This window comes from Rhinatrema bivittatum, chromosome 9 (assembly GCF_901001135.1).
Source record: "Rhinatrema bivittatum chromosome 9, aRhiBiv1.1, whole genome shotgun sequence".
Lineage (NCBI taxonomy): Eukaryota > Metazoa > Chordata > Amphibia > Gymnophiona > Rhinatrematidae > Rhinatrema > Rhinatrema bivittatum.
Window position 1 is genome coordinate 139,703,085 of NC_042623.1, and position 72,089 is coordinate 139,775,173.

Genomic DNA, 72,089 nt, shown 5'->3' on the forward strand with positions numbered 1-72,089 from the left:
TGTTGCTGCTTTGCTCCTCTGATAGTGCCTTGAATAACTCAGGCCCCTGCTGGTACTACATTGGCCCATTGTGAGTCCTTGGGCTCTTCATCCCACTTTTAGTGCCATGTTGACAGACTTGATGCATTGGTATGGCTTTACAGTTCTAATGATGTCTACCCATCATTTTACTTCATTATCAATGAATAGAAAAACCTAATTTGGGAGCCCAAAATAGGCTTCATTGCTTTCCCCGTTTACTATAATGGTAAATTAATTAACAAATAAAATGAACAAATGAAAATTTATTTCATATGAACCAAATGAAATGAATGACTGTAACCTATGAAAGAAAAGAACTAACTGAAACATTTTTGACTCTGCACATGCCTAGAAACATAGAAATGACGGCAGAAGAAGACCAAACGGCCCATCCAGTCTGCCCAGCAAGCTTCACATTTTTTTCTCATACTTATCTGTTTCTCTTAGCTCTTTGGTTCTATTTCCCTTCCACCCCCACCATTAATGTAAAGAGCAGTGATGGAGCTGCAACCAAGTGAAATATCAAGCTTGATTAGTTATGGGTAGTAGGGGAAGTAACCGCCGCAATAAGCAAGCTACACCCATGCTTATTTGTTTCACCCAGACTGTGTTATTCAGCCCTTATTGGTTGTTTTTCTTCTCCCCTGCTGTTGAAGCAGGGAGCTATGCTGGATATGCGTGAAGTATCAGTTTTTCTTCTCCCCTGCCGTTGAAGCAGAGAGCTATGCTGGATATGCGTGAAGTATCAGAAGAAAAACTGAAACTTCACGCATATCCAGCATAGCTCTCTGCTTCAACGGCAGGGGAGAAGAAAAACTGCCTATTATCTTTTTGACCCAATTTTCCTTGAACCCTACCAAAAGACTAGTGCCAGACCCTATCATATTTTATAGACTTTTCCAGGAATGGTTAAATAAATATTATATGATATGAACCAATTAATACAATAAGGATGCTGAATTTGTAATACAAGAAAGTGCAGAATATGTGATTCATTCAAAGTGTACAGTTTTGCAGCACATTTATTTTCTTTCTCCTGTACTGTGCTTCCTACAATGGTTCCTCATCCAGTGGTAGATCAATTAAAATGTGGCTTTTCTTGTGTATAAACTATTAAATAACATGCGAGATCCATGAATTAATTCAGTTCTTCTTAAATGCCCCATCAAGGTCATTGAGATCATCTCAGCAAGGGCTTCTTGAGGTTCTCTCCTTTTGTCATGCACATTTTTATGAGACGTAAGAAAGGCCTTTTCCAAGGCAGTACCAAATATATGAAATGCATTACCACACACTGTTCAAACAATATTTGATTTGCAGACATTTAGGAAAGTCCTACAAACTAGTTTTTATAATAAGGGCTTTCAATGTTACAGAATGAATGATGCAATGTTTGCACTTTCAGGTGGTCTCTGATTTATGTTTATGATATAAAAGCTGTCTATTCTTTTTGTAAATTATTATGTGCGTTTTTATTGTTCCCTGACCTAAATTGTAGAAAGGGTGCGGGCTATAAATCAGTTTTAAATAAAAATATAAATATCTGTCTGGAAGAGTGCTCACATAGATCTGTAATGGTCCCCAGGACAACTGGAGAAAAGGCAGCTCTAGGTCTAACATACAGCATATTTGTATTCAATTATACTCCATCAACACAAAATTCTTAAAGTGGAATTCAGTAAACTGACTTTGGTAATACTGTGGTAAGGACTTTCTTAATGCATCTGTGCCAGATTTGCCAACTGTGAATCCACCTTGATAAACACAATCTTGCCACCATGATACATGCCGAATTTACTTTTTCAATTCTCTCTTTAATGACATCTCACAATACAGTATGAAATGCCTCTAACTTCTACAGAATACAGCCACTAGAATCTTGGTAGGGGCCAAAGCAACTGACCAAATAACACTTATACTACACCAACCTCACTGGCTCCCAGTCAAAAGCAGGATACAATTCAAAACCATCTGCTTCATCTACAAGTGCATGAATAAACAAGTCCCTGAATATCTCTCTCAACTTCTTTTCCCCTACATTCCCACTAGAGAACTCTATCCTCTCAAATGTCTCTTCTTTCCTCCTCTAGCTTCAGCTAGTCTATCTTGTTTGAAACTTTGTGCTTTCAGTATGTTATGCTCCAAAAATTTTGAACAAGGTTCCACCACCCGTACACCTCAAGCCGTGTTATCTCACTTCAGGAAAACAGCTAAGGCATGACTCTTTGGCCACACCTTCCCTTAGAGTCCCTTCAGCAGAAACACTCAGTCTTTCCAACTCATCTACCTGAACCATCAAGTATGGACTATAAATTATACATCCTGGCCTCTCAATGCTATCCATTGCAAATTTGATTCAACTGTGATTGTAAATGACCTTTGACCAATGTACTATAACTGACCTGTAACTTGCTTTGTAATTGCCTTGAGGCCATTTATGGAAAAAGGAAGAATATTAAATGTCTATAAATAAAGAACTAACTCATTTTGATGGTCAACAAATTAATAGAATAGGAGAACTCAGTAGCTGACTAACAAACTATTTAACTGATGTTGTTTCTAAGGGTTGTCCTTTCCTACACCCACAATCACCTCTAACTAAAACTCCATTCAAGCATGGGAAAACTGACTTGATTTTAGACTTTTCATGCAAATCACTTCTTCACTGTGAATTCCATATGACACTGCAAAGAACATTAATTGCGTTTATTCCTTGGTTAACAAAGTAACAAAAAGGAAATGGCTATGAATTTGCTCTACATTAGGCATCTATTTACTTAGCAGTTTTAGATGTTTATGGCATGCTAAACATCCTAACCATACTGGCATTATTCCTGATTAATGCAAATATGGTAAGGAGCTTCTTTGCTTGAAAATGCATGCAAAACTGCTCATTACTAGACAATTCTACGTAAATAAAATAATGCAACTTGCCTGAAAAATTGTAAGCCATGTTATATTCCAGAAAGTTTGTTACAACTCAGGAGTTGTAGCTAACTTTCTCCAGGATCATTAGGATGCTAATATGAATCCAAATGCCCCCAGGATTATGACTTAAAAGGGCTGATCAATTGTAGCCAAAGCCCCTGGGGGTCTCTCCACAGGGGAAAATACCACAGGGGTTTAGTAATCTGTGGTAGGATTGCCAACTGACACCAGATTTTCAAGATAGGCTGATCCAATCCTGGTATTACCCATTGTATGCATGGACTCGTAGTCTTACTTTTCTTAGAGAATATGATAAGAAATCAGAACTAAAAATCCCAGCATGCAATGGGTTAAAACCAGAATTGGATCCACCTGTCCTGAAAGTCTGGAGCCAGTTGGTAACCCTAAGCTGTGATATTAGTACCACACCTTAGTAAATCCCTTTCTGGGGAAAATACCACAGCTTAGTAAATGACCCTCTTAGGCCTGGATTCATCTGTTGCATCTGTCAGGCCTCAAAAGCTTCGCCTCATTTGCCTCACCTTATTCACAGCTCCTCCCACTTACCTGGGCAAGATGGCTACCGCCGGGTCTACAAGCCGACCTCTGGCGTCCCTGGAATGACTATGGTGCAGCCTCCCACTATTGCTCCTCCCAGGTATCTACTAGGGTGCGCGCGCGCAACCCACATCTTTGTACCACCCTTGGTGCGAACCTCGAGGGCATTCCCTCATGCTGACATCACGCCATCCGGGTATATTACCTTCACTCATTTGCTAGCACCCTGAGTTAGCAAGGACTCAAATCCATTCTTGTCTACACTACTCTGCCGCAGGAAGCTCGCTCTCTCTCTGCCCTTCGGGGTATATGCTAACCTGGGTACCCGCTCCTCGGGGGCCCTCTGCTTTATTTCAGGTGCCTTACAGGGAACAGGTACTCACTCCGAGGGCCTGCTCTCCCTGCCTCGGTGCCTGTACCTTCTACAACGACCTGGTGGAATTGCACATCAACCGCAAACACCTAGTGAGTACTCTAACTCTCAGTCTATCGTCCACAGTATCTCCTTGCTGAGAAACCTGTTGCGGAACCTCCTGACGTCATCAAGGAGAGAAGAGCTCCCTCTGCCGAGGTCCCTGAGACTGCAACTACGAGACTGCCTCACTACTGCCACCTCTGGTGGTCCTACCCAAGCTGTTTAATAAAAGAACTCTTGTGTTTGTGTAGTGCGAGTCTAGCCCAGTGCTGTGGCTCCTCATGGGGCTCCTCCCCGTGGGCGTGGTCACCTCCACAACACCCAAGGATCCACAAACACACATAATAACATCATCATTCTTTGCAGAATGATGAATCCATTGAAAACAGGGGGCGGGGCAGGCCTGCGAAAGCCAGCAGCCTTCACAACATGGTGGTGCGATTTCGGTGGCCATGGTGTGCCGGCTGCTGGCTTTCGCACTGAATAGCACCACTGTGAAAGGTAGTGGTATTCGGCGTGCTACTGCCGACGATAACGTTAGTAATATTATTGCCGGCAGTGAAGCCACCGCAGACTCCACACCCTCCCCTCCTCGACTTCGCCCCTCCCTGCCCCAACTCTGCCCCAATCTAATTTGCATGCTATCGCACGCGAAAAGGGCCTTTGGAAAATAACCCTCTTAGGGCCTCATTTTCTAAAGTATCACAGGCCTGCGATACTTTAGATGAGGGGCGGGGGGCCGAAACGGGGGGAGGGCCTGCGCTAGTCGGCAGCGATCGCACCGTCGCGGTGCGATTGCTGCCGGTTTCGCACCCAATAGCGCCACCATAGGAAGTGTAGCTATTGGGAGCGAAAGCTGCCGCGAAAAGGCACTTACCTTTTCGCTGTCTGCGGCTTCGGCGCAGAGTCGGCCCCGGTGACGCCCCGACTCCTCCTCTTCCAGGGACGACTTCACCCCGACTCCACCCCCATCCTGGTATCGCACAAGATAAGGGACTTTTCGCGTGCGAAAGGTCCCTTATCGCATGCAAGCGGCGAGGAAAATGAGGCCCTTAGTTTGATATTTCTTGGCTATTCTAGGATAAAGACTTTTGATTTGGCATTCTACAATCTGGTGTAACTGTAGTATTCCTGTGGTGAGTCTATGGATATGGCACACTATGTACTACTTAGGTATTTTCATAAGAAGATTTTGCTTTTGGCACCACTAAAATTTGCATCACTGTGGCTTTTGGGTATGCTGTTCATTCTGAGCTTTATAGTCTGTCATTTAAAATGACATTTTTATGATAAGATGTGAAGCATCACCCTGTGGGTGAGCCTTCCAGTAGTAGCACAATATTGATTTTAATAGCAAAATATATTACTAGTGCCTAAAATACTGCTACATGACAAATTATGGAACTTTCCAGAAAACTGGTCATGATAATGCATTAGCAACGGGCATCTGCTAGTATACTACAGAACAGAATTAATACAGTAATGCAACTTTTTTGCTAAAGTAACTCAAATTAAGAAAGATGTAGGTTGCAAATCTAGAAAAAAGGAAGAATTAAAATAAAAATGAAAGCTTAAAAAGACAGTTTAAATTGCATTTAGGAGATTCTCTTTCTTCACCTTTCTTTTAATGCACCACAACATGGCACATTGAAGATCTTAGAAGATATATTGACTTTTGCATGAATATTTTATAGCAAAGCAGATGGCAATTCACCTATGTACCTAAAAAATGAGATCTGTTAACATTCATCATAGACTGCGGAAGAAGCTGGTGTACAATGATGCTTCCCATTTCCATGCTATGACCTCTTGCTGTCTTAATGCTAAGAGGATAAATCTCTGAAGGAAATTCACCTTGAGACTGGGACAAGTTTTCTGATTTGAGAGGAGTTACTTCTGATGCATGTTGGTTATAGAAAGAACTGCCTTTTGATTAAAGCCTTGAGACTTTTAAAATAATTTAAATTTTTCTTAAAGTCATAGAAATAAATAATGAAATATTAAGTATTTTATGTTTCTATGAGGCTCTATTAAAAAAAATAAGTTATAAAAATTGCATGGGAAAAGGAGATACTCGATGGATTGGCACAATATTGCAGAGTCTTTCACTTTTAGATCACTGGTTTGTATTCAGCCTATGTTAGCAGTGACTGTCAGTCATGTTTATGTGGAAGATGTTTTGAAATGAGTTGATGGTCTCAGATTACTTCTTAATGCATGGGCATTTAGCAGTAATTTTCACCATTTTTGGCAGTCCCATCAAAGAAGCCAAAAATTACATAGCAATGGGTAATTTATTATTCTCTTACCCCTAGAGGTAGGCTGTACAGAATTAAGACACTTTTCATTCTCTCCATATATACTAGAGGGCAATTTTCAAAGGTATTTCTGCAGGAAATGGCTTTTTACAAAATTGCCAACTCATTATACAGGCAATATACACAAATAAATACATCAAATAGCACAAATCCAGGGGGCAACATTATTATTTGTAATCAGTTTATATATAAACATAGCCACTTTGTATTTTATCTGCCATTCTACTGGAAGCAGGTGGAGAACCTTTAACACCGATGTAATATGTTGAAACCGACCGGTGTCAGTAAGCAATCTGGCTGCAGAATTTTGTCAGATTTGATTTTGAAGAACTTTCAAGGAAGCCAACAGCAGGACCAAGTAACACATTGATGCAGGAATCTAAATTTCTAAGCAAAAGGACATGTAAGACAGAATGGAAGTCTTCATCTTGAAGCAGGGGCTTAAGCCTGCACAACAGCTAGATTTTTAAAAAAATGAGGATTTAATAATAGACTTGATATGCAGTTTCATTGAGAGTTCAAAATCAAAAATCACATCCAGGTTTCTCACTTGAGAAGAAAGAGGAATGACAAAATCATCAAATACAAACCTTAACGGAGCATCAGCCATGGGAACGTTATTATATAAAATAATCATAGTCTTTTCCAAATTTAACATCAACCATTTGTGGGACAGCCAAGACCTCATTAAACTTAGACATAATGAAAGACAATTTTAAGTGGCTTGTGAAGATGAATTCTGAAACTATAAGTCATCAGCATATAGTTTATAGGTGACACTAAGGGCTTGATTTTAAAAGGAATTTACATGCTTAAAATTGGGTTTTACACGTGTAAATGCACTTTACCCGTGTAAGTAGGCTTTTGAAAATTGCTACAATATGTGCCATTAAATTGTTCATAGGCTATTCATATGTAAGTGCTTTTTAAGTGTATAAATGACATTTTAAAATTGCCTCGATAGTAAGTTACATTTGCACACATAACTACGGCCCGCGCGCAGAAGGTCGCTCCGGGACCCTCGCTGGACTTTTGGCAAGTCTTGTGGGGGGTCCGGGGGCGATCTCCTGCACACGTGAGGTCGGGAACCAGGAACCAAAATGGCGCCGGCGCTACCTTTGCCCTGTCACATGATAAGGGTAAAGGGCCACCAGCGCCATTTCTCTCAATGCAGTCGTGGTCAGAGAGAGGGAGATCGCGTCAGGACCCCCCCACTGGACCACAGGTAATTTAAAACATTTTGGGGGGGTTCGGGAGGGTGGGGGATTTGTTTTAAAGGTTCGGGGTGGGTTTTAGGGTTGTTTTGGTGTGCTGGTTTTCCCGTGCCCTATTTAACGATACAATACAAATGCCCCTGACGATAAATCGGAGGCATTTGTATTGTATCGTGCACTCTAACGATTTTGGACGATTTTAAAATTATTTGACGATAATTTTAATCATTCAAAAACGATTCACATCTCTAAAGACTTAATCTAATCAAACGCAAAGCCAGAAATACCAATCAGTGCATGTTGAGAAAGGTGAATCAAATGGTTTAGGGTGTCAAAATCTGACAAAATATCTAACAGCTTAAGAACAAAGCACTTCCCAAGGTCCCAGCCTCTTCCAATTGAATCGACACTAGCTAATAATAAAATCTCAGTGCTAAAAAACTTCCTAAAACCAAATTGATATTGGTCTAAATTTGTTACGGAGTGCTAGGAGAGCATTTCTGCTTATCAGGAGATGTGTGTTCTTGGACCACGGCTTGACCCCAGAGGAACTCCAAAGAGGTGCCGCGGCAGGCGAGGCATGCCTGAACATGGGCTGGACTGGAGCGAGGCTGGACTGAAGACAGATGACTGGAAATACTTACCCTCCTCTGGACCTGCATGCTTCGGAAGACCAGCAACGCAATGGTGGTCTTATGAACAGTCCTATGACCATTCCAAGCCCTTTCGGACCTGCCGCAGGGTACGGCAAGAAGCGGCAGGCCGGATGGAGGCCAGGGCAGCGAAGACTGGAACATGGAGATTCAGACGAAGACTCAGGAACTAGGTACTTGGGTGCACAGACGAGACTCAGGAATGAGGTTCTTGGGGGCTCAGACGAGACTCAGGAACAAGGTACTTGGAAGCACAGACAAAGACTCAGGAACAAGGTACTAGGCATTCAGAAGACTCAGGCAAGTACTGGGTTGAGACTGCAATGCAGTGCACCCTACAAATTCCACCCGCAGGACAGGTCACGGACCACGCTGGACTCGAAGAGCCTCTAGTCGGAATGTGGATAAATGAAAAGGAACATGTCTCAGAAGCTGTAGAGGCCTGCACCGAGGCACACCCTACACAGCCGCCAATGGCTGGTCGCGGACCACGCTGGGATGGTACAGGTTCTGGCAGAGTCTTTGGCACGGACGGAGCAAGCACAAGGGACTTCGTAGACCAGGGATAAGGACAGAAGCGGAATTCTCCCAGAGGCTTGTGCTGCAGAAGTGGAGGAGGCATTGCACCTCGAAGTGCCCTACACAGCTCGCCCATGGGGCTAGTCGCGGACCACGACATGGCACACCAGTAAGAGTGGAACGAGGAACCAGGGGTTCAGGACAATTGGACAGGATCACGGACATCAGGATCAAGAGAACAAACATCTGGACTGGAACACAGATTACAGGATCAGGAGACAGACCTCAGGACTGGATCACGGACAACAGGAACAGCAGGCGGACATCTGGGCTGGAACATGGACAACAGGAACTGGATCACGGACATCAGGACAAGACAAGGAGCTCCAATGAAGAACAGGAAACACAGGACCTTGAAGAAGTGCTGGAACAGGGATGACTCCTGGAGTGAAGGACAGCAGGATCCCAGGAGTGTCTAACTCCTTGCGAAGGCAAAGCTGGAATGGACACTGAGCCCTTTTGTAGGCTGTAGAGGACAAAGCCCAGGGAGGTGTCAGCAGAGGGCCATACCTGGTTGGCCCTTGAAAAGCAGGAGAGAGGCGCACGCCGGCGCCTAAGGAGAGCTGGAAGAAGAGAGGACAGGCTGGTGGCATCCCCAGCCACGTGGAAGGCCCAAGGAGAAGCAGGCAGGCAGGCAGCGGGAGCAGCCCTGCCCAGAAGCTGGACAAAAGGCAGGCTGCTGGAGCAGATCCATGCCATGAAGACTGAAGCAGGAAGAGAAGGATGGCTGCAGGCACCGGCAGGGACAGCTTCCCTGCCGAGCAAGGACCCAGGCTGTAGCAGGCACCGGCAGGGACATGCGTCCCTGCCAGCTGAAGACCCCGGCATCGGTGAGGACGGCTCCTTGCTGTCCAAGGACCCCAAGGACGGTCCTAGCTGCGTTGGGAAGGGCAGGAGCAGCAGCGGTGGTCCCGGCCACGAGGGAGAGCCCTCATCGGCCTGACCTTGCCACACAGGGCTGGAGGCAGCCGGGGAGGAGCTCGGCGACAGCGGCACGCCTGCTGCAGAGAGAACAGCACCAGCGGCCCGACTGGCCGCGCAGGGTAGGGGATCTGCCCGCGCTCCTCGCAGGCAGGTTCACAACATAAATTAGCATTATTCTCAATAAAATCCATCAACTGAGTCAAAACAGTATTTGACAATTTTAGCTAAAAAGGAATTTTGAGTAATTTAGGTCATGCTGCTGCTTTAATAATATTTTAAGGTTTAACTGTAAATTTCCCCTAAATTGTTTTTATAAATATGTTATATTCCACCTTTCATGATACTTCAAAGCGGATTATATTTAGGTAGTACGGTACTATAGGTAACATAGGCAGTGCAGGTAGTACTGCCTATAATATATTTGGGGTTTGGGTTTTTAGCTAAAATTGTCACCCCCTACAGCAATCACCAGGCAATATAGAAAGATGGGGGTTTTATAAACTGTAGTACTAAGGCTTACAGTTTGGAGTATTTTTGTTTATGCTTGTACAACTCATAGTTCTTTTTCTATATTTCATATTTTGATAATTACTCACACTTCATAGGGAATTGCTCTGAGGCCACCGAATATGTCTGGTGGAAGTGAATATTTTTCAGAAGTTCTGATGTACAAATTTAATGTCCATATAGTAACACATGTAGTTATCACTTTTTCCTAGTTCCTTTCTTTTAAAAGCTTAACTGTACCTTCAAAAAATGTCATTGGCATTTTTCCCTAATCAAAATTTTTTAATTGCTTAGTGTAGGAGTAATGAATAGGCCTCAGACAGCTTTCATGGCAGGCAGGAAGAGAGAAGGCAAAGAGGGCAAAGAGGGTTTGTCCTCCCGAGCCGCTCCCTTTTATTGTACATTCATACAAAGGCAGATGATGTGTCATTACATGATTGGCTACTTTCCCATAGCAACAGAAGAGTCATTACACCATTGGCTTTGGCTCAGGGGGTGTGCACGGATCATTTCATTGGCTGCTGAAATCTATACCTCCCGACTTTGTCCTGCCTCTGACTAGGGAAAACCCAGCCCCTCCCCCAGGAATTCAGGGCCAACAGGTATCCTTTCCCAGGCAGAGACTTAAGCACAAGTGATGCTTTTATTCAGGCAAATGTCAGGGAGAAGGGAAGTTAATGTTTAAACCCTGAAATGGCTTGCTGGCAAGCGCATATTTCCCACATCTCACCCTTTCTGTTTTTGTTTAGGGCAGCTCAGTAAAGCTTTAGACCCTTACTGAAATCTGTTATGTCTTGGTATGGGCTGGAAATAGGGGAAGGGGGATTATGGAGAGAAGAAAGCTATAATTCGACGTGGTGTGCCAGCTGTCGATGAGCTTCTGAATCTCCATATCACCCAGAGCTGGTGCAGGTGGTGTGCCAACGCTGCAGGGCTCAAGATTCCCTATTAGGCATCTTACAAGACATCTTTGTATCCGGGCTGAGAGCAAGGTTTCAATATGGATATGAGGTTGGGTATGCACTGAATACAGCATCACAGGCAAATAATTAAGACAATTATGGTCATTATAATAGAAATCACCCTTTTGAGACCAGAAATATCAGGGAGCCAGGACCATAGCCAGTCCCATGGAGAAGTTGGTATTCTGTCTGAAAGTGGTGCATCAGCAACCATGGTTTCTATCTGCTCTGTGGTATGTGTGAGGTTTGCTTTAATAGTCTGATATGTACACACAGCAATGAGATCCAATTAATGCACAAACACCACCCTTTAAGGCTAAAATGGTTTGTAAGGTATAGCTGTTCTGAAATGCTACTTCTCTAATCTGAGAGACTTTTGTTGTAAGTAGTTTTAATGCATGGACTGTCTGATTAAATATGGCAGTCGTCCAGTTAGCTAGGATGTGTAAGTCTCTGTAATTCATATCTGTCCCCATTGGGGGAAACTGGCTTCTAGCTATCTGAGTTTCTGTATACTTTTCTATGGGATTATTTATCGCCTCCCTTTTGTTACGGAGCCTTGCTTTGGGTAAAATTTTGACTGCATAGTATGAGGGGAGGATGTAGCCTAAAGTGCATCTGTCTTTCCATCTTGGGGAAATGTACATATATGCTCTACACCCACATAACATCCATATGTTTCCTAACAGATTAGTGGACATGTCATTGGTTATCATTTGGGCTATATAACTACAAAGGGTAAATCCTTCATCCCCTCTATACTTTCTGTACCTGCTTGGGTCTCCCACTGCACATCCTGAAATCTGCCAATTGTATACATATATGTGGTATAATTTTGTAAGTGTTCAGTGATTAATACAAAGGTTCAGTTACAATATGGATATTTCCCACCTGAAGTCCCTTTCCATCCCCTGTATCATAGTCCCAACAAAGAGCGGCAGTCTCTTGAATACAGCTACCAATGTGTAGTATGGTATTATTAACTGGAGAGTTAATGAAAACACCTCTCTGTAAAGGATAATTAGTCCATACTGTAAGGTTAAATGGTACAGCATGCATCAGTAGTTCTCCGCAGGCTTGGGTTGGCATATGTGTGCAGATCTAACAGTCTGTTCGATTCAACAGGTGTGAAAAGTTCTGTGTATCGAGGATGTACATGTTGTTCTGTCAGAGTCCTTGTTCTGAATTCGCCATAGCTGGAGAAATAAGGCAAAGGATGAGGATGCAGAACACAATTGTCAATGAGTTGGCATTCAGGCAAGAAAAAGCGGCTAATAAGTTCTCTGGAGTTTTCTCAAGGCCTTGCTGTTCTAAGAGTTGTGCAGATTGGTTGGATAGGGCCTTGATCTGTCCCCAGGTCATGTGGTGCTGCTTTTTGCGAGGAGTCCGGTCTCTGTCCTTCTGAGGGCTGAGGAGGCTCAGGGAGAAGTTTGGGATCGGGTCCTGTAGACCTGGACACCTTTCCATCTTTCCACGGCTTGATATACCTGTGGAAGCAAGCAGAGAAACATATCCTCGTTCCCCATTTTAAGGGAACGGGACCATACCAGACATTAAATATTCTATACAAAACTGATGGCTGTGGGTGACTATCTAACCCTAGTCCCATAATGATTACTCATGGCTGTGGTCTTAAATTTATTTAAAGTGATTTAAAACAATACTTTGTTCAGCCAATCCTTCTTAGTGGGAATTACTTTGTTCAGCCAGTCCTTCTTAGGGGAAAATCCAGGGGCAATCCCTCCTTTTTATTTTGTATGGTCAAGAGCTCTTAAGGGTATGATTGGCTCTCTCCACAATGGCTTGCCCTGTGGTGTTGTAGGGGATGCCAAATAAGTATTTAATGTTCAATTATTGACAAAATTCATGCAAAGGAATGGCTGCAGTAAGCAGAGCCATTTTTAGTTTTCAGAACGTAACCCCATTATCAAGAAAGTTTTTATGCAGTGATCAATTTTCATTCAGTAAAATAGCAATAAATGTAAATTAATCGTTTAAAGGAAAAGTCATTTGCAGTAAGCAGAATCAAATGACAAGTATATTATACATTATATTAAACATGTTACACAAGACTGACACATATTCATTCATCTTGCTAATATTAATTTACACAAAACTGACACATATTCATCCATCCTGCAAATATTTCTTGCATCAAGACAGACAACAGATAACACATAATATGAGCTAAAAATCTTATCAAAAAGTTATCAAAAACAAAATTAGATCAAGGATCAAAAGTAAAAAGTCAAAAGGTGCTAGAAAAATGTTTGAAAATAAACTGCAAAGTGTTCATCTTCACATCTCCTCATGGCAGTGTCAATCTGGAAAATATTAAAAACTGGCATACAGCAAAAAATTACTAAGGTAAGGATTAAAGTGAAATTCTTACTTTTTTAACCTTGAAGAAATCAATTCTATTATTCAATTTAATAAAATCAATTTGGAGTTGCGAGAAAAGGTTTGGGAGGGATTGCTTTAGATGTAGCAACCTCTGTCAGTAAAAATTTTAAGGTTCAGAATTCTGTATAAATTTTATGAAAAAGAAAATAAAACTGAAGTTTCCTTAATACAGAAGGTCTGTAGGTCTGAAAAATAAAAACTATTAAACAGAATTATTAAAACAATAATATAATATAACTTGTAGAATAACATAGCGCCTCCTAGTGGAGACACCATCATTACTTTATAGATTGCAACTATTGTTCCAGGTTGCAATCAATAATACTCTGAGCTTAAATTCAATGTGGAGTATCAGAATAGAATTTCTTCTTATAATTATTAGAATATGAAATTAAACACGCTGTTTGCTCTGCTCTGTCTGCTGCATGCTAAAGTGACTGTAACTACTATTAATCTGTCTGAGTTATAACATATATAAACTAGAGAGAAACTGCAGGACTAAGTCCAGTTTTTTTTCTTTCTTTTCAAAAGTTCTCCCTCCCTCCCCCATGAGTGGCTAGCAAGAGTTACAGAAAAGGGGGGGAGGAGCAGTGTTTCTCAAAAGAAAAGAACTGCACCCAAGGAGTTAATCCTTCAGTCAATAGGAACTTGATAGCATTGTTTAACAAATTAACCAGAGACAATGGCTTGGCAAGGACTGATTCCCTGCAGACAGACACCATTCCAATCCACTTTTGTCCTGAAAGGTAGAATCACAGTAGCAATTCAAACTATAAACTTAAATCTCAGAGAAATGGAGTCATTTTAAATGTGAGCCAAATAAACTTTGCAAAAGGGAAACTTTCACATGTAATTTACACAGTAATTGTTCAAATTAGTTTTAACATAAGGTTCTGCATTCACTTTGTGGGGGAAAATACTCTCAAAGTATGCAGATTTTTTTTTGTAACTGAATTCAAATACTAATAGAAACCATTTTTTCCAAATCTGTACTGTTTGTTAATAGAAACCATTTTTTCCCAAATCTGTACTGTTTGTAAAGAGAAACCATTTTTTTTTCTTTTCATAGTGATATTTTCTTTGCTTGTAACGCAGGAGTCTAATTAAATCCTTTTTTTCATATTGATATTTTCTTTGCTTGTAACGCAGGAGTCTAATTAAATCCTTTTTTTCATAATGATATTTTCTTTGCTTGTAACACAGGAGTGCAGCTGCCTGGCCCAAGGTCTTACACGCTGATTTCTTTGAAGACCTGGGGGCATAGCCACTGCTCATGGCACTCAACTCTATTGCTGCCACACCTAGTTCTTTGTTTCTTTCTGTAATGGGAAAGGCTTGAATCCCTTTCAATAATTCCTCCCTTGTGAGATTTCCATGTTCTAGGTGGAATCCCATGCTGACCGCTGCACATAAATTGTTACCGGGAGCAGTGGTTTGAGATAGTAATTTACCTGCACAAATTGGTGATGCAGAATTAATGACTGTCTCAGGCAATGGCAAATAAATGTTCAGGGAGTGGTTAGTGGGGAAAGGGGTTTGCAGGCAAGATGGAGGAAGGCTAGTTTTTCTGACCTCAGTGTTTTCTATTTCCTGGGGTCTTTTCTCTGAGGTGGATGCAGAGGAAGCCACAGGAGCCATGTGATTGTGTGTCCCCAGATGTTCTATTTCATTTTCTGTCCCCCTTTGTTCATGGTTCTTTTCTGGGATGGGGAAGGCTTGAAGTCCTTCTAACAATTCTGTTTCTGTAAGGTTTTCTTTCTGCAGTTTCTGCTGAAATTCAATGCTAATCGCCCCACCCAGGCCAGGTGGTGGCTCTATTGTTCTCAAGGACTGCTTTTCTGAAGAAATGGGGAAGGTGTGAATGGGCTTGAGTGTGGGTATTGAGAGCTGATACAAAGAATTTGCTGTCTCTGAGGAAGACTGAGAAGTGCACTTAATGTAGGCAAGACCTATTGACAATTCAATTTCATATATTATAGCAATTTTCAAAAACCTTTGAAAACAATCCTTAGTAAATCAGACTGGAAGTTTGTAGAAGAGGCAATGAAGGGTGAAGTAACTTGCTAAAGTCACAAGGAGTGTTAGTAGGAATTGAACTCCATCTTACTGCCTGCTGCTCTAACCACCACACTAGTCTTTCACTCAAATTTCATATATGAAGTGATCATGCAGTTATAGCTTCATGCTGTTCTCTGCTTTATAATCAGCAATCTTTAAATAATGGAAGAACTGTATTCTCAGATGTCTTTAATCTGTGCAATAGCAGCAATATGAACATTCAGTGCACATGTGACCTTTACAACAGTATAAGGTGATTAATGGATAAGAAAAGTTTCAAATGATTCTTTTGCCTATATTACAGTATGATTATGGGTTAATGCAAAAAGCTGCCATTGCCTGAATGTTTACAAAACATAAAGCAATCATTGCATCAGATGAAAAGAATTAGTAACTGTTAGCATTTTTTTTCATCACTTCATACATCCAGAAAATATTTGTTTCCCAATTTAAGTACAGCTCTTTACCAAAGGTTTTGACAGAATTACAGATTGTAATAGCATTGTTCATGACCTTATTCTTTTTTATACTCTGAATTTCTGTTCTAGGCACCATGGAAACGGGTAGAGGCGTGCAAGGTTGCAGCAGGTGAACAGTGTACACGGATAAACATTTTGCTATTCTCGCTTTTGGTGTGAACATCTCCTTATCCCCAGCCTGAGATCAGTGAATGGGCAAAGCTCCCTTGATTTCAAGGCAGTCTGCCAAGCACAGTACTGGATTCTATGAGCAATACCCCCTTAAAGCAAGATCTGATCTAACACAACCAAGCATCCATGCAGTTTGGTTGGAGGTCAACCAGTAAAATTACAGCTTAGCATTTCTGCTGGCTATGTCATAGTGACATAGGAGATTGCATGGCTGAATTGATAACAGCTGGTTGGGTAGCTGAGATTGGCAGTAGACATCTGCTTCGGGCTAGTATCCCAACTATAGACTTTGAAACATGACCTAACATTAACATAGGTTGGAAGAAGGCTTGTTGGAATCATTGAAGGCAAGAGTTAGCACAGACTGTGATACATTAGTAGAGAGGATCCATGGGATACAGCTAGCTCATCACAGCTGAATTGATACTAAGTTGAGTGGCCAAATTTGACGGCAAACCCCAGCTTCAGGCTAGTAGCCCCAACTATGAATTTTGATTCAGACTAGTAACCAAATTGACTCTGTTATGCTCTTGTTGTGGTACTGCCCGCGAGCTGCAGGCAGTCCCCCCACCTACATTCTAGCCTGAACGCGGCCAGCTAGGCCGCTGCCAAAACTGTCCTATGGCAGGCCTAGCTGCATTGCTCTTGGTTCCCCCGCGGTCTTAGCGCCGCCGTCGGGAGCCTTCCTCCACGGCTGAAGAAGCCGCCGCTCTTGCTCAGTCTCGGCCGCTGCCACAGCCGGGGTCCTTCGTCTAAGCAGCAGGGAGGCCGCCTCTGCCGCTGCCTGCATCCATCTTCCAAGTGGCAGGAAGCCAACCTTCATCGAGACTTCCACATGGCAGGGATGCCGCCGATGCAGTCTTCTCGCCTGCCTCTGCATAGGAGCAGGCGCGCGCCTCTCCCAGGTATTTAAAGAGCCAGCGGCAGGAAAAGCCCTGCGGCCCTCACTGATGATGTCATCCACCTGTTCCTGCTTCAGCCCTATAAAAGGGCCCTGCTGCCTTTCTTCAGGGCCTTTGGATCGGGTTTGCACAGTGTCTGTGATCTTCCTTCCATTCCAGGTCTTCCGTGGTCTCCTGTGCCTTGATGGATCTTCGTACCATGTTCTTCGTGTTCCTGAACTTCATCTCCTTGATGTCTCTGGTCTCGTCACTCGTCAGAGCTCCCTCGTTGCCTTTCTGTTCCTGATGTTCCAGATGTTCCATGTCCAGATGTCCTAATGTCCCAAGTCATGAGGTGCCATGTTTCATGTTCCTGATGTCCGATGTTCCTGTCTTGACTTCGTCAGTCTCATTTTCAGCTCTTCATCCAGTTCCAAGGTCCCTCATCTGTCCACCTCACTTGGCATGCCATGTCGTGGTCTGTGACCAGCCCTTGGGATGGCTGTGTAGGTCACCTTGTGGTACAAGGCCTTCTTCTCATCTGCAGTGCAAGCCTCCAAGAGACTTCATTTTTTAAAGCCTTGTTCCTGAGTATCTTGTTCCCAGTCTATGGAGTTCCCTTGTGCCTGCTTCTGTCCATGCCTAAGACTGCCAGAACTTGCTTCGCTCCAGCGTGGTCTGCGACCAACCACAGGCAGCTGTGTAGGGCATGCCCCGGGGCAGGCCTCTACTGAATCTTCGCCATATTCCAGTCTCAAGTTCCACATCTTCGCCTGGAGTCTGCTTCGCATTCAGTGTGGTCTGCGACCAGCTATGGGTGGCTGTGTAGGGCGAGCTGCGATGCAGTTCTCACCCAATACTTTCGTCTGACTCTTGAATCCTTGCCTAAAACTTCTGAGCAACCTGAATCCTGTTATGCATGCCACCCATGGCAGATCCGCGGTGCGGTCCTCTCACCTTTCCAGATGGACTCCAGCTGCTGGCTCCTCCTCGCTGGTGGCGGTGGGCCGCCAATTCCGACCTCGGGTTCCCTCCAGTGCCTTCGGTCCTGCTATGCTACCCAGTGTTGCCAGCCAAGATGTCCCTGTTCGTCGAGCCTCTCCACGTGGCCCGCGGAGAGACGCCATCAGCACCGCACCCCTTCCTAGACGCGCGCACATCACTTATTCTTTTAAAGGGCCCGCGGCGGGAACCTGGCCACGGACCCGGATGCTGATGTCAGACTCTTCAGCATATAAAGGCTCAGCCCTCGCTCCATAGCGTTGCCTTTGCAACAGGTCTCCTCATACTCCGAGTACTTGTTGCTATTCCTGAATCGTCTCATCATTGTGTTCCTGGTTCCTGTTCTCCTAGTTCCTGTTCATCTATGTGTTGGATTGACTCTCTGGATTTGACCACCGCTATGCCTGACTACTCTTCAACTTCTCTTCAGCCCCGGACCTCTGCTATGCCTGACTACTCTTCAGCTTCTCTCCAGCCTCAGCCCTCCACTATGCCTGACCATGCCTGCCTTCTCTGTGCCCTGATCATCACCTTGCTTGACTACACCTGCCTTCTCCGTGCCCTGACCATCACCTTGGTTGACTATGCCTGCTTTCTCCATGCCCTGACCATCGCCTTGCTTGACTACGCTTGCCTTCTCTGTACCTTGACTACTGCCTGGATTGACTACGCCTGCCTTCTCTGTGCTCGGACCCTTGCTTTGCATAACTACACTACATACTTTCCTGTATCCAGAGTTCTACATTGCTTGCCACAACTTCCATTCACTGCCGGCTCTGAACCTAGCCTGTCAATAACGCCTCTCCTCACCTATCCTCTGGACATGGACTTTCAAGGCTTAGGCCTTCCTTTGCTTGGGTGCCTCCAATTCCACATTGTTCCTTGGGCACCTGAGCCTCCGTACCGAATCCAGTCCAGGATAGAACTGAACCATCTACAGATGCCTGTCTCTGGGCTGAATTACTATTCATCTCTAGCTAACCTCGAGGCCCACCTAAGTTCTGCTGGCCCCGGCACACAAAGGCTCAACCCGAGGGGAACAAGGGCTGGTATAGGTGAAGCTCCAGCGGCCTCTAGCTTCAGCTGATGGTGGGGACCCATAGGTCCTCGCCTATGGGTTGCGTCAACCCACCTCAGCCCAAGGGTCCACCTCTAATGCAACAAATCCTTGTCTGAGTCTTCTAAATATCTTGAATACTTGTCTGAGTATCCAAGTCTTCGTCCGAGTCTCCTGAGTATCCAAGTCTACGTCTGAACCCTCTGAATATCCAAGTCTTCATCTGAGTCTTCATGTTCCTGCCCTCAGCCTCCATCTGGCCTCATGCACTCGTCGTTCCCTAGCGACGGGACCGAAAGGGCTATCGAGTGGCCGGAGGGCTACTCTCAAGATCAGCATTGCGTTGCTGGATCTCATTGGTGCATGTAGGTCCAGTGGAGGTCTGAGCCTGCCTAGATCCTGTTCCGGAATCATCGCCTTGTCTTTACTCCAGACTCGCTCCTGCTCCATCCGTGCTTGTACCAGCTCACCTCTCGCGGTGTGTCTTGGGGCTCCTCCCTGAGCCATGCCGCAGCCGAAGGGCTCACATCCTACCTTATATGGGACCACGCTCCGAGCTCCTAACAGGGCCTGAGGATGTGCTCCGCAACAGCTCTGATAAGATCATGAGAGGTCTTGAACGAGCAGATGTGACTCGGTTATTTACACTTTCGAATAATAGAAGGACTAGGGGGCATTCCATGAAGTTAGCAAGTAGCACATTTAAGACTAATCGGAGAAAATTCTTTTTCACTCAACGCACAATAAAGCTCTGGAATTTGTTGCCAGAGGATGTGGTTAGTGCAGTTAGTGTAGCTGGGTTCAAAAAAGGTTTGGATAAGTTCTTGGAGGAGAAGTCCATTAACGGCTATTAATCAAGTTTACTTAGAGAATAGCCACTGCTATTAATTGCATCAGTTCACCAACTTAAACGTGCAAGGGAATCCTTGTGTGGTGATAATCTTGTCCGGAGGTAATTGATAAGGATAACCGATTTTGCAGTTATCCTGTCTTTTGCCTCCGTCTATTATTCTTTTATTAAGGTCAACCTTTTAAACACAGGAAACCGAAAGTTACCTTCGCAGGCTCGTCGGATGACTTCTCCGAAGAAGAAACACGTCCAAATAAACGACAAACAGAGAAGACAGGTGATGAACACACAGTAGAGAGAGAATCTCATTTTTTAGAACAGGCTGGCTCGCGCAAGGTAGACAAGCGAGCCAAAGAAAAAAATCAGCAAGACAACTCAAGACGGCCATACAGACGCACAAGGCAAGCAAAGAACAAATAAATACAACATTACAAGAGGTAGTAATTAACATCTCTACGACTGCTTTAACTGAGGCTCAATCCACCTTATTAAGCAAAGGCTTGTCCTTTGCACCTGTCAACACCTACTCGACATTCGAAGGCGAGAAATACCTACATAGGTTTATTAGACAACTGCGGTTAAAATTATTTTTTGCAAATTCACCCCCTCAAGAGCATCAAAAAGATGAATTAACGCCACGTTCCACATGGGTACCGCCGGGTCTAATAGATCCAGTAATTTATACATTTGCAGAAATGGTTCGAAAAGATAGTTTCTCTAAAGTAATTCAGCAATCTGCTAGGGTTAATAATTTAACCCATGCAGAGAACAAAGCATTGAAAGAACTTCGAAACAATCAACAAATTGTAGTAAAACCAGCAGACAAGGGGGGTTCCATTGTCATACAAAACAGACAACAATACATCACAGAAGTGGAACATCAGCTCAATGATCAGGAGTTTTATCAATTATTGACAGGAGACCCCACCCAAGACATCAAAAAGAAGATAGACCACATAGTGGAACAGGCGTTAAAAGCCAATTGGATCACGGAAAAGGAGGCCCGTTTCTTAACGGTCAAACATCCAACGTGTCCAGTGTTCTATACTGTCCCGAAAATTCACAAATCACTTCAGTCCCCACCAGGACGTCCAATAGTGTCTTCTAAAGGGTCTCTCCTCGAACCACTTTCACAATTCGTGGATCGGTCATTACGTGGGTTCATCCCGCAAATACCCTCTTACATACGAGATTCGGCACACTTGATGACTATATTACAAGATCTAGCGCCAGATCCAAAAGCCACATATTTGGTCACCATAGACGTCACGGCTTTATACACAAGCATACCTCAAAATGAGGCCATCGAGGTCATTACCGCCAAACTGACATCGACTCCAGGACGACGGAGAACTCCAGTAGCCTTCATTGAGGAACTTGCTAGCATTGCATTACAAGAAAACTACTTTATGTTTTTAGGAAAATATTACAAGCAGATTAAAGGAACAGCCATGGGGGCCACAATGGCCCCCGACCTTGCCAATCTATACATGTCAGCGTTTGAGGAGAAGTGGATACACCGGAACAACTATAAAGATTGTATAAAGCTATGGAAAAGATTCATAGATGACATATTTGTCATCTGGCAAGGAGAGGAAGAAGAACTTCAACAATTCATACAGTGGTTGAATAGCTGCAATCCGCATTTGCAATTCACGAGCCAACATCACAAAAACATCATCTCATTTTTAGATATCCAAGTCATGTTAACAGAAGAAGGATTTCAGTTCACTATATACCGGAAACCCACAGATAGGAATACACTTCTGCATTACTCGTCTTTTCATCCAGTTCACCTTAGAAACAATCTCCCGGTAGGGCAATTCCTCCGACTAAGGAGGTTGTGCTCCACAATTACAGAATTTAAAACACAAGCAGAAGACATGACCGAAAGATTTTTACAGAGAGGGTATCCAGCAGCTATAGTCAAAAAAGCATATAAACGAGCCAGATGGGCCAATAGAGAATTGCTTCTTCAGCCAAAAACAAGCAGTGAAAATGAAAAATTAATTTGTGTATTGCCACATACACCTCAAACATACATGTTAAAAAAGAGTATTTTGAAATACTGGTCTATACTACAAGTTCATTCCATTTTCCAAGAGAAACCCACGTTTGCACTAACAAAAGCTCAAAATCTAAAAGATTTGGTAGTTCACTCGAACTTACTCCCAGTAGCCACACAGACACGGGACATACAAAGAGGTCAAGAAGCATGCGGGAAATGCAGTGCATGCCAGTTCATGCATGTAGGCACAGAGTTACATATACCGGGATGGAGGAAATACATCTACAGAGGCCATTACACATGTGGATCCACAAAAGTCATATATGCACTGTGGTGCACTTGCCATAAAGTGTATATTGGCAAAACAATGCGGAAAGTTAAAAATAGGATTCAAGAACATGTTAGCCGATTGAGACACAAAATTGCAGGTGCACCCTTAACTGACCACTGGCAAGAAATGGGACATCCACCAGAAGAGTTCAAAGTGGCAGTACTACTTCAACTACAGGAACATCCTAGGGGTGGTGACCTCAACATAAAACTCATACAGATGGAACAGAAATTCATATACACATGGGATACAGTGATTCCCAAAGGACTTAACCGAGAAATAGATTGGACAGTATATTGACGACTATCTTCATTGGTAAAGAAGGAGGTGTTCACCATCATTCATGAGAACATGATCAGCAACCGCCTACACTGTGAAAAAGAATAGGAAACCAAAAATTTAACTATAGCATAATATCAATTTAGGTCCATAAGATTAGTGGGTATTAGTTTCCTATTAGGTTAGCAACAATTTTAAAAAATGGAGGAGTTGATTATATCATCTAAAACTCAGATGTTAAAATATTAAGGGTAGTGCATAAACGGAGCACTTTAAAGAGAACAAGAAATAAGTCAATTGATACATTAATGAGGCTGCAAAGATTCATTTGAGCAATTCAACATAGCACCCGATCAAATGTCAAAGACAAGAAGACTGTGGATAGCTAATCTACCAAGCGGCGCGGCACAAGTGCCCCGCCCAGGACACGCCCACTGACATTGATACCTATCACGTCAGAAACAGTAGGAGCGGACGTGGCACGCACAAGTCCACTACCAGGTCCGCCCGAGAAAAGAAAGATACGTGTTGCAGATTAGATGAAGTTCTCCTTCAGGTCCCCTAAAGCTACACATCAGTAATTATGTGAAACTCTCGGAATTAATATCAGTAAAACACGGTTATAAGTTAACATCACAATAGACACGTAGTAAAGGTGTTTATATACTCGAGTTTGACCTAAATGAAGATATAACATCACATATATGAGTTAGAACGGAACTAATGAGTTCTATAGCATTCACCTGAGGTAGCCTCGTTCTGGCCAGAGAGGGCGGTGGACTTCCCAGTCAGGCTTTAAAAGCAGTGAGAATAGAGTAGACGCCCAGGCAGACACAGAAGGCGTCGCACGAGAAGACAGCAGAAGCTTTTGACAAGTAAGCCTTTCAAGAAAAGGTGGGTGAAAATTTGAGAATTATGAATGAATGTGACACAGAGTTGTGATGCTTAATTAAATTGTTTTCTATGTTAAAGGACCTTAGCATGCTGTGAACCCTGTTTAGGACACAGCTCATTCTCCCATAGTCCCTGAAGCAGGCACATTGTGCCGAAACATGGCCCGTGAACAGGACGAGCAGCTCCGTACCCATGAGACATCAATAAAGGCGACGACCTTGATAAGTATGACGTAAGACTAGCAGTGGGTCGGAAAAGCAGCAGGGGAGAAGGGATTTTAAGAAAAATTAAACAAAACAAAAAAACATTTTGTGACCTTAATAAAAGAATAATAGACGGAGGCAAAAGACAGGATAACTGCAAAATCGGTTATCCTTATCAATTACCTCCGGACAAGATTATCACCACACAAGGATTCCCTTGCACGTTTAAGTTGGTGAATTGTTGAAGAGGGAAAGAGGTTGGTTAGCGATTAATTGCATCAGTAGCATGGGATCTTCTTAGTGTTTGGATAATTGCCAGATTCTTGTAGCCTGGTTTGGCCTCTGTTGGAAACAGGATGCTGGGCTTGATGGACCCTTGGTCTGACCCAGCAACGTAATTTCTTATGTTCTTATAACTGATGCATGTACAATGGCAAACCTTGAGGCAGGGAGGATGCATGAGGGGGAGTTAGAGAAAATGTTGCAATGGCAAATTGTAAAATATACTAACACCCATAAATTATGTAATTATGATGCTAAGTTGAATAAAACTGAAGCTTTTTCTCTACCAACTATTATTTGAGGGCATCTTTATGGGGAAAGGGGAAGCTGGATTGTTACGAGCGCGATCTCCGACAGCTGTTACTCTCCGAGGCAAGGAGGTCATGGACCACGAGGAGAGCGGGACAAGTGCAGGAAAGGAATCCAGCCTAGGTGAGACTCCAATGACGGAGCCGATGTCATCCGGAGAACCACAGGGGCTGGCAGGTTAGGAAGGCTCAGGAGCGCAGGACATGAGTCCACTGCAGGCATCTCCAATGACAAAGATGCGTCACTCAGAGAACCAAAGCGCCGGCAGAAAGGAAGGCTCAAGAGCACAGGAAAAAAAACATCAGGAAGAGCTGGAACAAGGAACATGAATACACTGAACACGAAGCCATCAAGGCAAGAAAAGACCATGGAGGACCTGGATCAATGAAGGAGCACAGGCAGCTGTGAGACTCAATCCAAAGGTGAACAGGAACGGAAATGAAGATCCTTTTATAGTGCTGTAGACAGGCAACTCCCTGGGAGGAGTTAGGATGGGCCACACCTAGCTGGCCCTATAACTGAGGAGAAGTGCTGCGGGCTGGCCCCTAGGGAAAAGGGCGTGGCCCAAACCAGGAAGTCCATACAGACCCAAGCAAGCCTCAGGCAGGCCCCAAGGACCTCGAAGGCCTCCCAGGCCCTGGAGCAAATCCTGGATAGTTTGTAGGCGAGGCCCTGGCTTAGGAGCGGCCTCCAGAAAAGGTGAGATGCCTCCTGTGGCGCAGCTACAGGGGAAATCGTAACAGGATTGGATGTGAGTGCCTGTTATGCAAAGGATATAGCAATAAGGACAGCGTCAGAGGAAAAATGACAAACATACATAATATAATTTGAAAATATAAATCAAAAACAGAAATAAGAATGAACATAAAAAGAATGTAACTCCTTTTGATTTGAAAATTCACTGTAGGTTCTTAAACTGCAATATCAACACAATTAAATATTTTTTCTCCCTTGAAGCATAAATGTTTAGTTGAGAAGTATCTTATAGAGGTTGTTAATCCCCAAAACAGGCACTCATCAAAACATGGGCTGCATTGTACCGTGGATCCTAGACTTTGTACTCTCTTTTGGGAAGTTTTTATTTATTGATTATTTTGGAGCTAATTTTATGAGAATATAAACACGATATCACCTCTAATAAATCCTCTATTGATTTTTCTAAACACTTTTCAAAAGGAGAAAATCCCTCAACATTGAAAAACAATCTGCAAAATCCAAATTTTCATCCAAAAAAGAAATTTTTAAGGGAAGAAGAGGAAGGTTTCATACAATTTCATATCATTGCATCCAGCAATGTATGGCAATTTTTAATCATAAACCGACCTCCTCCAACCCGTGAATACTTTTTCTATTTTTTAACGTGATTAAGTGAATAGTGACTTAAAACTCTTTCTTAAGATTGTGTCTATTCAAGGGTTTTTTCAAACTTCTTCAAACTTCTTCACAAAGCACTGAACAGTTCCCAAAAATGCCGACACACAATTTTCTCATATACAGTCTTACTACAGGGAACTAACCTATCACTTATCTGTACATGTTCTCAATCTCAAATCCATATCCATATGGATATGGATTTGCATCTGAAGAAGTTTGAAAAAACCCATTCGTGGATAGACACAATCTTAAGAAAGAGTTTTAAATCACTATTCACTTAAAAAATTTAATCACGTTAAAAAATAGAAAAAGTATTCACGGGTTGGAGGAGGTCGGTTTATGATTAAAAATTGCCATACATTGCTGGATGCGATGATATGAAATTGTATGAAACAAAAAATGTCTTTTTTAGATGAAAATTTGGATTTTGCAGATTGTTTTTCAATGTTGAGGGATTTTCTCCTTTTGAAAAGTGTTTAGAAAAATCAATAGAGGATTTATTAGAGGTGATATCGTGTTTATATTCTCATGGTATTTATATCCCTCGTAAAGACAGTTGTGCATTGTGCTTGTGGAGCTAATTTTATGGCATGCAAGTTTTGCTAATTCTTTCAACTGGAATTTAACCTTTAAATTTTGCATACTGCATACTAAACTATAAGAAATATAGGTGTAGTATCCTCTTACCTGGTTCCAGTGACAAGCAGTGACATTTATAATTGGGGGATGCAGCCTCTTTCCACTTCCATCTCACCTCCATCTCCAACTCCTGAGTCACCAACAATCTTGTTCTCTTGTTTTGCCCCCTCCTGTTTACTCACAACCTCAGCATATACCGAATATATCAGGGCTAAACCTTGGGGAGTTTATCCCCAGTTTATCTAAATTTCTTTTGAATTTGTTTACTTACCTGAGTTTTGATAACAGGAAAAAATAAGCCACATAGATGCAAAATTTAAATGTTTACAAATGGAATTAAATTTACTTAGAAGACAGCATGCACAAAGAATAAGAAGTAAATCATTTAAATCTCAAGCAAAGAAAGTAGTAAACAAAGCTGTCTCTTTCTTCCTGGGTAGAGACTGGCTTGTCCTGCATAAAACAATAGGTGCCTGGAATCAGTTCTACAAGGTTCTGTATGAATCCTCCCATCATTGGCCAAATTTTAAAAGGCCTGTGCATGTAAAACCTGAGGTTTACGCTCGTGGCCAGGCCTTGCACGCGCAATTTCAAATGGGCCCTTTCTGTGCATGCACATAAACTGTGGTATGCGCACAAGTGCCAGGCCTCTTCAAAGGGGTGGGCTGGGGGCAGAGACTGGGAGGGGAGTGGCGGGAAGGGGGCGGGCCAGGACAGCACCATTGTATGCTGTCCTGATGACATTGATAAGACAGGCTAAGAGAGAATTTGAAATGAAGTTGGCCATAGAGGCAAAAACTCATAATAAAAAGTTTTTAAAATATATCCGAAGCAAGAAACCTGTGAGGAAGTCAGTTGGACCAGTAGATGACCAAGGGGTGAAAGGAGCTCTTAAGGAAGATAAGGCCATTGCAGAAAGACTAAATGAATTCTTTGCTTCTGTGTTTACTAATGAGGATGTTGGGGAGATACCAGTTCCGGAGATGGTTTTCAAGAGTAATGAGTCAGATGAACTGAACCAAATCACTGTGAACCTGGACGATGTAGTAGGCCTAAAGAGTAGCAAATCCACCTGGACCAGATGGTATGCATCCTAGGTTACTGAAGGAACTCAAAAATGAAATTTCTGATCTATTAGTAAAAATTTGTAACCTACCATTAAAATCATCGATTGTACCTGAAGACTGGAGGGTGGCCAATGTAACCCCAATATTTAAAAAGTGCTCCAGGGGTGATCCAGGTAACTATAGACCAATGAGCCTGACTTCAGTGCCAGGAAAAATAGTGGAAACTATTCTAAAAATCAAAATTGTAGAGCATATAGAAAGACATGGTTTAATGGAACACAGTCAACATTTATTTTATTTATTTATTTATTTATTTTATTTATTTAAAAGGATTTATATACTGCGGAATTGGGCAGAAACCTGTCCAGCTAAGCAGTTTACAAAGATAAAAACATACATAATTAAAAGTAAACAATGTAAACAAAGACAATGTATGTCATTAAAATTATACTTCAAAAACATTAAAAACATATAATATTACTCTTTAAGAACACTTAAAACATAGGGAAGTCCTTTGGTAATATTATTATCAAGGTTGTCCACATTTATGAAAGAATTGTTAAGTGATATTATAGGCTGCGGTAAAAAGATATGTTTTTAAAGCCTTTTTGAATTCTTTAGTATTTGCTATTAAACGAATTTCCTCTGGAATAGCGTTCCAAAGGGTTGGTTCGGCAACTGAAAAAACGCGTTTACGAGTAAATTCCAGATGTGCTAGTTTTACAGTTGGTATCTCCAGCATACATTTGTCCATTGAGCGTAGTTGCCTTGTGGGTTTATAGATCCTGAGAAGAGCACAGAGCCATACTGAGTTGGTATTATGTAAAAGATTATGAATTATAGTGAGAATTTTACAAGTAATATGGTAGGATATTGGTAGCCAATGTAAATGTTGCAAAACCAGAGTAATGTGTTCTCTGTGTGGTATATTATACAGTACATGAGCAGTAGCATTTTGAACAAGTTGTACAGAGTGTGTGATGAGCTTTGGCAGGCCTAGATACAGAGCATTGCAATAGTCTTGACTTGTTAAGATGAGGGACTGGGTCACTGAGCAGAAATCAGAAGGTAATAGAAGTGGTTTTAATTTTTTTAACATGTGAAGCTTAAAAAATGATTTTTTTTACTAATGCTGATATATTATTTGTCATAGACAGTCTGGCATCTATTATGGTACCCAAGTTTTTTGCATGAGGTTTTATTGCAATTTCTTGCCCATCAAATGAAAAGGTAGCAGGTGGTTGAAATATTGAATCTGGTACTACAGATAGAAATATTAGTTCTGTTTTTGAGGTATTCACTTTTAGTCTATTATTTATTTATTTATTTAAAAATGTTAACTGTTTATTTATTTATTTATTTATTTTTTAATTTAAAAACTTAGTTCCAACCACAGTTATTGTTAAATGTAAAATAGTACGACCTCTAGTCATACTATTCCAAAAGTTGCCATGTGAACTGATGTGATGTACGCCAACGAATGTCGGTATATAAAAACAAATAAATAAAATAAATAAATAAAAATGTTTATATACCACCTTTACAATTCAAAGAATTAATCAAAACAGTTCACAATAAACATACACAAAATAAAATTTAAGAGGTGGACAATGAACTATAAGCTTTCTGAAATAAATAAGTTTTTAATATTTTCTTAAATTGTTGTGAAGAAGATATAAGACAGAGAGAATCGGGAAGTGCATTCCAAGGTATAGGGCCAGCTATTAAAAAAGCCCTTTTCCTAGTTATTTCAAGTCTAGCCAACTTAATAGTGGGTAAGTCTAGGAGGTTTTTTGAAAGTGATCTAAGTTGTCTGGCCAGTACATAAATGTGGAGGTTAGAGCAAAGCCATGTTGATGTTGCGTTATAAATGAGTGCATGAATAATGGTCAATACTTTATAATGAATTCTATATTTAACCGGTAGCCAATGAAAGGAAAAGAGAATTGGGGTAATATGTGATCTCCGAGCAATGCCTGATAATATCCATGCAGCAGAATTTTGTATTAATTGTAATGGGTAAATAGCCAAGTCGGATAAACCTAAGTGTAATGCATTGCAATAATCCAGACCAGAGAGTATCAAAGACTGTAATACTGTACGGAAATACTAAAGGAAAAGAAATGGATGAAATTCTTTCCAATAATGAATCATTCCAATAATGATTCAAAAAATTCTTTCCAATAATGAATAATTTCTTTTCAATAAATGAAGTTTAAAGAAAGATTTTTTTGTAATGTTGGAAATATGATTTTGCATTGAAAGGTCTGAGTTAATTGTGACTCCCAAACTACTAGTAAACGTACCAATTAGGATAGAGATATCCTTAAAAATTAAATGGGGGGAGGACCTGTAGATGGATTAGCAATAGATGAAAGATGTGTAAGTGAAGTTTTAGAAGGATTCAATTTTAAAAGATTATGATCCAGCCAAGAATTTATTGTAAATAGGTATAATGAAATTAAAGAAAGAGTGTCCGACCAAGAAGCTTGATAAGGAACTATCAATTGAATGTCATCTGCATAGATTCGGAAATAAACATTTAATGCTGCAAGAATATGACAAAGCGGGAGTAAGTATATGTTGAAGAGTAAAGGGGATAATGAGGAACCTTGCGGGACACCAGAAGAAGAAGGATAGGGGTCTGAGCAGTGATTATTAACTTTTATTTGTTGATATCGATTTGCTAAGAAAGATTGGAACCAAGAGAGAAAGGTACACTGAATCCCTAAAGATTTTAGACCTAAAAGTAGTATGTGATGATCCAGGGTGCCAAATGCCACTGAGATGTCTAAAGATATAAGAATGAATTCAGTATAGGCATCAAACTCACAAAAAACTGTATCAAAGCAAGAAAGTAATAGAGTCTTTGTAGAATGACCTTTCCTAAAGCCATGTTGGCCTGAATGCAAGAGATCATTATCGGCTAAGAAATCAGAGAGTTGGCATAGAACCACCGATTCTATTAATTTGGCTAGAGAAGGAATTAGAGCTATAGGCCTTAAATTATTGATTTACTTTTTTGAATTGGGAGAACCGCAGTATGTTTCAAATTGTCTGGAAACATTCCTATGAGAGTGATTGATTAACCAAATCACTTAAAAAATTAGATGTAAAAGGGGCAATAGCTTTAAATAAGGAACCTGAACAAGGATTAAAAGGTAAATTAGTTATTTTCTGTTTTTGGCTAATTTTCAAGATTGTAGTATCTGAAACAGAGTCAAATTCAGACCAGACCACTTGGTCTGACGGATCTTTAAAAGAAGGGTAAGGTAGGTGCTGAAATTCTTTTGAAATTTTGTCTATTTTGTTCTTAAAATGACAGGCTATATTATTACAGTCTATAAGACTATAACATGGACCATATGAGTTATTAATTGTAGTCAAGGATTTTACAATGTTAAAAAGAATACTAGGATTTCCATGGGCATCAGAGATCTTTTTAGAAAAGAAGGGGTTTTTTTAGCCTTGTTAATTTCCCTATTGTAACACCTTAATGTGTAATAATAATCATTTTTTGTCTGAATGGATTTATTGCATCTCCAATTACGTTCTTTACTTCTGACAAGAGATTTAAAGGTGCGTAATGATTGGGAATATCATGGCACATTATTTTTTTCTTTTTTAAGAGTAACTTTTTTCAAGGGAGCAAGTAAATCTAAAACTGACGTAATAGTTGAATTCCATGTATTGATAGTGTCATTGCAGGTTGATGCAACCTGCAGGGGTAATCTAGAGGATAAAGCATCAATAAAGGATTCTGAGGAAATGTGTTTTCTTTTCCAAATTGAATGAGAATTGCTTACTCTAGAAAGGGATGTGCGAACCTTTAACTCGAACTGAATAGCCAAGTTTTTATTGCTGTTAAATATAGATGGAGCAATGAAAAGTTTTTTTTTCCAGATGACAGTGAAAGGGACAATGAATTTAATGTTATCTGCATATATTTTAAAAGATAGATTGAGGCCTGTTAAAAGATGACACAAAGGCAGCAGATAGACATTAAAAAGCAACGGTGATAGTGAAGACCCTTGTGGGACTCCGGATTTAGTGGTATACCATTCTGATTTTGAGTTACCAGCTATGATTCTTTGTGAGCGATCTGAAATAAAAGAACTGAACCATTTTTTTACTGTACTGCTGATTCCTATTTGTTCAAGGTTAAGCAGTAGTATATCATGATTCAAAGTGTCAAAGCCATGATATATCAAGAAATACCATGATATAATCTGTATTTGAGTCAAAACCTCTGATAATTGTATCGAAAGAAGAGATCAGTAGAGATTCAGTGCTATGTCCTTTTCAAAAACCGTGCAGGTTTACATGCAGTAAATTATTATCTTCTATGACTTCGGATAGTTGACGAAAAACAACTGATTCAATGATTTTAGATATTGAGGGAAGTGAAGCAATAGGTCTGTAGTTAGAAATCATTAGTGGATCTTGATTTTTGTCCTTCAAAATTGGTAAGATAGAAGATTTTTTGAGTGATGGATTTACCCAAGGGATGTCTTGCCTAACAAATCTGCTTCATTTTTTTGAAAGGGTTAATAAACATGTAGATAAAGGTGAACCAGTAGATGTAGTGTATTTGGATTTTCAGAAGGCATTTGACAAAGTCCCTCAAGAGAGGCTTCTAAGAAAACTAAAAAGTCATGGGATAGGAGGCGATGTCCTTTCGTGGATTACAAACTGGTTAAAAGACAGGAAACAGAGAGTAGGATTAAATGGTCAATTTTCTCAGTAGAAAAGGGTAAACAGTGGAGTGCCTCAGGGATCTGTACTTGGACAGGTGCTTTTCAATATATATATATTAATGATCTGGAAAGGAAAACGACGAGTGAGGTTATCAAATTTGCAGACGATACAAAATTATTCAGAGTAGTTAAATCACAAGCGGATTGTGATACATTACAGGAGGACCTTGCAAGACTGGAAGATTGGGCATCCAAATGGCAAATGAAATTTAATGTGGACAAGTGCAATGTGTTGCATATAGGGAAAAATAACCCTTGCTGTAGTTACACGATGGTAGGTTCCATATTAGGAGCTACCACCCAGGAAAAAGATCTAGGTATCATAGTATATAATACTTTAAAATCATTGGCTCAGTGTGCTGCAGCAGTCAAAAAAGCAAACAATGTTAGGAATTATTAGGAAGGGAATGGTCAATAAAATGGAAAATGTCATAATGCCTCTGTATCGCTCCATGGTGAGACCGCACCTTGAATATTGTGTACAAGTCTGGTCGCTGCATCTAAAAAAAGATATAGTTGCATTGGAGAAGGTTCAGAGAAGGGCAACCAAAATGATAAAGGGGATGGAACAGCTCCCCTATGAGGAAAGGCTGAAGAGGTTAGGGCTGTTCAGCTTGGAGAAGAGACGGCTGAGAGGGGATATGATAGAGGTCTTTATCATGAGAAGAGTAGATGTGAATCGGTTATTTACACTTTCGGATAATAGAAGGACTAGGAGACATTCCATGAAGTTAGCAAGTAGCACATTTAAGACTAATCAGAGAAAATTCTTTTTCACTCAACGCACAATTAAACTCTGGAATTTATTGCCAGAGGATGTGGTTAGTGCAGTTAGTGTAGCTGGGTTCAAAAAAGGTTTGGGTACTTGCCAGGTTCTTGTGGCCTGGTTTGCCCTCTGTTGGAAACAGGATGCTGGGCTTGATGGACCCTTGGTCTGACCCAGCATGGCAATTTCTTATGTTTTTATGTTATGGTCGCGTGCTGGCAGCTGGCCGGCATGTGCTACTTACTTCAGCTCCGGCCCTGAAGTAAGTTGAAAAACAACAAAAAAAGGATAGATAAGTAGGGTTTCAGGGGGGTGGGGAGGAGAGGGGAAGAGGAAGGGAGTTTAGGTAGGGGGGTAGGGAAGTTCTCTCCCAGACTGCTCCTTAATTGGAGTGGACTGGGAGGGAACTGGGGAAGGCCCAATTGCATCACCATGCGTAATTTGCAAAAGTTCATCCCTCTTGTGTGCACCATCCATACATGCGCACGCAGATTGTAAAATATGGTGCATATGTGCACGCGGCTACCCGATTTTATAACATGCGTGTGCTGGTGCATGCATGTTATAAAATTGGCATGTACATGGACGAGCGTGTATTTAAAATCTACCCCTATCTGTGCACGTGACTGGCTAACTGGTATACTGGCTCCTCACTGCCTCTGTTTTACTCCCTGCAGTTCAGCTTTATTGCTAAGCACATCCCTTTCTTTGATCTTTAGTTTTCACTATTATCTGGAAAAAAACAGTTTATATTTATATATCCCCCTCTTTCTTGTGGGCACAGAATGCAAATACTACCCCACGCTGTGTAAACCAGGGACACTCTGGATGCTAGTTCAAGGCACATTTTCCTCCAGGCTTGCTCAGTGTCCCATATGTTCTATTAATTTTTTATATCTCTATGTTCTGTCCATTAATGTCCTTCTGTCCTCTGAAACAGAGCTGACCAGGCCCTACACATAAGGATCGGTCATTCTTTGGACTCACATTTCTACACCCTCCATCTCCATCTCCTCTACTCTCCCACATCCCTCTTCCCAACCCTTCAGCAGTCTTGTGCCCTCTGCCCCTTTCCCCAACATACAAAAGACAGCTGGAACCTGTATGGCATTAGGATTTTTTTTTTATATGCATTGGGTGTGGGCCTGACCTTCAAAAAACCATGAATAAACAATTACAATATAGCAAACCTCCTATACTGAAACAGCACTAACTGCCAGTACTCAAACAGTAAAAACCTTATGTATAAAAAGGCAACAATACAAATATTACATCAGGCCCTAAACCATCAATACACCACCTATTAGCTAAGTAGAACAAGCCAGGTTGCCTAAAAATATGTGCAAAATAAATACCTTTACCTAAAAATATTGTACAAGAGATTTTGAAACGACAAAGGCCCCTTCTTCAGATGTCTGATCAGAAATATTCACATCTAAAGACAGGTCCTATATTGTCTCAATAGTTCACATATAGAGGTAGATTTTAAAAACATATGCGCGCGCGAACAAAAGTAAACCAGATTTTATAAGATATGGGCGTAGCCACGCGTATCTTATAAAATCCGGGGTCGGCGCGCGCAAGGCTGCGCAAAATTGGCAGCCTGCGCATGCCGAGCTGCGCAGCCTGCCTCCGTTCCCTCTGGGGCCGCTCCGAAATCGGAGCGGCCTCGGAGGGAACTTTCCTTCCACGTCCCCCCACCTTCCCCTCCCTTCCCCTATCTACCCCACCCCCAGCCCTACCTAAATCCCCTCCCTTACCTTTGTTGGGCAAGTTACGCTTGCTTGAAGCAGGCGTAACTTGCGCGCGCCACCCCGGCACCCCCCCCCCCCCCCCGGCACAGGCTGCAGTGCCGGGAGACTCGGGACACCCTCCCGGCCCGCCCCCGAACCGTCGTCATGCCCCCGGACCCGCCCCGGACTGCCCCCTGCTCCGGACACGCCCTGGCCATGCCCCCGGACACGCCCCCTCCCGCCCCTTTTACGAAGCCCCGGGACTTAAGCATGTCCTGGGGCTTTGCGCGCGCCAGCGGCCTATGCAAAATAGGTACGCCGGCATGCGAGTGCCCTGCACGCGTAAATCCTCCCGGATTTACGCACGCAGGGGTTTTAAAATCTACCCCATAGTATTTTGGGATAATACTTACATAGCTCCAATAAAAAATCTGTCGCTTGCCAAGAATACAGTTTACACCAAGAGAAAAATCTTCCGTATCAAAACAACCCTAACTCCCAGGACTCAAACAGCAACAACCCTACCCAGGAAAGAGCACCATTGCAAATATTACATCAATAAAACTTTTTAAAACAGCAGAAATATCAAACAACATCCAACAATTAAAACTAATAGGGATTTTAAAAAAAGTTTTGATTTCTAATCAACTTAAGATTGTCTTAGATTAGTTGCGGGGGGGGGGGGGGAGGGTTTACAAACTTTATTCTCTTTCTCTCCTCCATCACATACTCTTAACTCACACACACATACTCAGTGGTTCTTTCTTCACACATACACACACACACACACACACACACACACAAAGGCACTCTCTCGTACTCAGTGGCTTCTCTCCCCCTCAATCAAATGTACTCTTTTACACTCAATGGCTCTCTGTCCCTCACACAGACAAAGGCACTCTCTCACACACTGAGAGTGGTTCTCTCATCTTCACACATACATACACACAAAAGCATGCTCTCACACTCAGTAGCTCTCTCCCCTTATACACATACACACACATAGGCAATCTCAGTGGCTCTCTCTCCTTCACATATACACAATCTCTCACACTCAGTGTCTCTCTCTCCTTCACACACAGACACTCTCTCAGTCTCGCTCTTACACATACAGACCCTCGCATACCAAAAAGGGCCCTCTCTAAAACTCAGTGGCTCTCACTCCCTCACATATACACATACACCCACACTCAGTGGCTCTCTCCCTTCCACACACCTACCCAGGTACTCTCTCATACTCAGTGGCTCTCTCATCCACCCCAGGCACTCTCTCAAACTCAGTGACTTTCTTTCCCTCACAAACACACACACACATATATTCAAAGGCACTCTCTTACACTCAGTAGTTCTCTGTCCCTCACACATACATACACACATACTCATGTACCTTTTTATATTCAATGGCTCTTTCTCCCTCACACACACATATTCAGGCATTCTCTCACATTCAGTGGCTCTGCTTCCTCAAACACACAGGCACTCTCTTACACACAGTGTCTCTCTCTCTCTGCCTCACACATAAAAGGCACTCTTAACTCTGGGTTTTGCACATACAGGCACTCTCTCACATTCATTGGCTCTTTCTCCCTCAGACACACGCACACATTCAGGCATTATCTCACATTTAGTGGCTCACTGCGCGCGCACACATACATACACATAGGCAATCTCTCAAATTCAGAGGCTCTATATGCACACATACATGCACAGACACAGACACTTGCAGGGTCACAGATCCTCTTTTATTCAGCCTCCCTGCAGTGGCCTGCAGGGACTAGTCTTCAGCTGCTGATGAGATATGCTCCACAGTTGGCCACCAGGTTGTGGGGTCACTTGTTTTTTTTCATCCGACGCAGGATGGGTTCCACGGTGGCAGCCTGCCAGAGCACTGGTACTTCATGGGCGGCATGGACTGTGGCAGTCGCGTTGATGCAACATGAACTCCTATTGCCACAGAGCCGATCTTGCAATAAGATGTGAAATCAGCCCCGTGGCAGCAGGAGATGACGTTCATTTATACGTGACTCCTATTGCTGGCAGTGGCGGTTGAGTGCAGCATCGGCTAGGGCAGGGGTTTGGTTTATCCCTGCCCAACTTGAAGAAAAACCACAAAGAAAAAATATTTAAATAAAGGAAATCGGTCAGAGCTGGGGATTCACTGAATCGCTTGAAGGCCCTAACCGCATACCATTGCCTGGTTTTATGTGCTGGTATGGAGAAGAAGCTAGGTAGTACCCATAACATGGCTGCGAGTGATTACTGAGGTGGAAACTGTTTGAGACTGTTGTTTTCTTTTTGTTTCAGCCTCCTCTCCCTGGGTCAGCCGCTCTATGCACAGCTTTAATGCAGTTAGTTTCCTGCAATAATAAACAAATTATGTATTTTCAGTGTGTTGCTCGTTTACAGGGATAATTCCCCTCAGAATTCTACCATAGAGGGGGGACTCATTACTACTCAGGCCACACCCCTGGATGGAGCTACATAGAGGTTCTATGATTACAAAGCTGATCGTATTTTTTTCACTTGATTTCTACTTGCAAGAGATTCTCTTACATGAATCTTTATAATTTAAGATTTGACTTATTAACTTTCCTGCCTTTCTTAATTCTAGTCATTGAGTTATTGTGGGTGATACTACTCTTTTCTTGTTATTATGAATTGCAGTATTTTCTTACATATTGTTTGACAAAAAAAAGTAGGTGGCAGGGACAATCATATATAGGAAAGGCACACATTTTATTTAGCAAAGTCCTCTTTTATAATCACAGTCACATACACTGCCATAAATATTTTTAAAATAAGTTTTGTAATTGCAGTGCTAAATGTCAATATTTTCCAGTGTCCTTACACACTTGCAAAATTAAAGTGCAAAGAATGAACTGCCCATAGGTATCTATCAAGCAAAGAGTAGTTAAATATTACAGATGCATCTACATGACATTCAATCAATACATTTTCTTGCAAAACCAGTCAATCACAACTATACACCTAGTTCCAAAAACAATTATAGCATAATAAACTCAGTTGCTAAGGCCTGGGACATCAGGTCTTTAATTGTACATTCAAAAAATTCTCTAACAGAGCCAGCCAATTCTGATACCCCAAAAATTCTTCAGACCAATCTTGACAGAGTTTTCTTGGTTACTAGCATCTGTGACATTCCATCTTGGGAGCGAATCAAAGAGCAGATGCTGGTTGAACATTATGTTAAAGCAGACTAATCAAGTCAAGACAAGTCATTGCTTATTTATGGCATGCCTTTTCAACAGAAGAATTCAAGATATGTTACAGGAATCATAACATCTTCTGGATGGTCAGCCAATAATAGCTACGTAAGTTCAGTTACTAGAGGATGTGACATCACATTTCTTATTATGCAATCAAAAAATTCACGTTTACCGGTCAATCACATTGGAGTTTATGTAATAAGGTGCGCTGACCTTAGCGTGGGTTTTAACCTATGTTTTAGCACGCATTTTTCCATATAGACTTTTACCCTGGTATTTAACAGAGTTTTTTTGCATGTAAAAATCATGCACTTAAATGAGTTAAAACCCATGCTAAGATTAGCAAGCCTTCATAGAAATACCATGTTAACAACCCTATTAGGGATTACCCTGCAATGTAAGGTGGTGTGCTACAGCTCAAAGTGCTTAGCATACTGTTTTTTTACAGCCTGAAATTTAACTCCTATGTCAGAGCAGGAGTAAAACTTAATTTGCATGAGTGACCAAGCAGTAGATACAAGAAAAGTAGCTGAGCCAATTCATATATGACTTAGTCTACCAAATTCACCAGATGATGGACAATGAAATTAAACTAAGGTACATAATGAAGAAAACAGGGAAGAATTTAAAAATAGAAGCTACAACATAGATAAGACTTTTGTTAGTAATGTGCTTTAAAGAAAAGAATGAATTATTTCAGAATGCATTGCTAATGATGATTGCATTAGGCTGCTGTTTTTTTATTCCCTGAGTAATCATGAACCTCTGCTGAATAGAGACAAATATCTACTGAACCTGCCCAAATAGCTCATTTGCAGTGTGAGAAAAAATTGCAGTAGGACAAAAATCTCTAGCTACTCTGAGACATAGACACAGCTCAAGAAAATGTTATAATATAGAGACCAAGATGTTTAGAGTTAACTTAAAAGGAACTCTTTTGTCTTAATATGAATGAAGCCAAGCTAATTAGTAAAAACTAATGGATTGCATCATTCATCCTCCATCTCTGACCCATCCAATGCTAGCCCATCCATCACATTAGAACAATCATACATATACCCAGAGTAAGAAAACCTATTGCAGGTCTGAACTATCCCAATGCTTCCATTCAGAACATGTTTTTCACTGTCAATTCCCAAAGCATTCTCATTCAAAATGTCTGAGTTTTTCCTTTGCCTGGAATTTGTTGCCAGAGGATGTGGTTAGTGCAGTTAGTGTAGCTGGGTTCAAAATAGGTTTGGATGGGTTCTTGGAGGAGAAGTCCATTAACGGCTATTAATCAAGTTTACTTAGGGACGGATTTTAAAAGGGCCGCGTGCAAAAATCCTTCCGGATTTACGTGCGCCGGTGCGCCTATTTTGCATAGGCCGCCGGCATGCGTAAAGCCCCGGGATGCGCGTAAGTCCCGGGGCTTTCGAAAAGCGGCGGGAGGGTGCGTGTACGGGGCATCCCCGAAATGATGCGGCGTTTCGGGGGCGTGCCGCAGCGTTTCGGGGGTGGGTCCGGGGGCGTGGCACCGGCCTCCGGACCAGCCCCCGGGACCAGAGGACGGAGCGGGGCTGCCGGCGATGCGCGCAAAGTTACGCCTGCTGAAAGCAGGCGTAACTTTGCTGACAAAGGTAGGGGGGTTAGATAGGGCCGGGGGGTGGGGGGAGGGCGAAGAAAAGTTCCCTCCGAGGCCGCTCCGAAATCGGAGCGGCCTCGGAGGGAACAGGCAGGCCGCGCTGGGCTCGGTGCGCGCAGGTTGCACAAATGTGCACCCCCTTGCGCGCGCCGACCCTGGATTTTATAAGATACGCGCGGCTACGCGCGTATCTTATAAAATCCAGCGTACTTTTGTTCTCGCCTGCTGCGCAAACAAAAGTACGCGCTCGCGCAAGTATTTAAAATCTGCCCCAAAGGGAATAGCCACTGCTATTAATTGCATCAGTAGCATGGGATCTTCTTAACTCTGGCACGCCGTAGCTCACGGACGACCGCCCCTCCCACCCTTGACCACGCGACAACAGAGTAGGTAAGCCAAGATAACTTTTATTAAGTGGAAGAAACGGCCACAGCCAGCATTTTACATTATAACCTTATTACTTTATATTGCAGCAGCTTAATCAATTGGCATTAGCTAAATGCCACGCCCTCACCGGTATCTTGCTTGTTCTTCCCACCCCAATGCTTTTTTGGAGACGGCAGCCCTCCATCCTTCCGCTCCGTGAAGGTGGTATACCATTGGCACCCCGCTCCGTGAATGCCAATCCCGCCTTCCGCTCCGTGAAGGGGAACACCCGCCACTGGCATCCCGCTCCGTGAACGCCTCCGTGGCTACTGCCGCTCCGTGCAGTATTCTGCCGCCTCCTCCCACCCCTGGCCTTGCGGGCCGCGATTATTGCTTATGCCAGGCCTTCATTGGGCCACCCCCAGACCGGCCATTATCTCGGTCTCCGCCATGCTGGCCTTGCGGGCCGCGGTTATTGCTTATGCCAGGCCTTCATTGGGCCACCCCCAGACCGGCCATTATCTCGGTCTCCGCCATGCTTAGTTATATCCATGCCCCCGCTTTCCCCCTATGCAAAGTCCTTGGTGCTGTGCTCCTCCCCTTCCCCCTCCCCCAACACCAAAAACTTCCCCTCTATGCAGCGATACATCCCCTTATGCTCCGGTGAGGGCACCCGCCAAAGTAGGAAACAGTAAAACCTTACTTGTTTTCTACCCCCACTAATTAATTAAAGCTGCTGTGGCCGTTTGCAGTGCAGGATGAAGATATCTACCCCAACGTCTCATAAGTGAACCCCATCCGGCCTATAATGCCTGAACATGAGAGCGAAATATCATCATGCTTGATGACATATCCCCCTATAGCTCTCAACCACGTCCCCACTTCTTTATTCAATTTGCGCCTGCTTTTGCGATGGATTTATGCGACCTCGCGTCCCTCCATACCAATCGGGGGATAATGTGGGACCATACCAATACCACGGCTGGCCATATAGCCTTAATTGCAGTCAAGTCCTTCTTGATCGTGATTATTAAGTCAATGTTTTTGACTGCGACCAAATCGTTACCGCCCAATTGACAGATGATATCAGGCTGTGGTAGTTGCCTGGCGTATTGGAGGATGCAAGGCATTAGTTGGACCCCTCATCCCTCGTTTGCCGAGCCAGAATAAGCTGGCCTTGCTACGAGGTATGCCCATCTGCTCGCTGGAGGTCTTTCTCTTGGTTCTAATGTGCGCCCAATAAATGTACGAGTGCCCCATATCACTTTCGCGCTCCCCGCTGGCGAGTCTATGATGGACAAAATAAAACGGTTATGTGCAACAGGACGGTAAATATATGCTTTTTATGTTTCTCAGTGAGACTGTTCATTGGGGTGTCTGGTTATTGGGTCGTATGTATGTTTTGAATTTACCGGATTTCCACCGCCCTAGCGCCTTAATTTGATCTTCGCTTAAACCGCTGCTGGCGAAGGATGCTGCGCCTATTCGGAATGAATGTGTGTGATAAGCTCCCGCGTCTTCCCCTATCTTTTCCAAGCCTTTGCGTAGCATACTGATAAACTGGTAACGCGATAGCGCGTTGCCATCTTTGTGTTTTAGAAAGGGCCCTCCCCCCAGCGGGCGTACTTTGAGGTATTCTGTTGTAGCCCTTACGGGGCATATCACCCCCGTATGAGCAGGGTATAATGTAATCCAGCGACCTACTGCCCGTTAATCAGTTTTTGCTCGCCTGAGAAAGATCTGTACTGTCTCATTAAACAGCCTTATGTTTTCTATCAGGAGACCCCCATCCGATGCCCTGGTGGTCACCTTTGCCCTCGGGATAAGCTCGCTGTTTCTAAATGCACCAAAGAACATTAGTGAAAAAGCCACGGTCCATAGCTTTACCTCATAATTGTCCCAAACTAGGCTGGGGAGCTCCTTTACCAGTGCTTGTAGCAGCATTGGTGTGATAGGCTTTCTGGCGTCCCTTCTAACTGGTTCTTGTCTCCGCCAACCCTCTAATATCTTTTTTATGAGAAAGGAGTTGCTAATTGAGCCTATCCCCCATAGTTTGGAGACGAAAACAATAGCAGCTACATGTTGCCCTGCCTGTGCTCTTGATACTCCCGAGTTCTTGAGGTAGAGCAAGAACTCTGTTACATTTCTCTCTGTCATTACATTTCTCTCTGTCATTGTCCCTTGAACTTGCGTGTTATTTGATTGGCAAAATTTTTGGAACAGGCTCCCGCCGCGTGCATATGCTCTCCCCGTACTCTGCCAGAGCCGATCTCAATATGGAGGCGATTCCGGGCACCCTAATTCCCAAATCCGCGGAGGGACGTGATAAGGGTGATGCTCTGCTTCCGGGGCCAGGAATCTGAAACGAGACCACTGACAACGAGACAATGCATCAGCGATGCCGTTAGCTTCCCCCGGAACGTACTTAGCCTTAAAGACCAGGTTAATGCGCAGGCAGAGCAGTACTAAATCCCGCAATAGCCTAATGACCCTAGGGGAGTGAGCGGTGAGAGAATTTTTCGCCTGTACAACCGCCATGTTGTCTGACCAAAAAAACCACTCTTCTGTTGTGGAAACATGCTTTCCACATGTGTATTGTTGCAACAATGGGGAACAATTCAAGAAAAGTGATGTCTCTGAGTAAACCCATGGCTTCCCACTGTACTGGCCATCATTCCGCGCACCATTTCCCAGCCAGATAGGCCCCAAATCCAGCGCTCCCCGCTGCGTCGGTGTAGAGCTGCAGCTCCCTATTGGTCATGATCGGGTCCCTCCAAACTGTCCGCCCATTATATTCCCCTAGGAATGTCTTCCATACTATGAGGTCCTCCCTGAGCTCCTTGGTGATTCTAATGAAATGATGGCTCCTGCGAATACCTGCTGTGGCTTGGGACAATCTTCTCATGAAGGGGCGACCCATGGGCATGATCTTGCAAGCGAAATTGAGGTGACCAATGAGTGACTGCATTTGTTTTAGCGTGATTGTTCGGTAGTAGATATGTTGGCCCGTAACGCTGCTATTTTTGCGGGCGGTAGGCGTGTGACCATTTGCAGAGTATCAATTTCGATACCGAGAAATGACAATTTTTGTGACGGTCCTTCTGATTTGTGCTTAGCTAGCGGAATGCCTAATTCGTCAGTTTTCCGGGTGAATGCTTCGAGGGCTTGCGCACAGGCCTGTGTGTCCCTATGGCCGGTAAACAGAAAATCATCCAAATAGTGTATGATTTTCCCTTTCCCGATGTCCTGCTCTACAGCCCATTGCACAAATGTGCTAAACCTCTCAAAGTAGGCGCAAGATATAGAGCAGCCCATCGGGAGGCATTTATCGAAGTAATATTTACCTTGGAATTGAAACCCCAACAGATGGAAGCAGCTTGGATGTATTGGAAGCAAGCGGAAGGCTGATTCAATGTCGGCTTTTGCCAACCATGCCCCTTGCCCCCAATGCCTCACCATGTCTAATGCCTGGTCAAATGAGGCGTAGGCGACCGAGCATGCTTCGGGGTCCAAGTAATCATTCACTGACCCACCCTCTGGGAAGGATAAATGGTGAATCATTCGGAATTCCCCTGGCTCTTTTTTGTGAACCACCCCCAGAGGGGAAATCCTAAAATGAGGTAGAGGTTTGTCCTTGAATGGGCCTTCCAACCTACCCATGTCGCTTTCTTTTTTGATCTTTAGTGCAATGACCTCTTCATTATTCCTCGCAGATAAGAGATTCTTAGCCTCTGTGGCGGTTTCTGGCCCCATGAAAGGTATATGAAAACCTTGGGAAAACCCTTCGTATAGCCATCTGGCCTCCTTGGGCTGATAACCCTTTAAACAGACCTGCAAGCTATGTATCTTAATGGGGGTAGGTGCTCTAATGAATTTATTGTTGCTCTGTGTGGGGGATGGTTCCTCCCCTTGAGCATTTTGTTTGAGGGTGGCCTGCACCGCATCCCATGCAGGCGTGTCTGAATTTGCAGGCAGCAGCGAATCTGCAAAAACCAGAGTTGAACAGCCTACAGATGGGAGTCCCCCCACCCCTAAATCTAGTGGCTTGCCCCCACCTTTGCCCTTGACGAAAGGGCTGACCTTGCCGAAATGGAAATCTTCCCGTAAAAGTATGTTGGCGAGGAGTTAACCATGTACTCGGCTGGTATGCATTGCCAGCGAAGCCAGGGACAACCTCCTGCACCATACTCCAACCAAGCCGTACCGCCATACTGCTATTAATTGCATCAGTAGCATGGGATCTTCTTAGTGTTTGGTAATTGCCAGGTTCTTGTGGCCTGGTTTGGCCTCTGTTGGAAGCAGGATGCTGGGCTTGATGGACCCTTGGTCTGACCCAGCATGGCAATTTCTTATGTTCTTAACTGAGTATATAGCCCAAAAACATGTCAAGCAGGATAAATAGGGGTCACTAAACACAGAAAGCTGATTTTACAGAAAAATCAAAAGCTCACTTACCCCCTGCATGATAAAAATGAGAGGGAATTTAAAAGAAGAAACAGGAAAAAAATATCATTAAGACATCCTAAGTTAGATCCCCTGCATGAAGAGTTCAGCATATCACTGGTAAAATGCTATAAGAGTAATGAAAGTTCTCAGTATACACAAAACCCCACACCTAGCATTGCTAGTAGTGTTAACAGAAAATCCGTTCCTGGTCTGGAGCCCAATTAGGGTGGCCAACCTTTCCATGGAGCAGAACCAGACACTTGGGGGGCAGGGGTTAGCCGCAGCCACCCCTCCCCCCCCCCCTTTTCCTTTTTACATTGCGCGTAGATTTTTTCCCAGGTAGATTCTTCCTGCCTGACTTTGGGGCTCAGTTCGACTCTCCTCTTCCTCTGCGACTCCCAGGAGGACAGCGTGAAGTAGCAACAAGTGCGGCACAGCTGTGGGAGAGGCAGAGGAGGAGGAGGGGCAACCGAGCCCAGAAAACAGGCAGGTGATTGGAGCACTGCCAGGCTGCCACCACTGATTGGCCCCTGGCCTTGCCTGACCGGGTTTTATAGTGTCCGGTTACCCTTGTACCTGGAAGCTGTACAACAGGCTGCAAAACTGGGATGTCTGGTCGAAAACCGGGCAGTTGGTCACCCTAGGCCCAATGAAAGTGTCTATGGAAAGATGGAAAAAGTAAATTTTGTTGTGATAGCACTATGTCTTCCAGGGCACCACTGCTCAATCATATTTTTATGCCTGTTTTACTCCCCCCCCCCCCTTTTTTTTTTTTTTTTAGTGTGGATGGTATGCAAATGCCCCATAAGTAAAAAAAATTAAAAAAAAAGCATATTTTATATGTAGCCCCAACCAAGAGGGGTACTGTTCCTGTGAACCAGAAAAAAAAAACTGGCTGAAATATAATAATGCTGTTTTATTATTGCAAGAGGCAATCTCATCAAAAGCTGTGCATAAACAAAAGGTTAAATAGTACCAGAGCTAAAAATATATAAATAGTGTAATCGGCTTTATTTATTTTAGATTCCCCTTTTTAACACCAAAGTGGATTACATTCAGGTACTATAGGTATTTCCTTATCCCAACAGGGCTTACAATCTAATTTTGTACCTGTGGCAATAGAGGTTAAAGTGACTTGCCTAAGGTCACAAGGAGTGACAACTGAATTTGAATTCTGGTTTCCCTGGTTTATACTCCACTGCTCTAACCACTAGGCTACTCCTCCTGCTTTAGAGTAATCTCTCATACATACCAATATACACTTCATAATGAGTATGAACAGTTCACACCAGTGGATCTGGAAGTCTTTTAACCAAGACTGGAGAGACAGCTGAAACAGCTTTTAGTACAACTCTCAGGGATCCAGTACCTCCTCTGCAGCTGCCTTACACTGCTTGTTTGTTTTGAAGCTTGATACAACTCTTCTACTCAAGGAGAAGCTAAAACAGCTTCCAGTATGACACCAGAGACTCAGTCATATGCTGTCTGTTTGTGTAACTGCTTAAATTAAATAGGGATACAGATCCCTGTATAGATTAGCAAACTTTTCCCCAGTTAGAGCAGCCTGTTTTCTCTTTATTCCACACTGAGTCTCTCCAACTGATCTTTCCAGGCAGGCCCCAACTGTTTCAAAAACTCTCCTTCTCTCTTTCAGCTCTTAAAGTCAAGTGCTCTGTAGCAGAGTGCAGTGACATGATGTTATGACAGATTAAATCAGCCATTTTGAGGAGATCAACAGTGCAAGGAAGGCTGGTAATACATTTAAGGTGAATTTTAAAAGCTGGGAGTGCACCAAAATTGGAAGGACATGCACGTGTCCACCAATTTTAAAAGCTGCTCATATGCGCGCACAAGTCATGATGCACGAATATTTTGCATCGGAGAAAAAAGGGACATGGTGTGGGAGGTGTGTGTGCACGCAAGTACCTATGTGTATGGATGAGCTTGCCCAGGTCCAGTGCCACATAAACTTATTTCTACTATGGAGAAGGGGTAAGTCTCCAAAATAAATGTACAGTCATCTGCAAAGTGATGAGGAGTATAGGGTAACCAGGGGAAGTGCAGACTAAAGAATCAGAGGGGTTTGGGGGACATAGTCAAACATGGGAAAAAACTGGTGGATGAACTGGTGAAACTGATTATTGGCTGGATGTGCATCTGTACTTAAATACTCTCAGTTGTGCGCCTGTAAGCCGACTTGCGCTGCTGAGCATGCACAAACTTAAATTAAGGAGAACATACATGTCCACCTAGACTATTTTCTAACATGCATGCATATGTGCATGCATGGTATTAAATTGCTGCATCTCTAGGCATGCGACCACACACATGCATATATCTGAACTGAGAACATCGAATAGAAAGAAATTCAAGCGTGACCTGAAAACTTGGTTCTTTAAAAATACCTACAACTTAACAAAGCCTTAACATTCAGATTACTTAATTAATAAATAAAATACTATGAAAAATAACCCTCTGGGATTGTTTATATGTTATTAATAATCCTTTATGTTATATGTGAGTTTATTTTGTATGTTAATTTTATCTATGAATGTTTATATGTAAACTGTTATGATCTTGTGAACTTCACGTGGAATGACAGTATATAACACATTTAAGCCGTTTAAGCTGTTAACTCGTACGTTCTATGGTAACACTACTTATTTATTACCGGCCTTTCTTCTTTCCAGCTTGTTGTAAGCTTCCAAGTTCTCTATCCCTGTTGATTGTAACTTTGACTTATTCCTACCATTGTTATCTTTCATTTTACTTGAATTGCTACTCCAGTTATTCCCTTGTTATATTGTAAACCGATCCGATATGGTTATTTACTATGAAGGTCGGTATAAAAAACTGTTAAATAAATAAATAAATAAATAAATAAAATAAATAGATGTGCACCTGTGCGCTCATTTCAAAGTTACCATCCCTATGTTTAGTGTGCTGTTTCTTACTCCTGGTCTACTTGCAACGCATTAGCTTACTGTCTACCACAGTGCTATGGGATGCTTGCTCATGAGTAAACTAAAATCCATGCTAAATTTTATTCTGTATTTTTTAGCACACATTTTATTACATCGACCCGGTTATGTTACAAAATACTCAGAACAATCTTGACATGATTCTCTCAGTAGTTATTAACTATAGCATCGTAACAAATTTTGTTTTCTTTTTTAATATAAAGTTTATTGAACATAATAACAAAGAGCACATTTACTATATTAAAACAAGAACAAGAAAATTATTTATGGTACAATTTCCACATGTAAACTTCTCCCTACCCCTTTCCCCTACCCCTTTCCATATCCCTCCATGCAGTACAAGAACAAGTATGCACAATATCACCATACAGTAGGGATGTGCATTTGTTTAAAAATGAATGGCCAATCCCTGAAGAATATATTATATTTGTTTGATTTGATTGCCCCTGAAAACATATAAGCAAGTCCCATGAATGATATATTTGGGTTCGAGTCCCACTGTCGCTTCTTGTGACTTTGGGCAAGTCACTTTACTCTTCATTGCCTCAGGTACAAACATAGGCCTGGATTCATCATTCTAACACAGAATGGTGAATCCAGTGAAAACAGGGGGCGGGCCTGTGAACGCCGGCAGCCTTTGCACCGTGAAAGGTGGTGCTATTGGGCGTGCTACTGGCGACAATAACAGTGCTTACCTTATCACCGCCAGCGAAGACATCGCAGCGTCCGTCTCCTCACCACCCCGACTCCTCCCCTCATCGCCCCGACTCCGCCCCTGGCAAGCTATCGCACGCGAAAAGGGACATTTCACGTGCAATAGGTGCTTATCGCACGCGATAAGCAATAGAAAATGACCCCCTTAGATTATAAGCCCTCTGGGGATAGGGAAATACCTACAGTGCCTGAATGTAATCCACTTTGAAGCAAGAAAAAAGTGTGAAAAAAGGAATATAAATCTAAAATAAAATATGTTATTCCTTTCATTTGTTTATGTTTCCCCATTGAAAAACATTGGCTGCATTGAAAAGATAGAGCCTGAGGCTGGTCAGGTCATGTGGTAGTTTCCATAGCAACCAGTCCTGATGCCTATGACTCATGTGTGAGGTAAGAGTAGAACTGGGATCTGTTGTCAAGGAAACCAGACTGACAATACAAGGAAACATATCAGAGGAAAGCATCTTTCTAAATCAGCGAATCACTGGCCTGTCTATTCTTTATTTAGTATTCTCAAAGTGTTACAGATTGCAGATGAATATCTCTCTGGTGGAGGATGCATTGTGCTATGCTGTTGTGTGAGAATTCTGTATCAACAGTGCTTTTGTTTAAGATTAGAAACACTCCATCTTTTCTAATCATTTTAGCTGCTTTCACACTGTGTTAATTTGCACAGGTGTTTAATTTTTTTTAACATTTCACTTTTACTGCCACTGACCTAGAGGAAGGTTAGTCTTTTTCATCTCCTTCCTTCAGGGAAGATAGGCTGCCTGCCTGGCAATGGATTTATTTACAGTGATTTATTTCTTGCTAACCAGTGTGGTACCAGTGCTATAGCTGTGCCACAGTATCCAACTTCGAGAGGCTGTTTTAAATCTCTGATTTTGAGTCTGTGTGAGGAAATCAGTGCATCCACAAAGAGAGCAGTCTGTGCCAGTCACCACCACAAGTACAGCCTGCCACTTTGTGGATTAATTTAATTTTTTTACTGCATTTAGTGCACTGCTGTTCCACCAGTACCACACTTAGTACAGCATTATACCATTTTTTGCTTTTTCTCTCTGCATGAACTGTGCTAGTCAGCACAGCAGAGCAAAATAGTAAAATAGTTGTTCTGTTGTAGTATATTATCTCTGTGTTCTTCAATCTTACACATAGTAGGATCACTGTAGTCACCCTAGTGTTATCGGTATGTCCCACATTTATCCACCTTATTTTCAGAAATAAAGATAAATTGAAAACATTTTTTATCCAGCACTGCAGCACTGCAGCAGTGCTGCAGTGCTGCAGTGCTGGATAAAAAATGTCCTTTGCCTGACATGCTACTGCTACTAGTACCTTCCCATCATGCAGTGCTGGATAAAAAATGTCCTTTGCCTGACATGCTACTGCTACTAGTACCTTCCCATCATGTCAGGCAAAGGACATGGGAAGCCCACAGTTGTTGGTAGGGGATTTGCTGACAGAGAACAGTGAGTCCCCCAACTAAAAGAGGGATTTTTTTCAAATCCCAAACAATAGCAGGACAGATATGCATGTCAACCGCAAGAAATTGAGATTTGGGGAGGTTATGCCAATTTCATCTGTATCTCAGTCAGATCCTGCTGTGTCACAGGAAAGGGAAAGGGAAGGTACTAGTAGCAGTAGCTGCAGTGTAAAACCACCAGTGCCTTTAGAAGTACAAGTAGTGAAATCTAACCCACCAGTGCAAACCCTTAGTGCAGCAGAGGCCGTACAATCAGTGTTGTCATCCTCTTCTGAATCAGGGCTTGAAGAATCTCCCTTCAAAGGATTTCCTGAAGCAGAATTGGGAGAGGCATTACCTGAAGACCCAGTATTAGGAGGTTTAGTTAGGACTGTGCTAGCTTCCACTTCACTGACAGAGGAGAGAGAGGCAGGATCTCATGTTGGTGAGGGACAGCAGGACATATTGACAGTAAAGGAAGAGAGGATGAGTGAATACTCTGCCATAGTTCTTCAGGCTCCATCTGTGACCACCCTCACTTCAATGCCAGCAGTGTCAGCCATCCCCAAGGATGCAAACAGAGGCAAGGGATCATGAAAGAAATCTGTGACCTGGAGCCATTTTCAAATGAGGGAAACATAGAAACATAGAAACATAGAAATGACGGCAGAAGAAGACCAAATGGCCCATCCAGTCTGCCCAGCAAGCTTCACACATTTTTTCTCTCATACTTATCTGTTTCTCTTAGCTCTTGGTTCTATTTCCCTTCCACCCCCACCTTTAATGTAGAGAGCAGTGATGGAGCTGCATCCATGTGAAATATCTAGCTTGATTAGTTAGGGGTAGTAGCCGCCGCAATAAGCAAGCTACACCCATGCTTATTTGTTTTACCCAGACTATGTTATACAGCCCTTATTGGTTGTTTTTCTTCTCCCCTGCCTTTGAAGCAGGGAGCTATGCTGGATATGCGTGAAGTATCAGTCTTCTCCCATGCTGTTGAAGCAGAGAGCCATGCTGGATGTGCATCGAAAGTGAAGTATCAGGCACATTTGGTTTGGGGTAGTAACCGCCGTAACAAGCCAGCTACTCCCCGCTTTGTGAGTGCGAACCCTCTTTTCTTCTCCCCTGCCGTTGAAGCAGAGAGCTCTGCTGGATGTGTGAAGTATCAGTTTTTCTTCTCCCCTGCCATTGAATCAGAGAACTATGCTGTATATGCATTGAAAGTGAAGTATCAGGCTTATTTGATTTGGGGTAGTAACCACTGTAACAAGCCAGCTCTTTGTGAGTGCGAATCCTTTTTTCCACATTTTCCACATTTCTTCTTGCTGTTGAAGTTTAGAGCGATGTTGGAGTCACAGTAAGCATGTGTATGTTTATTTAATAAGGGTATTGACTCCAGGCAGTAGCCATCATTCTGGCGAGTCACCCACTCTTCATTGGCAGCCTCTTGACTTTATGGATCCACAGTGTTTATCCCACGCCCCTTTGAAGTCCTTCACAGTTCTGGTCTTCACCACATCCTCCGGAAGGGCATTCCAGGCATCCACCACCCTCTCCGTGAAGAAATACTTCCTGACATTGGTTCTGAATCAAACCCACCCTTTCCACACCGTAATTATTGCGCAAAGGACATCAGCCGAGGGAAGCAACTGGGCTACTTAAGCAATTCTGGGATGGTGCAAAACCTGATAAAGCATCATTCCCAGGAGACAGTAGTGGTAGTAGTCAGGGGGCCCCTTCTGCAAGACAAAAGGAAACTAATCTTCGAAAAGAGGACAAGTGTTCCTGAAGCTGCTTCCAAGACTTTGGCTCTTTCTACCAGTCAGGTGGCAGGCCAGCAGCAGCAGCAGACCCCAGCTATATCCAAGAAGTGACAGCCCACAGTGGAGGAAATGGGGTGGTGTTCACTGATACTGTCATGGGGAAAGAGGCAGGCAGCAGCCAAAGTGGAGACAAGGACTATTTGTGAGATGATTGCTTTAGATGATCAACTCTTGCAGGTCATTGAGAACATGGGTCTCAGCTCTCAGGTGTTTGCTGAGGCTTCTAGCACCAAACTATAAAATGTTATCCAGGACCATTGTCAGCAGAAAGGTCATCCCCAGTTTGTACAAACATTGTTGTAGCTGTGCGCAGGCACTGCTGGTGAAGGCACAGGGGAGCAGTGTGGATTTCACAAGTGACATATGGACATCCACAGGCCTCACACTCTTTCCTCACTTTAATGGCATACTGGTGGGAACTGGCCAAGTTAGGGGCAGGCAGCAGCTCCACAGGACACAGGTGGGCTTTGTTACACACTCACCTGACAGATGGTTCCCATACCTCTGCCAATATTTTAGCAGCTATAAGACAAATGCTGGAGGATTGGCAGCGGGATCAGAGAGCCAGAACTCAACGCAGGGTTCTTTATCACAGATGACAGCTCTAATATGGTCAAGGCAGTATCTGACAGTGGATATCAGGGTGTATGATACTTCGCTCACACCCTGCACCTAGCAGTGAAGGAGGCCTTGGGGCTGAGGTCCAGGGATCCTGAGCATGTGTACCTGCATGGTTTACTAAAGAAGTGTAGAAAAATAGCTGGACACGTCCACCAAAGTGTGAAGACGGGTTACCTTCTCTGTGAAAAGCAGGAGGAATTAGGGATGTCTCACAAGTGTCTCATAGATGAGGGTACCTGCTGGAATTCAACCTAGACTATGCTGCAGAGGCTAGTGGAGCAGCAGGCACAACTGCATGATCTGTGTCAGGATAGATGTGCAGGCTCCCCAAGGGCAACATGATTGGTTAGTCAGGAGATAGCTTAGAACATCCTGAAGCCCTTTAAGGATGCCACAGAGGAGCTGAGTTCCACAAGTGCTACCTTGGGAGATGCTATCCTTTAGTAAACATCCTTTAGAGAAGTTGGAGGGCTTTTAATAGGAAGATGAAATGAGAGGTAAGGTTCAGTGCTGTTTGGTGTCCTTGGAAAAGCAAGTGATAGAGAGACTAGGATCTCTGACTACAAACCCCACATCCATGCTCACTATATTATGTGATCCACATGTGAAAGGGAGAATTGCACTGGAGGCCAACAATCTGATACATATGAAGAGCATGCTGATGGAGGAAGTCTGTCAACTAGAGCACCAGAAGTTGAGGCAGAGGAAGGATATAGCATAGGAGGAAACACCATAATTGGCCAGGTCAGACAATAGTGCAAGTCAGAGCAGTAACCTGTCATTGCTACCTACCACTACATCCACAGTAAAACGGAAACAATCCTCACTTCTGTCCATGTTGCTCGCTAAAGCAGCTGGGAAGAAAGACACACGTCCAATATCAGCAAAGGAGATGGCAGCTCAAATCTCATTGACACTAGCTCGCTGAGACCATTGAGGAAGTGAAGACAAATTTCTAGTATATTGGTCTCAGAAGTCAAGCATCTGGTCAGACCTAGTTAGAGTGGCTCAGCAATATCTCTCTTACCCACCAACAAGTGTCCCTAGTGAAAGAGTGTTTTCCATGATAGGAGAGACATAAGCCCTCATTGCTCCAGGCTGTCACCACACTTGATGGCGAAACTAGTGTGCCTTAAAATGAATCTGCCTTTGGCTTTCCAGAATTGCCATGAGAATGGCTAGAGGAAAGAAAGGAAATTGAAGGTCCTTTAGGGGCTGGATGCTCTGCCATTCTGCTTGCCATGCCTTACTAACAGCAATGGGGCCTACATCCAGCAACATCCAATCACTGTGACTGACTAATTGCATCTGCCTTATCTGTCCCCAACACCATCAGTTGGACCACACTTGAACAACCACATTGCTGCTCCTGTCCAGGCCCAAGATGCAAGATCAAGGGCTGGAAGAGATGCAATGCTGAGTCCTGCTGTATCCCCAACACTGCCAGTTTGGCCACACACTAACCACCACACTGCTGCTCCTGTCCAGGCCAGAGATGCCAGATCAAGGGCTGAAAGAGATAAATTACTGAGTCCTGCTGTGTCCACAACATTGCCAGTTGGGCCACACCTCAAACAACACACTGCTGCTCCTGTCTAGCCTGAGTTGGCAGATCAAGGGATGGATGAGAAGCAGTGTGAGTCCTGCTGAGTCCCCAACACCGCTAGTTGGGCCACACCTCAGCAACCACACTGCTGCTCATGTTCAGGCCTGAAATGCCAGATTGAAGGCTGAAAGAGATGCAATGCTGAGTCATGCGTGTACCCAGCACCGTCAGTTGGGCCACACTTCAACAACCACACTGCTGCTACCTTCCCAGCCTGAAAAGGCAATCCAAGAGCCACAATACAAGAATGCTGAGTACTGCTGTGTTCTCTCAACACTGCCAGTTAGACCTCACTTCAACAACTGCTCTGCTACTTCTGTCCAGGCTTGACATGCCAGACCGAGCATTGGAAGAGATGCAGTGCTGAGTCCTGCTGTGTCCACAACATCACCAGTTGGCTACACTTCATATACAGCACTGCTGCTGCCTCCATCAAAATGGGGCCTGTCACTCCCTGCTGCCTCCTGACTTGTCCCCATCCACCAAACTGAGCTGTCACTTCCTCCTGATTTGTCCCCATCCACAAGCTGGGATATCACTCAGCTTACTTCCTCCTGACTTGTCCCCATCCACCAAACTGGGGCCTGTCACTCCCTGCTGCCTCCTGACTTGTCCCCATCCACCAAACTGAGGCCTGTCACACACTGCTGCTTCCTGACTTGTCTCCATCTACAACTGGGGCCTATCACTCCCTGTTGCCTCCTGCTGCCTACCCCCAACAACACTGAGACCTGATAATATAGAGGTCTATCAGGACATCAAGTAGCAGCCTTTTACTTCCGTACTCCAACAGCATTAACACAGGTGTTATGGTTTAGCAGTGTTTGGGTGGATTCTTGGGTACTGTGGCAGATGACCACACCCACGGGGAGGAGCCCCATGGGGAGCCACAGTACTGGGCTAGACTCAGGACGCACAAACACAGAATTTAGCTCTTTTATTATACAGCTTGATGTGCATGCAACACTGGTTAATAAAACCTCTACATTTCCAAACTTCCGCCGAGAAGAGTGTTGGAGCAGATAGAGGTACAATTATCTTGACTGTCACCTCTGGTGGTGTAACTTCTTTATCTGTGGTGGTAGTTAAGTTCATCTGTGCGTGCAGCTGGTTGAAGGCATCAGTCAAATTCTCCAGTGCATTCTGCTGTTCAGAGATTCGCTGGGCCAGGACTGGAATGGCCTGCAATGCGGTGAGCTGAGCCGAATCCATGGAGTTAGCAATCTGTTATGGTGTAGCGGTGTTTGGGTGGATTCTTGGGTACTGTGGAAGGTGACCATGCCCACGGGGAGGAGCCCCGTTGGGAGCCACAGTACTGGGCTAGACTCAGGATGCACAAACACAGAATTTAGCTCTTTTATTGTACAGCTTGATGTGTACCACCAGAGGTGGCAGTAGTGAGGTGATCCAGAGGTAGCAGTCCCGGGACCCTCGGCAGAGGGAACCCGTCTCACCACGTTGGTAAAGGGGATTCCGGTGTAGGTTTCCCAGACAAGGCAATGCTGTAGATGAGACAGACTGAGAGTTAGATTATTCACTAGATGGTAGCTGTAGATTGGCGATTCCACCAGGATGAAGTAGATGGTACAGGCAACGAGGCAGGGAGAGCAGGCCCTCGAGGTTTGAGTACCTGGTCCCAGTAAGGCACCTGAAATAAAGAAGAGGGCCCCCTAGGAGCAGGTCCCAAGTTAGTCAATACCCCGAAGGGCAGACAGAGAGCTTCCAGCGGCAGCACGGAAGTGGCAGAGTAGATAAGACCGGCCGAGACCAATCCGTTATCCAGTCCGTTGCTAACTCAATAGCTGGCAAGGGCAGGCTAAATACCCAGATGGTGTGATGTCACTTGAGGGGAACGCCCCCGAGGTTCATGCCATTGCTAGAATAAAGACGTGGGTAGCGCACGTGCATCCTAGTAGACCCTTGGGAGGAACATGGCGGGAGGCAACGCCATAGCCATTCCAGGGATGCCATAGAGGACAGCTTGCAGACGCAGTGATAGCCATCTTCCCAAGGTAAGCGGGAGGAGCTGAAAACAAGGTGAGGCATAAGGGGCGAAGCCGTCTGATACCGACGAACGCAACAACAGGGTCTAGCATCACATCTTACAGTAGCCTTACCCTAAAGTACTCCTACACCAACAGCATAGGGGTCTGACAGCACATCAGCAGTTTTACACTGCCATACACCTCACACCATCCTTTGTCTGCCTACTTTGTTCCATGTACAATTGCAGGGAAGTTCCTCTGCATGCTTGAGCTAACACTGAGGAATGACTCCTCTAGAATCCTCTGCCTCCTTTTGTCAGTGCAGCCTCCGAGGCATGACTTTGAGTTTCTCTGCCTCCTTTTGCCAAATACAAGCTCTGAGGCATGACTTGGCTGAGATCCTCTGCCTCATTTTCTTCAAAGCCACCTCGGAGATATGACTCCGCTGAGATCTTCTGCCTCCTTTTGCCAAATGCAACGTCCAAGGCAAGACTCCATTGAGTTCCTCTGCCTCCTTTTCCTTAAAAGCCATCTCTGAGGAATGATTCTCTGCCTCCTTTTCCTAAATGCAACCTCCAAGGAATAACTCCATGGGGTTCTTCTGCCTCCTTTTACTCAAAAACCACCTCTGAGGCATGACTTCTCTGAGACCGTCTTCCTCCTTTTCCCCAAAAGATACCTCCGAGGCATGAATCCACTGAGATCATCTGCCTCCTTTTACCAAATGCAACCTCAGAGGCATGACTCCGCTGAGGTTCTCTTCCTACTTTTCTCCAAATACCACTATTGAGGCATGGTTTTCTGACCTCTTCTACCGGCTTCATTCCAAACGTTGATATGAAGCATGCAGGGGAGGTCCATGGAATCAGGCCTTAGTGGTGGTGTTTCCCAAACACCGGTGGGGCATGACTCCACCGAGATCCTCTGCCTCTTCTACAAAAACCACCACTTAAGAATAACTTATCCTTTATCACCCTGTCTTACTCCAACCCTAACCACTGATGCCTCTCACTTACAGCTACAGCATGCCATTTTAAAACCCTAATCACCGAGACCTGTCACTTTCAACTACAGCATGCCTTGTTCCAACCATTACCAGTGAGGCCTGTCACTGATAGCTATAGCATACCATGTTCCAACTATTACCAATGAGGCCTGTCACTTACAGCTATGGCATGCCATTTTAAAACCCTAAACACTGAGGCCTGTCACTTACAGCTACTGCATGCCATTTAAAAACCCTAAACACTGAGGCCTGTCACTTACAGCTACGGCATGCCATTTTAAAACCCTAAACACTGAGGCCTGTCACTTACAGCTATGGCAGGCCTTTTTCAAACCCTAACCATTGAGACCTCTCACTTACAGTTACGACATGCCATGTTCCAACCATTACCAATGAGGCCTGTCACTTCACAGCTACAGAATGCTGTTTTCAAAACCTAACCACTGAGGCCTGTCACTTACAGCTACAGCATGCCATGTTCCAACCATTACCACTGAGGCCCTAGCCATACACTGTATTACAAACTTACTGAAACACTCCTCAGGCTTTTAATACTATTCTTCATCTATGATACTCATCTTCTTGCCATCTGTTTCTATTGCCATGGATATCCATTATTTTACTCACTTGCAGTGCCACTTCACGAACCATAACTGATTTCTTGGCCCACTAACAGTTTCACTGTACTGTACATTTGGGTAGCTACTATTTACCTATGATGTGTGTGGCTTACTCTGTAATACAAACCTATTCTATTGGACTTGTGGATCAGCCAGGTGCAGCCATACTTTGAAAAGGAAGAGTCATACCCTTCTCTATTTGTTGTCTGCAAGCTCCAATGGAATGACTGGTATCTCCCATGCCACTCTGCGTTAATGCTATGCCCCTCATCCTACATCTTTGGATCCTTGTGCCACTCAGCCTTGCTACTATGTGCAGATATTACACCTTGATGTTCTTAACTTCTTTCTGCCTGTACTTTACTATCATACTCCAATACTTAACTCTGAGGATTTCTTGCCAATCTGGGGTGCTGCTGTGCACCTTTCCAATGCTTTTGAAATCTTGATACCACTCTCCGATTCTTAGTCCCTTTATCTGTACCTTAGGATTTTTTCTGCCACATTTTCTGCTTCATTCCCCTTTCATAGTACCTTAGGATCCTGATGTCACTTTGCCTCTTGTGATGCTATCAACTATTCATGACACTATTGCTGGATTGCCTTCTTCTTACTGCTTATTTGCTTCACTTACATCACTTTATTTATTTATTTATTTATTTACTTACTTACTTACTTACATGTTTTTATATACCGAAGTTTAGCTAGCTGCCTTCACTCTGGTTTACAGATGTAAGAACATAAGAACATAAGAAATTGCCATGCTGAGTCAGACCAAGGGTCCATCAAGCCCAGCATCCTGTTTCCAACAGAGGCCAAAATCAGGCCACAAGAACCTGGCAATTACCCAAACACTAAGAAGAACCCATGCTACTGATGCAATTAATAGCAGTGGCTATTCCCTAAGTAAAACTGATTAATAGCCATTAATGGACTTCTCCTCCAAGAACATATCCAAACCTTTTTTAACCCAGCTACACTAACTGCACTAACCACATCCTCTGGCAACAAATTCCAGAGCTTTATTGTGCGTTGAGTGAAAAAGAATTTTCTCCAATTAGTCTTAAATGTGCTACTTGCTAACTTCATGGAATGCCCCCTAGTCCTTCTATTATTCAAAAGTGTAAATAACCGAGTCACATCTACTCATTCAAGACCTCTCATGATCTTAAAGACCTCTATCATATCCCCCCTCAGCCGTCTCTTCTCCAAGCTGAACAGCCCTAACCTCTTCAGTCTTTCCTCATAGGGGAGCTGTTCCATCCCCTTTATCATTTTGGTTGCCCTTCTCTGTACCTTCTCCATCACAACTATATCTTTTTTGAGATGTGGCGATCAGAATTGTACACAGTATTCAAGGTGCGGTCTCACCATGGAGCGATACAGAGGCATTATGACATTTTCCGTTTTATTAACCATTCCCTTCCTAATAATTCTTAATATTCTATTTGCTTTTTTGATTGCTGCAGCACAGTGAGCCGACGATTTTAAAGTATTATCCACTATGATGCCTAGATCTTTTTCCTGGGTGGTAGCTCCTAATATAGAACCTAGCATTGTGTAACTACAGCAAGGGTTATTTTTCCCTATATACAACACCTTGCACTTGTGCACATTAAATTTCATCTGCCATTTGGATGCCCAATCTTTTAGTCTTGCAAGGTCCTCCTGTAATGTATCACAGTCTGCTTGTGATTTAACTACTCTGAATAATTTTGTATCATCCGCAATTTGATAACCTCACTCGTCGTATTCCTTTCCAGATCATTTATATATATATTGAAAAGCACTGGTCCAAGTACAGATCCCTGAGGCACTCCACTGTTTACCCTTTTCCACTGAGAAAATTGACCATTTAATCCTACTCTCTGTTTCCTATCTTTTAACCAGTTTGTAATCCACGAAAGGACATCGCCTCCTATCCCATGACTTTTTAGTTTTCTTAGAAGCCTCTCATGAGGGACTTTGTCAAATGCCTTCTGAAAATCCAAATACACTACATCTACCGGTTCACCTTTATCCACATGTTTATTAACCCCTTCAAAAAAATGAAGCAGATTTGTTAGGCAAGACTTCCCTTGGGTAAATCCATGTTGAATGTGTCCCATTAAATCATGTCTTTCTATATGCTCTATGATTTTGATCTTGAGAATAGTTTCTACTATTTTTCCAGGCACTGAAGTCAGGCTCACTGGTCTATAGTTACCCGGATCGCCCCTGGAGCCTTTTTTAAATATTGGGGTTACATTGGCCACCCTCCAGTCTTCAGGTACAATGGATGATTTTAGTGATAGGTTACAAATTTTAACTAATAGATCAGAAATTTCACTTTTGAGTTCCTTCAGAACCCTAGGATGCATACCATCCAGTCCAGGAGATTTGCTACTAGTGATTTTGTTCAGTTTGTCTGACTCATCACCCCTGAAAACCATCTCCGGAACTGGTAACTCCCCAACATCCTCATTAGTAAACACGGAAGCAAAGAATTCATTTAGTCTTTCTGCAATGGCCTTATCTTCCCTAACAGCCCCTTTAACCCCTCGGCCATCTAATGGTCCAACCGACTCCCTCACAGGTTTCTTGCTTTGGATATATTTAAAAAAGTTTTTATTATGAGTTTTTGCCTCTATGGCCAACTTCATTTCAAATTCTCTCTTTGCCTGTCTTATCAATGTTTTACACTTACCTTGACAATGCTTATGTTTTATCTTATTTTCTTCAGATGGATCCTTCATCCAATTTTTGAAGGATGTTTTTTGGCTAAAATAGCCTCTTTTACCTCACCTTTTAACCATGACGGTAATCGTTTTACCTTCCTTGTAACAACTTAAATACATTCAGATAGAACAACTCAATACATTCTGTAAGCAACTGATATTAAACAGGTTCATGAGACACTGGCATTAGAGAACATCTGCCAATCCTGTAAGCCTTGAACCCCTTCACCAAGTCTTAGGCTACTTAATGCCACTTTTTTGATGCCACTTTGCCATATTCTAAAGTGCAGCTCTTTCCCCCTTTTGATGATTTCTTCATTAGAACTGATATAAAAACTTACTTTCTAGAGCCTATTATAGATTGTAATAATTCAACCAAATGTTTTAATGGAAAAAATTAAATTAATAAATTAAAAACATTTTTTCGTACTGCAACTAATGAAAAAAATATGGGTCCCAATGAACCGAATGAATGAACCAAAATTATTTTTTTTTGTTCTGCATATCCCTATCAAATAGTTGAATGTGTTATACTCCTGCACCTACCTTCGCGGCAGGAGCCATAATCATTGCTCTTCACTGTGGCAGGGAGCCACAGACTTCGGGACTTTTTGTGGCAGGGAGTGCTGCCACAAGGGAAGTGCTGCCACAAGGGAACCCGAGGACTGCAGCCCAGAGGCTGCAGTCCTCGGGTTCCCTTGTGGCGTGGAGCTGTTCCCCAGCCTGTCTTCTGAGGCAGGGAACCACCTCCAGAGTTAGGGGCCTGCTCCTCGGCCCAGCCCTGCTCCTCCATCGTATCTGTGTAGGGTCGCTGGTCATGGTCCTGCGCAACTTCCTGCTTCCGGTTCCTAAGGTGTGGGTCGCACCTCCTTCAGAGATTTAAAGGGCCCATGGCCGGAAATGCCCCAGGCCCCACCTGGACTCTGGCTTGGATGTTTCCTGATCTTCAGCCCTATTTAAGGGCCCAGCTTCCAGTCCTTGGGTGCCTTCGCAAGGAGTTAGTCTCTTCTTGGACTTCCCATCTTCGCTCCTGCTGGTATTTCCTGTGCTTCATGGGATCCCCTGTTGTTCTTCATGTTCCTGGTCTCTTCTGGATATCCCTCGTCGTCTCCTGATGTTGTATGATGTTCCTGATGTTCCTTCCTGATGCCTTGTCTCCACTTCTGCTTCCTGGACCCTTGGTTCCTCCTTGTCACCTCTTCTGACGTGCCATGTCATCTTGTCACCTCGTGGCATAAGCCTGTCTTCTCGTCTGCATCGCAAGCCTCCGGAGGGTCATCCTCGCCCGAAGCCAAGTCTCGTCTTGGTCCCTTACTCTGAATCTTGTCTCAGCCCTCGGATGTTCTTTTGGCTGCTCCGCCATGCCTAAGACTCTGACTGAACCTGCTCCATTCTAGCATGGTCCGTGACCAGCCATGGGTGGTTGTGTAGGGCGCGTATCGGTGCAAGCTTCTACTGAATCTTCGCCATGTTCTGGCTTCATCTTCTACGTATTCGTCTGGAGTCTGCTTCACACTCAAGCATGGTCCATGACCAGTCCCGTGGGTCTGCCCTTTGGTGGGCTATGTAGGGCGCGCTGCGTCGCAGCCTCAATCCAGTACTAGACTTTGTTACTGAACCTTGATCCTGAGCTTTGTGCTCAAGCTTCTTGTGTGAGTCTTCTCGTCCCAAGCTTCTCGTCTGTGTCTTCACATCTCCAAGTTCCTCGTCTTGAGTCTTCATGTTCCAGAGCCTTCGTCTGCCTTCATCTCCTGTCCGTCCTGCTGCCTGTGCCGTTCCCAGCGGCAGGTCTGAAAGGGCTTGGAGTAGTCGGAGGACCACTCAGAGACCAACCTTGCGTGGTTGGTATCACTGAGGCTGTGCAGGTTGGCAGGGACCTGGCTTCCTGGTCTCAGCCCAGGCTCGGACATGTCTCGCCTGCCTTGGTACCGCCTTGGAGCCCTCTGGGGTTCTGCTGAGGTCCAAGAGCACACAATCTCCTCAGAAATGGGACCGCTCTCCTAGCGCTCCCTAACAGAGTGTAAACATAAATAATCAAATTCCAATAATAAAGGAATCAGGATTGACTTCCTTCTGCCAAATTCGATAAGATTGCCATATGCTATTGAATTTATCTAATTTATCCTGTCACAAAGCTGTAAGCTGACCTAAAAAATAAATGTCATGCAGTCTCCTGCAGACTACCTCTACAGGCTAGCAACTTATTTTCTTCCAAAAAGCAGCTAAGGTTAACCTAGCAGCTATAGCAATTTGGAGTATTAAAACTTAAAGCAATCTAGATACATCAGTTACAAGAATACTCAACAAGAGATATCTGGGATCTTTGGGAATCTCAAAATTAGTTATTCATTGAATTAAGCAAAGTATTTCACCCACAAAATTTTCTACAGTCCATCATATGTGATGCATGGACCCTGTATTTGTTGTAAACTGTGAGGTTTGAGTGGACCCTTGGACACTGTGGCAGCTGACCACACCCACGGGGGAAGTTCCATGAGGGGCCACAGGTCAGGCTTAGCTCAGGACACACAAACACAGAGTTTGATCTTTTATTAGACTGTGTAAGGAAGCTACCAGAGGTGGCAGTAGTGAGCAGCTGGAATAGCCCGGCAGGGCTGGTATACCTCAGGTGCTGGAACAGTGACTCCTCCGGTAGCAGTGCTGTAGTGGAAAGAACTGAGAGAATGAGTACAGTGGAGAATATACAAGACCCCAGTATGGAGATCCTCAGGGTAGGGAGAGCAGACCCTCGAGGAGCGAGTATCTGAACCCTGAGAGCTGGGAGGCTTGCAGATGATGTACTCATGCAGTGGTTCCACGGAGATGGCACTGGGGCTGGAATGGAGGCAGGCCTCGAGGAGCGAGTGCCTGGTTCCAGGGAACAGCTCTGAGGTGAAGATGGTAGTACTCACTGATGTTGAAGATTAGCGAATCCTTCCAGGCAGAAGAGAAGGTAGGAGTGGGCAGTGAGTCAGGGAACATGGGCCCTCGAGGAGCGAGTACCGATTTCCTGATAGCGACCTGGAAAGTAAGTGAGGCCCCCGAGGAGCGGGTACCCCGCTAGCGTTAGAGAGTCCAATAGAGACTGGAGAAGCAGAGTAGCTGGTTACGGAGAGCGAATCCCATTCGTAGGATTCCCATAGGATAACCCCCTTGCTAATTCAAAGGCTAGCAAACATTGTAGGCTTTAAATATCCGGGGACACCCCAGAGGTTCGCGCCAAGTAGGAAATAAGAAGAAGGGCTGCGCGGTGTGCACGCCCTATGGTACAAGTGGAGCATGGCGGGAGGCAATACCCAAGCCGGTCCGGGGACACCAGAGAGAACAGCAGGCAGACGGCAGCCTGGTGTCAATCCGCAGCATGAGGAGGAGCAAACAAAGGGGGTCATTTATCAAAATGCAATAAGGCGTTTTCGCGTGCAAAAAGCTCCGTTAACACATGCGAAAACGTGTTTAACGCATGCCATAGCACCATATCATATGGTGTGATGCAAATTCAGAAAATAGGAGGAGTTAGGGGTGGTGAGTGGGCTGGGTTAGCCTGTCTGTGAAGAGCTATTGCACAGCTGCAATGCTGATTTTAACAAAGAGAGAGAGAGAGAGAGAGAGAGAACACCTGGCTGTAATGTCAGCCCCATAGGTAGGTATTTGTATCCCTATGGTAGGCCCACCTAGTAACTCGAGGTGGGGTTTAGGTATGAGTGTAGGGGGTTAGAGGCCACTTTGACATTCTATGTGACACATACGAACAGAACAGTGGCCTCTTGTGAAGATTTGATGACCTTCGGAGTGAGGAAACTCACTCCCAGATAAGGTTTGTGCAGTGTTCTCTCAACCTAGCTTGATGGACTCTCTACCTGGGTAACATCAAGCTAGGTGGAGAGAACATTGCACAAACCTTATCTGGGAGTGAGTTTCCTCACTCCGAAGGTCATCAAATCTTCACAAGAGGCCACTGTTAGGACTTCAAAGGGGCGTGGGATAAACACTGTGGATCCATAAAGTCAAGAGGCTGCCAATGAAGAGTGGGTGACTCGCCAGAATGATGGCTACTGCCTGGAGTCAATACCCTTATTAAATAAACATACACAGGCTTGACTCCAACATCGCTCTAAGCTTCAACAGCAAGAGGAAATGTGGAAAAAAGGATTCACACTCACAAAGAGGGGAGTAGCTGGCTTGTTACGGCGGTTACTACCCCAAATCAAATAAGCCTGATACTTCACTTTCAATGCATATACAGCATAGTTCTCTGATTCAACGGCAGGGGAGAAGAAAAGAGGGTTCGCACTCACAAAGCGGGGAGTAGCTGGCTTGTTACGGCGGTTACTACCCCAAACCAAATGGGCCTGATACTTCACTTTCGATGCACATCCAGCATGGCTCTCTGCTTCAACGGCATGGGAGAAGACTTATACGTCACGCATATCCAGCATAGCTCCCTGCTTCAACGGCAGGGGAGAAGAAAAACAACCAATAAGGGCTAATAACATAGTCTGGGTAAAACAAATAAGCATGGGTGCAGCTTGCTTATTGCGGCGGCTACTACCCCAAACTAATCAAGCTAGATATTTCACTTGGATGCAGCTCCATCACTGCTCTCTACATTAAAGGTGGGGATGGAAGGGAAATAGAACCAAGAGCTAAGAGAAACAGATAAGTATGAGAGAAAATATGTGTGAAGCTTGCTGGGCAGACTAGATGGGCCATTTGGTCTTCTTCTGCCGTCATTTCTATGTTTCTATGTTTCTATATCAAATCTTCACAAGAGACCACTGTTCTGTTCGTATGTGTCACATAGAATGTCAAAGTGGCCCCTAACCCCCTACACTCATACCTAAACCCCACCTCGAGTTACTAGGTGGGCCTACCATAGGGATACAAATACCTACCTATGGGGATGACATCATGGCCAGTCTCTCTCAGTCTCTCTCTCTCTCTCCAGCAGTCATATGCAGGAAATACAACAGGTCTGACACCTATCACAAATTCAGATAATGTTATCACAATATGCACTAACTTAGCTCTTCACATACGTAATTAGCACAAATTGCAATAAACTGAATTTTTGCACAAACCACACCCCTTTTGCAATCACATGCGGTACTTACCGCATTTTGATAAATCCAGGCCAAAGAGAGGTAGGAGGAGTGAAACCGTCGGAAAGGGACAGTTGCAACAGTATTACTACAGACCCTCCAGCAAACCAGTGTAATATCATTATATATTTTATGGAGCTTCTCTGGGGTTAAGTACCAGAAATATATATATCCATTTTCTATGAATAATGATGAGATGGAACTCCTACCTACTGATATAAAGCAACCATCCTAGATCATCTCCTCTAAAGGTGTTTCCAAATCAATTTTCCAAGAAATCAAATGTTTCAGTTTAGCAGATAGTTTTCCAATTAAATTGTTATACAAGTTATACATTATCTCCTTAATCTTCCCATTTCTAGCACATAATCCCCCTATTACAGATTTGCTTTTAGATAGATCAAAGAAAACCTGTTTAGATTTCAAATAATGTGAAATCTGCATATAAGGATTTGTGTCTCTATTAGTAAGACAGTATTTCACCTTTAGCTCAGCAAAACTTATAATGGTTTTATTAGTCCATAAATGCCCCAAACACCTTCAAGCCCAAAGTTTCCCATCTTTGAAAGTCCATAGAATTAAGTCCAGGAGGTAAATTTTTATTAAAATATATAGGGGTAATAGTGATTTCTTTCTTATGTCCTACTATGGACTCTTTCCATGCTTCCCATATCTTCAAGGTAAACTGGATGTATGAGGAAATAAGTGCTGGAATGTTAAAAATTTGTATTTCTCAAGACTGTCAAGATACGCTTGGTTAGCATTCGTGAGAAGCCAGAAGCCTTTCCAATGTTGAACACATTTTTGAAACTGCTTTATTCATTTACAATGTTTATAAGTCCATAATCCCTGAAGAAGCCTTTTTTCAGTGAAACATGTTGGGCATGTGGTTATAATGTGACTTCTATGATTTTTGCATTGTTTTTAAATCTGTTTGAATTGCCTTTAAGACTTTTGCAAAGCAAAGCAGTGATATGATAATCTAATGATTGCTGATATGCAAAATGTTTTTTGTAAAAGTTGGGCAGTGATATAACAATACATCTAATGGACTTTCATGCAGTAAAGCAGTGATACAATAATATGTCTGAGGGTTGTTACCATGCCAAAGTTAGTTTCCTGTGTAAGTTCGATGGACTTTTAAAAAATATTTTATGTTTTGTCTTTATATTATGTCTTGTTTTGTGTTTCTGGGCCTTTAATGTTTATGATTTGTGTTGGACTAAAATTGAGTGCAATATTATTTACATTGTTTCTTCATTTGAGTTTTGTATTTAAATGTACATTCTGTGGGGTTATTATAGATGATGCGATTATATTAAACTTTGTATATTTGTATTTAACTTCTATTAGCTTTCTTGCATTTCTCTTGGCTTTATTTATTGATTTCTAATGCAAGATTTTTTGTAACCTATTGTCTTTATGGTAAATGAAAGTTATGCTTATCCAGTGAATACCTGTGCCTTTACCTATTTTTTTGAGGATACATGTCATCAGTCAAAGATCATGAGACTTAATTGAAGGGATAGTTTATGTGAATTTATTAAAATAATTTGAAAGAGTATTCACACAAGATTGAGGATTTTGAGCTCTCTGTTTTATTTATTTATTTATTTATTTATGTTTCTGCCCTGTTGAATTCTGTTCCTATCAATTCTAAAAAAAGCACAGGCTGGAAGCTGGATTCAGAGCTCAGGTTGGGAGCTGGATATAGAGTATAGACTGGGCTGGAGGACAAGAGCAAGACCTGAGACAAAAGTTCAAGGGTAAGGCCTGGGAAACAGACAAGGGACTGGACTGAGCAGTGCAAGACAGAACAAGGATTGGACAAAGGAGGGTCTTGATAAGGACTGGACTAACAAGAACAGGCAACAATAAACAGGAAAACCCAAGGATGGTTAGGAGAATCTAGCAGTTCGAAGAACTCACACACACACACACACACACACACACACACACACACACACACACACATCAGCTTACTCGAATGGTGTGTGTGTGTGTGTGTATATTTTATTTTACTTTACCTCTATTAGATTGCAACAACAGAGTACCAGACTTAAGCGTTAATTTATCTTATAGCTGATATACTTAAAGTAGACATGACTTATCACAACCACTAAATAATATTTAATATGAAACTATGTTACAGTATTTGATGGCACCTGTTTAGTTAATATAACTCAACACATTTAAGTTTGAAATTATGTGCCTTATTGTAAACCATTGTGATGGCAACTAACTTAACGATGGTATAGAAAATATTTTAAAATAAAATAAATAAAATAGCAGGCTCTGAGGCAATCAGGTAAGGCAAGAAAGCCCAAGAAGGCACTGAACATGGCAGGTAGGTCTGGAAGGCTGCAGAACAAGGCCAGACAGCCTGGAAGGACCCAAAGCAAGGCAGGAGGCCTGGGTAGGCCACAAGGCAAGACCGGAGGTTTGGGTAGGCCACAAGGCAAGGCAGAACTACCAGACAATGCAGAAGGCCTGGGTAGGCTACATGACAAGGCTGGCCAGGCCAGAGAGCTGAGGTGACTCAGTGAAGAGACATTGAGGGATTGGACAGGCTGGGTTAAGTAGGCTGGGGTTGAGGTACCAGATGATTAGGAAAGTGGTGACTTATGTAGCTAGGAGTGGCACTCACTAAGGACCCCTGGCGGAGGGGAGGCTATGCAGCAGGTGAAACCATAACAGTGCTTTTGATCCTAAAGACATCAATGATGAGTACCAGCAAGATAGGGTAAGGTTCTTTCGCAGGTTACAGCTTGCATTCAAATGACTTTGTAGAAACCAGGCTTCAATATGTTTCATACTTGTTTTAGAATCTGAAACGTGCTGGCAACTTTCTTCATTGATTTTACAGTCTTATTTGCCTCTTTAAAACCTTTCAGCAAACAAACAGCTCTGCAACAGTCATAGCTATTTCATAGTTGCTTATGCTAGCTGACAAATACACATTGAATTAAACAAAGACCTTAAGGCACAATTTGTCTCATGCTGAGATTATTTCTTGCACTAGTTTTAATAGGCAATTGGAATGATGGCCTGTCTGGGGAAAGGACAGGTAAGCTTGGTGGTGTAGTTGATTTTAATGATGTCTATGCTCCATCTGTCCTAAGATCTTTTAGAGCCCTGGCTTCTTGCCAGTGCCATGCAAAATTAAATACAAGACTAGTTAAAGATTGTAGAATCTTAAGTAAAGGTTTGAGGGTGGGAAGGGTATGAACTTATCGACCTATGCTGCCCTTCTCTAGACATTAAATATTCCATTTGCATTCATTAAATTCAGTAATTATACAATAAATCTTACTTTATTTCTATGAACATGTTTGAATACTAAAATGTTTGTAGCCTTGCTAGTAGTTGGAGTTTGAACTAAGGGGTCTAGCTGCCAGCTGGCTAGCAAACGGGCTGATACAGTAAAGCGCGGCCACGGTTGCCCGTTTTTTAACCCGTTTTGGACGCACGTTTTGAGCGCGTAAGATGGACGCGCAATTCAGTTTGGGCTTTTACGTGTCCTTAGTGCTTGCCGAAAAAGACATGTATCCATTACCGCCCGCCGCATGTATATTATATGTTAATTATCGGATTAGCTATTCCCCCCGATACAGTAACATGCGCCCAAATTATCGCGTTTTTAACCAGCTTATTTACTTTGTCTTTAACCTCAATATTTACCGCCTACCCTGACCCTGGCAGTAGTGTGGTATTCAGTTGGCTTCGTACCGGACAGCACCATGGACAACATGCATATATTGGCTCTGGTGATATTTTTCATTTGGTTGAGAAGCAGAATGAGAAATGCTCGAATGAGAAATGCTTGAATGAGAAATGCTCGAAATGCTCGGCAGATTGGAGAGGCCAAGAGGGGAGCCCAGCAGCAAGGAGAACCCAGCCAATCGGAGAACCCAGCAGCAAGACTGGAGGAGGTATGTGTTCTGTTTGGGTTCAACTGTACCATCCATCTCTGGGCGTCTGAGGCTCCAGCCATGGACGCCTCTACGGACGCTGGAGAGATGGGAGCCACGCCAGGCCAGGGTTCAACTGTACCATCCATCTCTGGGCGTCTCTGAGGCTCCGGACATGGACGCCTCTATGGATGCTGGAGAGATGGGAGCCACGCCAGGCCTTCATCCGGAGTCCTGAGGCTCGGGGGGGGGGGGGGGGGGGGGGAAGGGACAGAGAATGCCTATACATGGAGGCATTCCTCCTGCATCTAGAATTAGGCATCCCTGAGGTTGGTGACTGTAGTAAACGCTTAAATAAGAACACATAGCTCATTTATGAATGGACGTCCGGAAAGAGGCAGGAATGTCCATGAACGGAAGCCATGACCTTGGACGTCCGGCCAGGTGATCAAGGCAGCAGCCATGGATGTTGGAAGGCAGCAGAGCCTCCGATCATGGACGCCCGGATACAGGCGGGAAGATCCATGAACGGAAGCTCCGACCTTGGATGTCCGACCAGGCGTCCAGACGTGGAAGTTTGGGGGTGGCCTCCGAACAAGAGGACGTCCGGATGCTCAGGGCACTGGCCCTGGTGTCTATGCAGGATCTGTAGAAAAGAACCATCCACTTACCTGGTGGAATGACATTTGAAATGACATTTGAATTGACAGGTATCAGTGCACCCTGGATACTGTATAGGCGCTGCATACCGCTCTATACAGTAAAATGGATTGCGAATGCCTACCGCTTCATTGGAGCGCTTTGGACGCTCGCTTGTCGCTTGTCGCGGCTTGCATTTGCATCTAATTTGAATACTGAATCGAGTGGCTTGTGAACCAAAATGTTGCGCGTCAAATGAGTGGGCACTTTTTCTTACGCATCCGTACTGTATCAGCCCAAAAGTTAGCTGGATAAACTTATTTGGCTAACTGTGCTGGAATATTAAGCAGTATGGCTGCACCACTCAATATACTTATATTGTGACTTCCAATCTCCCAGTAGCTACTTCCAATTCCGTTATGCCAGTGTGAGAAAAGGGGAGAGGAGGGAATGGCAATGGGCATAAAAATGGCAGAGGCAGAGCTGTAGAGCCAGCCTAGTCTATCAGAAGCACAAGCATTAGTAACAGTGAGAAAAAAAGGGAGTCCTGCCACTAAATTTAAGAGACTTTTTAGCCACAGAAAGGCAGGCATGGAAGCCAGCTCAAGCCATAACAAATTAAAATTAGGACAGCATGTACCACCACTGTCTGTTCCTCTCCTTCTTGCTTTTGAGCAGGAGCAAATGGCAGGAGACCTATGAGGTTGGCTTTAGCAGGGAAGAGACAAGGCAGGGGTAGCAAAACTGTAACACCCGAAACCAGCAGCATGGTCCCCCATGATTATTACTTTGCTTCTGTCTTTTTTGTCACTGTCCACTCTCAATCTCAACTTCAGTACCAGCAGCAGCAGAAAAGATTGCAAAGAGGAGATTGAGAAAGACAGCCATAGTATGGAGGCACCTTAAATTGAGGGACAATTTTTCTTTTGCTCAATATATTCACTGCACTGGGAATGTGGGAAGATTTTATTATTGCTTATTGTATGTGTATGTTTGCATTATTTTAAATTGTGTGGATATTATGAGTAAATAAAGAGAAGTGAATACAGGTACATTGGTTTATTATTTGTATGGTTGCGCATTGTATCTGATATTAATACCTTCCATTTTTCATATTCACTGCATTAAGACCATTAATCGAGGGAAGATACTGGGGTATCTGAAAAATGCTGGCATGCAGCATCACCTACAGAAATACCACCTGCTGGCATTGACATCAGAGAAGGGTAGCAGTATTAGCCTGGGGAACCCTTTTGTCACCCAAAGCAGAAGCTGTAGCAAAAGGGTTGAAAAGAGGAAGCCTTTTCACCAAGCTGACCTCACAGCCCCTTTCACCAGTCAGTTTCTAGGCCAGTAGGCCCCTGCCATGCATCTGCAGTGGCAAGGCACCATAGAGGACATGGGGTAGCATTCCGTATTACTGTCTTGGGGCAAGAGGCAGACAGCATCCAAACTAGTGTTGAGGCACCTTGAGGAAATTGCCCTGTATTACTAGCCCCTGCAGTTAGTGGAAACCCTGGGCTTTGTGTCTTGCTGCCTCTCTTAACCCCTAATTATAACGTACCTTGTAGAACTCTACATTCAATAGGCAGGTTATTATCACCCTGTACAATCAATCAGTGCTGTAGTCACATGCAGACATGCTGGCTAATAAAGAAGGGAGCAGTGTGCATTTCATCAGTGATATCTGGACCAGCCAGAATGCTGCACAGGCCTAACTCTAGGCGACAGCACACTGGTGGTCTCCGACTGAGGCAGGGGCAGGCAACAGTGCTAGCAGGGACTAAATATCAGGATGAAGGTGAGCTGTGCTGCATACTAAGATGATGGATGCCTCCCATACCTTGTAGGGATGCGCTCCCGTCGTTTGATGCCAGTCTCTCTCTTCTGGAAGTGCTCCTAACGGGTTCCACACCCCTCTTTGTGATCCCAGATAATAATTTATTTGTCTGGGGCAAGTCTCAAGTGTCCTCCTGACCAGGGACTCAAACCCCCTTCTCCACCTGGTTTCTAAAGTGAGATCCTTATCCGTGGAGCCACCGGAAACCTGAGGGTTAATGTAGTTTTGCCACCCAGTTGTTTCACTGGATAGCGAATTTATAAGTCTTTTAGTCTTGGTCCACAATGTCAGTGAATCAAAACAGAAAAGGGAAGAACAAAATCCCAAAAGAAAATAATCATCAGCAAACTTTTCTCTTTTCTTTAGAGGGTCGGGATTCCTGATCCGGTCAAGCTTTCTTGCTCCAAGAGTTCTTTCCATGGGGAGACCTTGTCACCTTCTGAGTCTCTCGAGGGAGAGTGAAGTATGTCTCCCGAGGGTCTCTTTTTATATGCCCTTGGGCCCCTCCCTGAACTATCCTGATTGGCCCAATTGTCTGGCCTGCCCCCTTCCCACAGCTGCAAATGATTTCTGAACTCCCTTGGTGGAAGAAACCACTCTTCTTGAGAAAGGTTGGTTCTCTTCACCCTCCCTCTTGAGTTTTCCCCGATTGATTCTTTGGTTCTCAGCCTGGGGACATACACTCCATCACACTTGTGCAATATCTTAATAGCCATAAGAAAGATGCTGGTTGGCTGGCAGCTAGACTGGAGAGGCAGGAGTGTTCATGCAGGGTTT

The 72,089-nt window shown here is 43.5% G+C and overlaps 1 protein-coding gene across 1 annotated transcript; it reads right to left on the minus strand.

Annotated features, from left to right (window-relative positions):
• Positions 1 to 42,510: 42,510 nt before the first annotated feature.
• Positions 42,511 to 44,034, minus strand: LOC115099575. Its single transcript, XM_029617308.1, has 2 exons — positions 42,911 to 44,034; positions 42,511 to 42,791 (listed from the first exon to the last, which is right to left on the minus strand). Exons 1-2 carry the CDS (start codon positions 43,590 to 43,592, stop codon positions 42,511 to 42,513), a joined length of 963 nt encoding a protein of 320 aa, XP_029473168.1. The 5' UTR covers positions 43,593 to 44,034.
• Between the last annotated feature and the right edge of the window lie 28,055 nt (positions 44,035 to 72,089).

Coding starts and splice junctions, on each gene's coding strand:
- LOC115099575 (XM_029617308.1), bottom strand. CDS start 43,592: ATGGGGCCAGAAACCGCCACAGAGGCTAAGAATCTCTTATCTGCGAGG. Junction 42,792..42,910: donor ACAAAAATTGTCATTTCTCG/GTATCGAAATTG, acceptor AGTCACTCATTG/GTCACCTCAATTTCGCTTGC.